Source organism: Salvelinus namaycush, chromosome 28, assembly GCF_016432855.1.
Source record: "Salvelinus namaycush isolate Seneca chromosome 28, SaNama_1.0, whole genome shotgun sequence".
Lineage (NCBI taxonomy): Eukaryota > Metazoa > Chordata > Actinopteri > Salmoniformes > Salmonidae > Salvelinus > Salvelinus namaycush.
Window position 1 is genome coordinate 27,247,007 of NC_052334.1, and position 65,591 is coordinate 27,312,597.

General features: G+C 42.4%; 2 protein-coding genes and 2 pseudogenes across 2 annotated transcripts; 2 read left to right on the plus strand and 2 right to left on the minus strand.

Moving 5' to 3' along the window:
• Positions 1–23,316: 23,316 nt before the first annotated feature.
• LOC120023307 lies at positions 23,317–28,133 on the minus strand (annotated as a pseudogene).
• Positions 28,134–28,538: 405 nt separating this feature from the next.
• On the plus strand, positions 28,539–32,475 carry LOC120023476 (KATNB1-like protein 1). The gene is made up of 10 exons (XM_038967503.1): positions 28,539–28,671; positions 29,324–29,450; positions 29,612–29,649; positions 30,142–30,409; positions 30,539–30,654; positions 30,745–30,795; positions 30,889–30,984; positions 31,065–31,163; positions 31,273–31,366; positions 31,465–32,475. Exons 2-10 carry the CDS (start codon positions 29,331–29,333, stop codon positions 31,495–31,497), a joined length of 915 nt encoding a protein of 304 aa, XP_038823431.1. The 5' UTR covers positions 28,539–28,671; positions 29,324–29,330; the 3' UTR covers positions 31,498–32,475.
• Positions 32,476–38,058: 5,583 nt separating this feature from the next.
• LOC120023308 lies at positions 38,059–45,584 on the plus strand (annotated as a pseudogene).
• Positions 45,585–47,702: 2,118 nt separating this feature from the next.
• On the minus strand, positions 47,703–49,283 carry LOC120023724 (muscarinic acetylcholine receptor M5-like). Its single transcript, XM_038967791.1, has one exon. It carries the CDS (start codon positions 49,281–49,283, stop codon positions 47,703–47,705), a length of 1,581 nt encoding a protein of 526 aa, XP_038823719.1.
• Between the last annotated feature and the right edge of the window lie 16,308 nt (positions 49,284–65,591).

A 65,591-nucleotide genomic window follows, 5' to 3' on the forward strand; every position in this document is an offset into this window, starting at 1 on the left:
GCAATTGAGCACAGCTGACACTACTAATGAGATATTCTCCTTCCCCTATAAGAGAGAGTATGGAACCAGCAGAAGGAGGGGGGAAGAACTAGCTCTGGAAGATGGCCACCGAGAGAGAGGAGCGATCTATGAAGACCCATTAAGACGGTGACAATCCGGTGACTTTTGTTGTAGTTTAAAGACAATCGTATTGTGTTCCTGTTTGATCTGGAGAAGAAGATTTTCATTGATTATGTTGGAGTGTTTGTGTTGACCAAATGCCCTCAATATAGAACTGTGTTCAATCAAGAAACCTACTCCTGACTCGTTTGTTCCACCTTCCCACTTTAGAGTGACGCCCAATTAGTTGGTCCGCTCACATTACATTTAACATGTATTGTTGTTGTTGTTTAAAAAACATTGTTTGTTTTTGGTTTCTTTTATTACAACCAAACTTATTAGAATGATTCAACTTTCTGGTATTATGATGATAACATCCGTGTCGCGCTTGCAATGCAACTTCTGGAGATGTGTAAAGGCGATCTGACCTGTAAAATGGTTCCGATTATGTTCATAGATCATAGGCCTATTTGGGAGCAGTATAAAGGTGACATTCTTTTTCTCTTCATATTGGATCTTTGTCCAGCTACTGTAAAAAGATTGGATGTGCCTAAAACCCTCCATAGTCTGCGTTGTTTTAATATTATATGTTCATGGGGAGCAATTATGGTGCCTGTAAGTGTATTTAGACATGGAGCCTATTTAAAACAAGTTGTTGTTTCATTTTGTTTAGAATTATTCACTCTTTTTAGTGAATTTGATCTTTCTTATTGACGACATTTGACATGTCCATGCTCAGCCATAATGCAATTACAGTGGGCCTAGCCCCTACATCAGTGTGAATTCTATGTATATATTTCCACATTGAAGCCATGTCATTATTTAGAACAATGTGGACTGCAAACAGGTTCAAGTTAACATATTTAGCAAAGCTGGGATTGATCTACATTTTGTTATTTTGTTTCTGTAAGCTGTTTAACAAACTATAACAGACTAACATTGGAATTGGAGTTGATTCCAAGGCAATACATAAAAGACTGTGAATACACAACTTGAATCAACCACATATTTAGCCAACACTTTTTGATTGGCCAGTGAGGGGCCAAGCCTCGACACACCCACTTGTTTTTATTCATCAAAATCCAGCCCTTTTGCACCAACGCTGATAATTGTGCTTGTGAAAATAGCAAAAATATTTCTGGAACACCCCCGAACCTATAGCACTACCGCCCAGCGCTTAGATTGTCATTTCGTTAGGTCTGTTAGAATATTTTTTATTGAACCTTTATTTATGTTAGCTTGAAGGTCCCAGGAAGGTCATGACCTGGAAGATACAATGGAGCTACTACACCCTGTGCTATATCATCATAACCCAAAGCAGGGCCAGTTACAGGAGTAGTTTACTACTTTACAACTTGATGTTGGATGGTTCCTCACCCTGAAAGTAGTCTATGGGTCAAGAGAAACTGTAATCCAGGTTTCAGTTTTTTTAAACACCTACTACAAACTTCAGCTAACCTTAGCCACCACAAGCTAACGATCAATGTAAGTGATTGGGGCATGTGAGCATGTTTAAAAAACATAATGTCCAATTCACCTGAAATCAATTCAAATCAACTCCATATTTGGTTTGATGTTACTAAAATGTGATTTGGACATTAAAAGAAACATGCTCACATACCCCCATCACTTCCATTGATTGTTAGCTTGTGGTGGCTTAAGTTAGCATGGATTAGTTTCTCTTGACCCATACTTTCAGGGTGAGGGACCATCTAACATAAAGTTGTAAAATAGTGAACTACTCCTTTAATAGTTTCCATAGCCATGCAATCTGATGAGGAATAACAAGTTGAATTCCACTGTGTTCATTTGAGAAAAGTGAAACAGTAGGGTGACCCTCTCTACTTCCTATAGGCCATGAGGAGCTGTCAGCCTATCACAGCAAACAGTAACTTTACTAACATGTACTGGGAGTGGCATTCAGGATTTCAAAAAGTGTCTGAAAGATCAAAGATTCCATTACACCCAAACTGCTTGCTTTTATCTTGCCAAGTGAAAGTTCCTCTCAGGGAGTTCACAAAATGAGCACAGAAATGAAACGTTCACCATCCATTGAACAAATGTATAGTGAAGAATAAAATCAATCGTACAAGGACATGCAATAAAACAAAAGTCCCTGTATTCAAGATAGAGCAAGAATAATTTCTGACCTTTAACCACAAACCTGCTGTGTCTCTGCCAAGATACAAATTCACAGCAATTCAACCAGTCCCCCTACATCCGATCCCAGTCTATTCTGTGGACAACTTTTTCCTGTGCACCTCAGCACACAACAGGGTCTCTGCAATATACTGGGTAGAGAGTCAAAGGACAGGAACACAGTGGCATAGGGGCCTTCTGAGTCAATATACCATTACATAATACTCTTACATAAGGGAGTCTGAGATGGCCCGCCAAGTGCCTGCTGCTTCTGGAGAAAAAGACTGACACAGAGTTACTTGGAAAAACAGGATTTATTGATGCTAGCTACAAAGTCTGACGCCTTGTTTTACACTAACATTCTTAACTAACAGTATGGTCAAATAAGATGATTCAATCAGTGCATTTTCCAACTGGTGTTTTAAACACCAGTTTGTTTGTTCCATTCTCACTAACATGACATTTTAACTGATGTTAGACATTTTCAACAGATATTGTACATAAACATCTAGGAAATATGAGTAGACAGTTATAAAATGTAGGCCCCTTTTCACAATTTGTCAGGGGAAACAAACCACATTGTTTTCTGATTGAATGAAGCTTTAAGTTGTACGGCGTTATTATTGTGATCTATCAAATACCTTTCACCACAGGTTTGTGCCTTTCCCACTGTGCTCAACTGATTCACTCATTCCATCAGGATTCTGGAATAACCAATTTACTAAAGAAGAGTAAACAGCATATATCTGAGCAGACAGAGTTTGAAATCTGAAGTTTCACCCTTCCTCCCAATGTGAAACGTGTGTCTAATCACTAACGGTCCTCCAAGGCTGGGCCTGTGTGTGAAGATTTCCATAGATTTCCATTATTTGGAGAATAGTATGTATTTGATTGATAGCAGCTAGATAGCAGCTAACAGTGCAGTTCACAATGATTAGGTTGTTCATTAATATCAGGAATCAAGGTAAGACCCAGATGCAGACACGTCGAATTGACAATGGTTTAATATTCCAACAGGGGCAGGCAATAGACAGGTCAAGGCAGGCAGGGGTCAGTAAACCAGAGGTGGAGCAACGGTACCAGACGGCAGGCAGGCTCAGGGTCAGGGTAGGCAGAGGTTAACAATCCAGAGGTGGGGCAAAGATACAGGTCGGCAGGCAGGGTCAGGGGCAGGCAGGCTGGCTCTGAGTCAGGACAGGCAAGGCTCAAAACCAGGAGGTCGAGAAAAAGAGAGACTGGGAAAAACAGGAGCTGAGACACAAAAACGCTGGTGAATTGACAAACAAGACAAACTGGCAACGGACAAACAAAGAACACAGGTATAAATACACAGGGGATAATGGGGAAGATGGGCGACACCTGGAGAGGGGTGGAGACAATCACAAGGACAGGTGAAACAGATCAGGGTGTGGCAGTTAAAGTGTGTTTCCTGAGAAGAGAAGAAAATAGTTGTTTTGGTTAGTTGGGGGTCCTGGGAAGAAAGTCCTGGGTAGGGGCTTCACAACCAGGCTGAGAAGGCGTGTTTTTCCTTCACCACCCAGATGCTGTCGATCACTTTACCATACTGAAAGACAAAGAGGCATTCTCCGTCATCACAGTCAACAAAACAGGATGAACAGGTGATAAGAGAATTTTGTTCTCAAGGTATATAACCCAATTTAATTATATTACTCAGTCTGCAAACCAGAATTTGTAAGATCCTGGTCGAATGAAACAGACGGAGGCCCAGCTAAAATAGTCAAAAAGGTTTATTCACGGGAACGTTCTAAAGTCAAGAATACAAAACAATTCATTTTATACTGACTTCTCACGCCCACACAACCATACGCACACACAATCATACACACACACATACGCACACACATGTCCTGCTACCCAGCCGATAGAGATTAGTGACCTTGTCCTTGAGACGTACTCCCCGTTCTCTCCCAAATCTCTAGTCAGGTCGGCACCAAGCTCAGACAGTCTGTGTTTAAAATACCATAAAGACATATTGTCTTTACCCTAATTCTGACTAGGACTACAAATTGATTGATTATGATTTTATACATTCTAATCAATTCCATACAATTATATGTTTCAGGGCGGAATATTCTAATCATTCAATTAACAGATAATTTTCACCTATCAACAGGCCAATGACTTCTGCCTTCCTGTATTACATAACATCAGTAAGATATTGCAGAAGGCCAACCACTTCACAGTTAGGTTTAGAATTTAGGTATTCTCTCTCTGCTCACCTGGTCATCGGACACCTGCTCCAGATACAGATGGGTGGTGTTGTGTACCTGCATGCAGGTGTATCCATAATCTGTACTGCAGAAGGCACTCTGGTCCCTTGGATTAGATATGGCAGCTCTGCTTCTAGCTCCTAAGTAACTTTGCAGTATTTAGTTTTTTTGTGTGTTATTTCTTACATTATTAGCCCAGATTTTTTTTGTATTATTACATACAGCCGGAAATAACTTTTCGATATCAGAGCGACAGTTACTCACCAGCATTACAACCAGGAATATAACTTTCCCGAATTGGATCCTTTGTTCGTACCCCCCAGGGCAATTTAACTTATTCCAGAGGATGCTCCAAAACACCACCGGCAGAGAAGAGGTATTCGGAGTGGACTCAGGAAGCGTGCACACCATCCACCGCTTCCGAGTATAGTACTCCCTAATGTTCAGTCTCTAGATAATAAAGTAAACGAGCTCAGGGCGAGGATCTCCATCCAGAGAGAAATCAGGAATTGTACATACTTTGTTTCACGGAAACATGGCTCTCTCGGGATATACTGTCCCTGTCCATACAGTCAGCTGGGTTCTAAGTACATCGCACAGACAGGAATAAAGAACTCTCCGGGAAGAAGAAAGGCGGAGGTATATGCGTCATGATTAACTATTCATGGTGTGATTGCGATAACATACAGAAACTCGATTCCGTTTGTTCACCCGACCTAGAATACCTCAATCAAATGCCGACCATATTACCTCCCAAGAGAATTATCTTTGGTTATAGTCACAGCCGTGTATATTCCCCATCAAGCCAATACCACGACAGCCCTCAAAGAACTACACTGGAATTTAAACCACGTATCCTGAGGCCGCATTTATTGTAGCTGGGGATTTTAACAAAGCAAATTTGAGGACAATGCTACCGAAGTTATACCAACACATTGACTGTAGTACTCACCCTGGAAAAAATTGGACCACTGCTACTGAACCTTTTCAAATGCCTACAAGGACCTTCCCCGCCCTCCCTTCGGCAAATCTGATAATTTTGCTTCTCTCTTCCTATAAGCAGAAACTCCTAAAGTAAGTACCCATGTTAAGGTCTATTCAACGCTGGTCTGACCAATTGAAATCCATGCATCAAGATTGTTTTGATCACATAGACGGGGATATGTTCCGGGTAGCCTCTGAGAATAAGTTCATCAGGAAGTGTATAGGAGATGTTGTACCCACTGTGACTATGTAAACCTACCCAAACCAGAAACCATGGATAGATCCCATCATTCGCACAAAACTGAAAGTGCAAACCACCATGCATTTAACCATGGCAAAGTGACTGGGAATATGGCCGAATACAAACAGTGTAGTTATTCCCTCCGTAAGGCAATCAAACAGGCAAAACATCAGGACAGAGACAAAGTGGAGTCGCAATTCAACGGCTCAGACACAAGACGTATGTGGCAGGGTCTACAGACAATCACGGACTACAAAGGGAAAACCAGCCACGTCGAGGACACCGACATCTAGCTTCCGGACAAGCTAAACACCTTCGCCCGCTTTGAGGATAACACAGTGCCACCGACGCGGCCCGCTACCAAGGACGGTGTGCTCTCCTTCTCTGTGACCGACGTGTGTAAGACATTTAAGCGCTTTAACCCTCGCAAGGCTGCCGTCCCAGATGGCATCCCTAGCCGCGTCCTCAGAGCATGTCCAAACCAGCTGACTGGAGTGTTAACGGACATATTCAATCTCTCCCTATCCCAGCTTGCGTCAAGATGTCCACCATTGTTCCTGTACCCAAGAAAGCAAAGGTAACTGAACTAAATTACTATTGCCCCGTATCACTCACTTGTGTCATGAGAGGCCTAGTTAAGGATCATATCAACTCTACCTTACCTGATACCCAGACCCACTTCAATTTGCTAACCACCCCAATAGATCCACAGACGATGCAATCGCTATCGCTCTGCACGCTGTCCTATCCCATCTGGACAAGAGGAATACCTATGTAAGAATGCTCTTCATTGACTATAGCTCAGCATTCAACACCATAGTACCCTACAAGCTCATCATTAAGCTCGAGACCCTGGGTCTGATACCCACCCTGAGCAACTGGGTCCTGGACTTCCTGATGGGCCGCCCCCCAGGTGGTGAAGGTAGGAAGCTGATCCTCAACACTGGGGCCTCACAAAGGTGTGTGGTCAGCCCCCTCTTGTTCTCCCTGCTCACCCATGACTGCGTGACCACGCACACCTCCAACTCAATCATCAAGTTTGCAGACAACACAACAGTAGTAGACCTGATTACCAACAATGACGGGAGGAGGTGAGGGCCCTGGGAGAGTGGTGCCAGGAAAATAACCCCTCACTCAACATCAACACAACAAAGGAGCTGATCGTGGACTTCAGAAAACAGCAAAGGGAGCACACCAGTATCCACATCGACGGGACTGCAGTGGAGAAGGTGGAAAGCTTCAAGTTCCTCAGCGTACACATCACTGACGATCTGAAATGGTCCACCCACACAGACATTGTGGCGAAGAAGGCGCAACAGCACCTCTTCAACCTCAGGAGGCTGAAAAAAATTTGGCTTGGCCCCTAAAACCCAAACAAACTTTTACAGATGCACAATTGAGAGCATCCTGTCGGGCTGTATTACCGCCTGGTACGACAACTGCACCACCCGCCACCTCAGGGCTCTCCAGAGGGTGGTGCAGTCTGCCCAACACATCACCGGGGGCAAACTACCTGCCTTCCAGGACATCTACAGCACCTGATGTCACAGGAAGGCCAAAAATATCATCAAGGACTTCAACCACCCGAGCCACGGCCTGCTCACCCCGCTATCATCCAGAAGGTGAGGTCAGTACAGATGCATCAAAGCTGGGACCGAGACACTGAAAAACAGCTTCTATCTTAAAACCTCTCTGGGATATGTGGAAGCATCCCACCTCGCCAACAGCCAGTGAAATTGCAGGGCGCCAAATTCAAATGACAGAAATCTCATAATTAAAATTCCTCAAACATACAAGTATTATACACCATTTTAAAGATAACCTTCTTGTTAATCCAGCCACAGTGTCTGATTTCAAAAAGGCTTTACGGCAAAAGCACACCATGCGATTATTTTAGGACAGCGCCTAGCCACAGAAAACCATACAGCCATTTTCCAAAGAAGGAGAGGTGTCACAAAAGACAGAAATAGCATTAAAATTAATCACTAACCTTTGATGATCTTCATCTGATGGCACTCCCAGGTCTCCATGTTAGACAATAAATGTGTGTTTTGTTCGATAAAGTTAATCTTTATGTCCAAAAACCTCATTTGAAATTGGCACGTTATGTTCAGAAATGCATTGTCTCAAACAAACATCCGATGAAAGTGCAGAGAGCCACATTCATTTACAGAAATACTCATCATAAACATTGATGAAAGATACAAGTGTTTAACATACGATTAAAGATAAACTTCTCCTTAATGCAACCGCTGTGTCAGATTTCAAAAAGGCTTTACGGCAAAAGCACACCATGCGATTATGTTAGATCAGCGCCTAGCCACAGAAAACCATACAGCCATTTTCCAACCAAGGACAGGTGTCACAAAAGACAGAAATAGCATTACAATTAATCACTTACCTTTGATGATCTTCATCTGATGGCACTCCCAGGTCTCCATGTTAGACAATAAATGTTTGTTTTGTTCGATAAAGTTAATCTTTATGTCCAAATACCTCCTTTTTTTTCACGCGTTTAGTCCAGTAATCCAATTGCACAAAGCGCGCTCACAAAGTCCAGACGAAAAGTCAAAAAAGTTCCATTATAGTTCGTAGAAGCATGTCAAACGATGTATATAATCAATCTTTAGGATGTTTTTATCATAAATCTTCAATAATATTCCAACCGGACAATTCCTTTGACATTAGAAAGGAAAGGGAAAAAAACTCAAAGCTTTCAACCTGACCACTGGTTGAAACAGCTCTTATTCACTCCCCTTTCACAGTAGAAGCCTGAAACAACTTTCTAAAGACTGTTGACATCTAGTGGAAGCCTTAGGAAATCTGACCCCATAGACACAGTATATTGGATAGGCAATCACTTAAAAAAAAATACAAACCTCAGATTCCCCACTTCCTGGTTGGATTTTTCTCAAGTTTTTGGAAGAGCAGGGCAATATGAGTTATGTTATACTCACAGACATTATTTTAACAGTTTTGAAACTTTTTTAAAGAGTGTTTTCTATCCAAATCTACTAATTATATGCATATTCTAGCTTCTGGGCCTGAGTAGCAGGCAGTTTACTCTGGGCACCTTATTCATCCAAGCTACTCAATACTGCCCCCCGTTCCCAAATAAGTTAAGGCCATCAGACTGTTAAATAGTCATCACTAGCCGGCTTCCACCCAGTTACGCAACACTGCACCTTAGAGGCTGCTGCCCTATATACACCGACTTGGAATCACTGGCCACTTTAATAATGGAACACTAGTCACTTTAATAATGTTTACATACTGCTTTACTCATCTCATACAGTATATAAACTAAGCAAAAAAGAAACATCCTTTTTCAGGACCCTGTCTTTCAAAGATAATTCGTAAAAATCCAAATAACTTCACAGATCTTCATTGTAAAGGGTTTAAACGCTGTTTCCCATGCTTGTTCAATGAACCATAAACAATTAATGAACATGCACCTGTGGAACGGTCGTTAAGACACTAACAGCTTACAGACGGTAGGCAATTAAGGTCACAGTTATGAAAACTTAGGACACTAAAGAGGCCTTTCTACTGACTCTGAAAAACACCAAAAGAAAGATGCCCAGGGTCCCTGCTCATCTGCGTGAATGTGCCTTAGGCATGCTGCAAGAAGGCATGAGGACTGCAGATGTGGCCAGGGCAATAAATTGCAATGTCTGTATTGTGAGACGCCTAAGACAGCGCTACAGGGAGACAGGACGGACAGCTGATCGTCCTCACAGTGGCAGACCACGTGTAATAACACCTGCACAGGATCGGTACATCCGAACATCACACCTGCGGGACAGGTACAGGAACAACTGCCCGAGTTACACCAGGAACGCACAATCCCTCCATCAGTGATCAGACTGTCCGCAATAGGCTGAGAGAGGCTGAACTGAGGGCTTGTAGCCCTATTGTAAGGCAGGTACTCACCAGACATCACTGGCAACAACGTCGCCTATGGGCACAAACCCACCGTTGCTGGACCAGACAGGACTGGCAAAAAGTGCTCTTCACTGACGAGTCGCGGTTTTGTCTCACCAGGGGTGATGATCGGATTTGCGTTTATCGTCGAAGGAATGAGCATTACATCGAGGCCTGTACTCTGGAGCGGGATCGATTTGGACATGGAGGGACCGTCATGGTCTGGGGCGGTGTGTGACAGTATCATCGGACTGAGCTTGTTGTCATTGCAGGCAATCTTAACGCTGTGCATTACAGGGAAGACATCCTCCTTCCTCATGTGGTACCCTTCCTGCAGGCTCATCCTGACATGACCCTCCAGCATGACAATGCCACCAGCCATACTGCCCGTTCTGTGCGTGATTTCCTGCATGACAGGAATGTCAGTGTTCTGCCATGGCCAGCGAAGAGTCTGGATCTCAATCCCATTGAGCATGTCTGGGACCTGTTGGATCGGAGGGTGAGGGCTAGGGCCATTCCCCCCAGAAATGCCTGGGAACTTGCATTGGTGGAAGAGCGGGGTAACATCTCACAGCAAGAACTGGCAAATCTGGTGCAGTCCATGAGGAGGAGATGCACTGCAGTACTTAATACAGCTGGTGGCCACACCAGATACTGACTGTTACTTTTGATTTTGACCCCCCCTCTTTGTTCAGGGACACATTATTTCATTTCTGTTAGTCACATGTCTCTGGAACTTGTTCAGTTTATGTCTCAGTTGTTGAAACTTGTTATGGTCATACAAATATTTACACATGTTAAGTTTCCTGAAAATAAACGCAGTTCACGGTGAGAGAACGTTTCTTTTTTTGCTGAGTTTATATACTGTATTCTATTCTACTGCATTTTAGTCAATGCGACATTGCTCAATCTAATATTTATATATTTCTTAATTCCATTCTTTTACTTTTAGATTTGTGTGTATTGCTAGATATTACTGCACTGTTGGAGCTAGGAACACAAGCATATTGCTACACCCGCAATAACATCTGCTAAATATGTGTATGTGACCAATTAAATTTTGATTTGATTAGGGGTGAACAGATTCTCCTGGCAGCGCTGAAAAGGCCATCCACAATCCATCATCTATGCTACTTCACAATCCTTCTTTGATCATGTATAGCGTACTATCTTCTGTTTTTAGTCAAAGGTTCATCTTCTGTTTGTGGGGAGCCACGTGCCTCCCTTAGGCTTATCCTCAGGATCCTGTGACGTTTGGAACACTGGACTGTGGCTCTGGTGCTGTCCTGACACCACTTTGATATGGCCATGACTAACTCATCTGTGGTTAGTCATCACATCAGACAGCATTTATACAGATGAAAATAATTGAATTGTGCACCAGCTAAATAGCTGTTTGAAAGACCACAGCTCACCACCTATTGAATGTGATAAAGATAAGTCAAAGCAGTAAGCTACTTACAGTAGAGCCTGTGATGACATGTACTGGGGCTTTGGCTGTTCCATGCGCTCATTGAAAACTTTGGGAGAGGACCATCAAGGGGCTCTTCAGTCTGTGACAAAACATTGATGGAGAGTGTATAATATACTGATTATTCACATGGGAACTGACCTTTTAGCCGTAGACAGGCCACCGTCTCTCATATGTGTGCTCCTGGGCCCATAGCTCCAGGTCCAGTCTTGGAAAAAGACATTTCAATAGTTGATATGAAACTAGATACAGTATTTATCTACAGACTATGGACACCAACACAAAGGACTAAGAGCAATTGCTGGATCATAAGGCCTTTTCATGCCAATATTGTATTATGAAAATATTAATTAGTTAACCCCCATAGAACATGCATCACATGTTTTGCCTATTTATTCACATTTGCTATCCATCAAAGGGCACTAAATATAATTCCCAATAGCTTAGACCACTCAAGAAACTCTTAAAGGCAACAAACAAGCTAGAGAAACGTATAGGGAAACATTTGGATAAGGGCTTTTTGGGTGGCGTCCAAACCAGCAGTCTGTCGTTGTAATAAAGGAAATGTGTTGATTGCTCTGCTCGCGCCAAGTTTTGGGACATTAGTCTGTCTGAGAGGACAGATTTGTGAGCGTAACACCTTTTTGAGCACAGTGCTATTGTGTGAGGTCATCAAACGGAGACCATACCGTGGAGGCATAATACATCCTCCAGACCCGGTTTGGTGTCGTTCCGTCCGAGTCGGACCTGAGACAGAGCAGAGAGACAGACAGACAGATAGCATGCTGGGATTAGGATCTGAAACCTGGTGTCGCTCTCTCATGCCAGGCTGTCAATCCATACCCATGCCAAGTACTAAATGAAACTATGTGGTTCAAATTGCTGTGATTACAACATCTAACACAGACAGACGTGCTTCAGGGCTAATGTGGACTAGCCAGTTGCCTAAGACGTTGCAGGTCGGAAATGAATGTGTCCAGCAACACAGCAGAAAACAAATCCTGTAGATGCTTTCACGTAACATAGAAGAGTGCGCTGGGACACAGTCTAGCTGTTCTTCACATATCTAACAATGCTATGTCAAGTAAATCATCAGGACCATGTGATTTAAAAAGTGTATTAACAGAATGATATAGAGCTCCCTTGGCCAGACAATAATAACAATTTCATGAGTAAAAAGTTGCATGAGGGGGAGCAGGGATTTATTCCTGGTTGTAAATCTTCTCTTATGATCAGTACAGGGGATGTTTGGCCGGTCGACCGGTTGTTGCTCAGATTTGGTCAGATTTACACCCCTCAGGACGAGGAGCGATCAGTGTTTCTGCATGGCGCCAACGGAGCTCGCTTCAGCAGCAAGCTCAGTCCCCCTCTGCCTCGCTCCCTGAGTATCATTCATCCATCTATCCATGTAAAAAAAAAAAACTCTCCCTAATCAGTGAGTGGTTTTATGCCGTACATACAGTACCAGTCAAAAGTTTGGACACCTACTCATTCAAGGGTTTTTCTTTACTTTTACAATTTTATACATTGTAGAATAATAGTGAAGACATAAAAACTATGAAATGACACATATGGAGTCATGTAGTAACCAAAAACAACCTTCTGGCCCATAGCCCTGCGTGTCATCGACTGTGCCACAAAAGCATACTGAAGTGGCAAAATTAGGGTTGCTACAGTTATTGTTATTTTTGGTCGTAAACATTCTTTTGAGTTATTTCTATGAGGTTATTCAATTCTATGAGGTTATTCAATGTATTTTACAGTACAAGGGGAGGGTCACGTGAAAACATATATAAAGTCTCCGTCAAAAGTTTGGACACACCTACTCATCCAAAAAAGTGTTAAACAAATCAAAATATATTTTATATTTGAGATTCTTCAAAGTAGCCACCCTTTGCCTTGATGACAGCAGTGTCTTGGCATTCTCTCAACCACCTTCATGAGGTAGTCACCTGGAATGCATTTCAATTAACAGGTGTGCCTTGTAAAAAGTTCATTTGTTGAATTTCTTTCCTTCGAGATGCGTTTATTTAATAGTTTTGATGTCTTCACTATTATTCTACAATGTAGAAAATAGTAAAAATAAACAAAACCCTGGAATGAGTAGGTGTGTCCAAACTTTTGGCTGGTACTGTACATGCAGTAGCTCTAAAAGTGGGTGCTGTCGGCCTTGTTGTTGTTAGAGCAGTACATGGATCTGTTTCCCATAGTGATGATCCAGGGACACTCCGCTCGGTTCACAAGCCTGTTGGCCTCCTGAGGGAGGATCAGACACCAGCGAATGAGTCACATCGCAGTGTGTGTGTGTGTGTGTGTGTGTGTGTGTGTGTGTGTGTGTGTGTGTGCGCACATGTACACGCGTGCGTGTGTCTGTGTGTGGGCTCACAAGCACGTGTGCATATGTGTGTGTTTGTACTGTTCAGAACACCATGGTCCAGTTCATGTTTTTCTTCATTATCATAACATAACTCCTCAAAACAAAAAGTGTGTTACTCAAGATATTACATAATCCTAAAAAGGGCATTACTGACACTACCAAGTTCACTAATACTGGGACTGTCAGTTAAAGGCTAAGTGCAGTCAAAAATGTGATTTTCCTGTGTTTTATATACAGTTGAAGTCGGAAGTTTACATACACTTAGGTTGGAGTCATTAAAAAGCATGACACAAGTCATTTTTCCAACAATTGTTTACAGACAGATTATTTCACTGTATCACAATTCCAGTGGGTCAGAAGTTTACATACACTAAGTTGACTGTGCCTTTAAACAGCTTGGAAAATTCCAGAAAATTATGTCATGGCTTTAGAAGCTTCTGATAGGCTAATTGACATCATTTGAGTCAATTGGAGGTGTACCTGTGGATGTATTTCAAGGCCTACCTTCAAACTCAGTGCCTCTTTGCTTGACATCATGGGGAAATCAAAAGAAATCAGCCAAGACCTCAGAAAAAAAAATTGTAGACCTCCACAATTCTGGTTCATACTTGGTAGCAATTTCCAAACGCCTGAAGATACCACGTTCATCTGTACAAACAATAGTACGCAAGTATAAACACCATGGGTGTCACGATCGTCTATGGGTGAGAGAGAGGACCAAGGCGCAGCATGTGCAAAATACATTCTCTTTATTTCGAGAAGGGAAAAACACGCAACGAACACTATAACAAAACGAAACAAAACAACAAACGATCGTGAAGCTATAAACGTAAGTGCACACACAAGCTACAAACGTACAACATAGACAATTACCCACAAAACCCAAATGCCTATGGCTGCCTTAAATATGGCTCTCAATCAGAGACAATAAACCACAGCTGCCTCTAATTGAGAACCAATCTAGGCAGCCATAGACATACAAACACCTAGACAAGACACTGACCCATTAAACGTACAAACCCCTAGACAAACCAAAACACATACATTCCCCATGTCACACCCTGACCTAACTAAAATAATAATGAAAACAAAGATAACTAAGGCCAGGGTGTGACAATGGGACTACGCAGCCGTCATACCGCTCAGGAAGGAGATACGTTCTGTCTCCTAGAGATGAACGTACTTTGGTGCGAAAAGTGCAAATCAATCCCAGAACAACAGCAAAGGACCTTGTGAAGATGCTGGGGGAAACAGGTACAAAAGTATCTATATCCAAAGTAAAATTAGTCCTATATCGACATATCCTGAAAGACCGCTCAGCAATGAAGAAGCCACTGCTCCAAAACCGCCCCAAAAAAGCCAGACTACGGTGTGCAACTGCACATGGAGACAAAGATCGTACTTTTTGGAAAAATGTCCTCTGGTATGATGAAACAAAAGTAGAACTGTTTGGCCATAATGACCATCGTTATGTTTGGAGGAAAAGGGGGAGGCTTGCAAGCCAAAGAACACCATCCCAACCGTGAAGCACGGGGGTGGCAGCATCATGTTGTGGGGGTGCTTTGCTGCAGGAGGGACTGGTGCACTTCACAAAATAGATGGCATTGTCACGCCCTGGCCATAGAGGGTTTTAGTCTCTATTTTGGTTAGGCCAGGGTGTGATTAGGGTGGGCATTCTATGTGTTATATTTCTTTTTTTTGCTTGCCGAGTGTGGTTCTCAGAGGCAGCTGTCTATCGTTGTCTCTGATTGGGAATCATACTTAGGCAGCCTTTTCCCCACCTGTGTTTTGTGGGTAGTTGTTTTCTGTTGTGTCTGTACCAGACAGAACTGTTTAGTTTTGTTATACTTTGTTATTTTGTTTCAGTGTTCAGTTTGAATAAATTATCATGAACACGTACCATGCTGCGCTTTGGTCCTCTTCTTCAGACGAGCGTTACAGGCATCATGAGGGAGGGAAATTATGTGGATATATTGAAGCAACATCTCAAGACATCAGTCAGGAAGTTAAAGCTAAGTCAAGGTATTGGTGTGGCCATCACAAAGCCCTGACATCAATCCTATAGAAAATCTGTGGGCAGAACTGAAAAAGCGTGTGCGAGCAAGGAGGCTTACAAACCTGACTCAGTTACACCAGCTCTGTCGGGAGGAATGGGCCAAAATTCACCCAACTTATTGTGGGAAGCTTGTGGATGTCACGTCTGCTCCCCATCGCCCCCCCCCTGGCGATTGAGGGTGCCAGGCTGCACTGCATCACACACTCCTGCCATCTATTACGCACACCTGCCTTCCCTCGTCACACGCATCAGCGATATTGGACTCACCTGGACTCAGTCATCACCTGTTTATTTCCACCCCTATATTTGTCAGTTCCCTTGCTCTGTTCCCTGCTGCTGCATTATTTGTTTTTTGTCTATATTACTTGTTTGCTGATGCTGGTCCTGTCTCGTTCCATGTTCGTTCTATATTAAATGTTTGACTCCCCGTACCTGCTTCGTCTCTCCAGCGTCATCCCATGTGACAGTGGAAGCCTACCCGAAACGTTTGACCCAAGTTAAACAATTTAAAGGCAATGCTACCAAACACTAATTGAGTGTATGTAAACTTCTGACCCACTGGGATTGTGATGAAAGAAATAAAAGCTGAAATAAATCATTCTCTCTACTATTATTCTGACATTTCACATTCTTAAAATAAAGTGGTGATCCTAACTGACCTAAGACAGGGAATTTTCACTAGAATTAAATGTCAGGAATTGTGAGCTTAATTGTATTTGGCTAAGGTGTATGTAAACTTCCGACTTCAACTGTATATCTCCACACTATGAGGTTGGAATAATACTGTGAAATTGTGAAAATTATGATAATGCCCTTTTAGAAATGTAAGCCTGTTTTGGTGGTGGGATGGAGTTTTGGCTTGCCTGGCGACATCACCAGGTGCTAAATTAGATAATAGAGCAATAATGAGAGTTCCAAACCTCCGAACCTGTAACGTTCGTCGTCTGAAGATGAGGAATCATCGGACCAAAGCGTAGCGTGGTAAGTGTTCATGTTAAATTATTAAAACAAAACACTAGACAAAATTACAAAGAGAATGAACGAAACGAAACAGTCCTGTCAGGTGCAGCAACACAAAACAGAAAACAACTACCCACAAAACACAGATGGGAAAAGGCTACCTAAGTATGGTTCTCAATCAGAGACAACGATAGACAAATGCCTCTGATTGAGAACCACACCCGGCCAAACACACAGAAAAGAAAACATAGAACACAAAACATAGAATGCCCACCCCAACTCACGCCCTGACCAAACCAAAATAGAGACATAAAAAGGATCTAAGGTCAGGGCGTGACAACCTCTCTGCCAATAACACCTAGTTTTGTAGTTTTCCCCTCCCTGCTCAGACCACTTGCAGACAGTCCGAGCAAAATTCTTGCTTGAGAAACTACTCTTTGATAAGAAGCTATTTTTGCATTTATTTATTTTTACCATTTTCATTTAAAACAATCCCCATAAGGTACTTAATTGTTACCCAGAAAATATTTGATATTGAGATAAAAATGGCTGCATTGGCATTTTAAGTACTTTACCTCAAGATCCTTTTTAAGCCACTCGTGTAACGCTCGTCTAATGCCTCCTCCTCGGACGAGGAGGAGGAGTAAGGGTCGGACCAAAATGCAGCGTAGGTTGAATCCATAATGATTTATTATAACAAGACGAAAACACGATGAACACTTGAATAAACTCAAAACAACAAAACGACGTAGACAGACCTGAACATGTGAACTTACATAAACACGACGAACGCACGAACAGGAACAGACTACCTACACGAACGAAAACGAAACAGTCCCGTGTGGTGCGACATACACAGACACGGAAGACAATCACCCACAAACAAACAGTGAGAACAGCCTACCTTAATATGGTTCTCAATCAGAGGAAACGTCAAACACCTGCCTCTAATTGAGAACCATATCAGGCAACACATTAAACCCAACATAGAAACACATAACATAGAATGCCCACCCCAACTCACGCCCTGACCAACTAAACACATCCAAAAACAACAGAAAACAGGTCAGGAACGTGACAACTCGTACTGCTTGAAGATGAGGTCTACGCCATAATCAAGAAAGAAGTAGATTTCATATGTATGTAGTGTGCAATCTAGGTGCCTTAAATATCTCAGTGAGATAATTAGCGTCAGAGACCTTCGTTTTCTCTTATAATTTTGTGGTCCTCTTGTCTGTACTCGTAAGCAAAGCTAATCTTAGACAGCTATTCAGAATACATTCTGCAAAAATATTCATTCTATAACACAATGAGACTGTTTTTCTAATTGCTAGAAAATTGTGGTCGTTACCTCTCCCTCCCTCCCACCAATCCCACACTCACATTCGTCATGGAGATAACTATCTCTCCTAATGACTACAGAAGTAAAACATCTGCTTTAAACCTGCATGGAATACAGCCATTTATCAGACAGATGTCCACATAAACACTACACCAGTCCCCTGCTACAGCAAAGGTCTGTCGGTGGTCACCTCTCCAGACAGGACAGGATGCGATCAACCGATATTTCCTGAAATTCCATCACCTCTACCGCTGGTAATTTATCAACACTATAGCACCAGAACCACCAGACCGGGACACACACAGATAGAACCGGTTCCCGTAATGAAAGAAGACCCAAACCTGTGCCTTGGAGAGCGTCAGTCCCAGGCGTGCTATCCACCCACCCAAACACGTGCCATTCCCTCAATATTTCAATTGGCCAAACCTGTGTTGACACGCAGCCTTTCTAGGAAGACAGTTACTAACAACGGCAGGCCAAGCCATGAGCTAGCCGTGTCTTTATGAGTTTAGAGATTTTAATTTCACCAATAAAACTGGGAGCCAATCTTCCTTCCAGTTAAAACAGTAAAGTACGTGGTGAGGTGATGGGGGAGTCTGATACCTCTCCTGGCTTATGTAAGAGGCAGACAGGGTCGAGCAGCCCACCAGGGGAGCCCTGAGTGAGTATGGGTGCTGGAGGTCAGCTGACAGGGTTATTTACCCTTTACCAATTAAGTTAACTGAGAACAAACACTGTATTTATTTTACAGCAACAACCTGTGGAAGAGTTACAGAGGGGATGAATGACATCGCATCTTTGCATCTGTCCCATTATGGTGTCTGTGATTGCACAGGCAGCGCCATTAAGACCATCTCCAGTTTGAAGTAGCCAATTGTCTTCGACTACTACGTCTATAAGTTGGCAAACAAACTGAAAGGGTGCATACTGCCACCTGGAGTGTGTTGTTTGAACAGGTATAAAGTCAAGGTTTGTGATTTACTGCCACCTGCAGTTATTGAATGTTCGCTCACAAGTATAATTAATTGGCTGATCCCTTCTGGTGACCTGGATGGAATTATGTGATCCTTCCTTAACCCATAGGAAGTCCCACCCAGTTGACTACTTCAAAATGGTTTAAGTTCTCAATGGTGCTGTCCAGTGTGCATGCTAAAACAGGCTTTTGGGAACTAGAGTCCACTATGGAACTTAGCTAGGACACCAGAGTTAACACCCCTACTCTTATGATAAGTGCCATGGATCTTTAGTGACCCCAGAGAGTCAGGACACCTGTTTCAACATCACATTCTAAAGACAGCACCCTATGCAGGGCAATGTCCCCTTCACTGTCACATTTGGGATCAGAGGGAAAAGTATCCCCTACTGGCCCTCCAACCCCACTTCCAGCAGCATCTGGTTTCCCATCCAAGGACTGACCAGGACCAACCCTGCTTAGCCTCAGAGGCAAGTCAGCAGTGGGATGCAGGGTGGTATGCAGAGTTGGGTAACCAGAGACAGTTCCGGACAGAGATTAAAAGGAAAGGTCAGGGTCAGGATAATAGAGGATCTCTAGTCAATGGGATAGTGCAACCTTGGGGTTAAGATTACATGGTCAAGGTAAAAGCTATGATAACTCAATAATTGGTGATTAAACCGTTTGTAACAAAAGACCGGTCTACCATTTGCAACAAAGATTCTGACATAATCCTCATTATGCTGTAAGATACTTGATAATCACAAACCATCCTGTGTGAGTTAGAATGGGAGCCACAGTATGTGCAGCAGTATGAAGGAGCCTGTGAACCCCTGTGAGCGGCACAGTCTGAGTCAAAGGTACTGTACTTAGTCTGGTTAATACCCCCATCTTGTGGTGGCTAGGCAGGGAAGCAGTTGACTGTCTGCTGGATGGACACGAGACCCAAGGTCTCCTTCTGGGACTCCACTTACCGCATACATCAAGCAATATACATTTTAGGAGACCCTGGACAATACAAATAAAAAAGCACTTCTGTTAGTTCAATAACATATGGACTTGTTTTGGACAAATACTGAATGATATACTGCATGTGCATGTCTAAAGAGAAATAACTAGAACTTCCTAGAACAATAGCTCAAAAGTGTTTCTTTTTTTCTCTCCTATTGACAGTGGAAAATCTGATTAGCATAATTTAATACGCTTATTTTTGTCATTAATGGACATTGTGTCCCCATGACAAACAGTGAGTCATCGGTTGTTAAAAAAAAGGAAGTATTTAACCTTTATTTAACTAGGCAAGTCAGTTAAGAACTAATTATTGCTTACAATGACGGCCTAGTTGTAACTAGACGGGCTGTTTTCCATGTGTTTTATTTTCCTAGAAAATAATATCAAGAAAAAGATCTGAAGGGAGATGTTCCAACTTTAACCTTGTCAAATGCAATGTGGATGGACTGATTCATAATCCTAATCAACTATCCCCCCAACGTTAACTGTTTAAAAACGACACATACTAACCAATCAGATCTGCCCTTTCATGTCACTAATGAGTCTGTGCTACAAGATGCCCACTTAATCCAGGCTCTTTGAAACGTTAAAGAAACAATTGCTGTCTGAATATCACCAGCTCACGCCATGGCTCATGGTTTCAAATGGCGAAAAAAAAAGCTGAAGTAAGCTGCCACGAGTTTAGGTTCTGACGAGCACCACAGAAAAAAACGCGGTGTTATCTGAGTGAGGGGGGAGGGTACTGATTTTTGATATCATGTTCTAATGTCTGGTGACAAGGCCAAGAAAAACAGGCTACAGTTAGCAGCTCCTTAATTGAGGCCAGACAGTAGGCAGACTAGGCACATTACACTGGGAAAGAGTAAACGAGGCCTGGGGATACACGGCGCACAAACATTATGGTGCACGATTAGATGTTTTACATTCAATCCCCCCTTATGCTAACACACTCACACCTGAAAGCACGTTCTCACATCTGCACACAGATGAACAAACACAGACACACACGGTATAAGCGTTTGAGATGTGTTAGCAGCTGATCCTCTGGATATGACACGTCTGAATGGCTGAGCCTGTAAATCTCTGCCCTTTTTATGCAGATCTCTCACTGAGCTGTTAGCCTAAACCCAGATTCCAAGGACTTAAGCTCTGGAACTCTTATATCTAAGGGGCATCAAGATTGTCCATCATGAACCCAGGGTTACACAGAGTATGATTAGGCATACCGTTGAGTAATCTGACAAACGTTTATCAATAGCTATTATTAACGATCAGGACACACGATCAGGACACACAGAAAGAAATATCAAAACAAACTATGAACCAACTATATTAATTTGGGGACAAGTCGAAAAGCATTAAACATTTATGGAAATGTAGCTAGCTAGCTAATTTGTCCTGGGATATAATCATTGGGTTGTTATTTGACCTGAAATGCACAAGGTCCTCTACTCCGACAATTAATCCTCAGATAAAAGGGTAAACCGAGTTAGTTTCTAGTAATCTCTCCTCCTTCAGTCTTCTTCTTCTACTTTGGACTTTATATGGCGGTTGGCAACCAACTTTAAGGAGCATTACCACAACCAACTGGACTGGAGTGTGGACCTCAGTTCATCTTTCAATGACCTACGTCGGTATATGCTCCTAAAAACCAATGAGGAGATGGGAGACGCAGGACTTGCAGTGCATCAAGCGTCACAAATAGAACCAAGTTCTATTTTAGCGCCTGGCTACGCAGACGCTCATTGACGCGCGTGAGAAGTGTGGGTGCAATGATTGAATAACATGTATATGTAAATGTATTTTGCAACGCTCGTGCACGAGATGCGGGCGGTGTGGTCATAATGTTAGTCCCCTCCTGAACTCCCTGTTCACCCATGACTGTGCGGCTGCGCACAACTCCAACACCATCATTAAGTTTGCTGATGACACGACGGTGGTAGGCCTGATCACTGATGGCAATGAGACCGCCTATAGAGAGGAGGTCAGTGACCTGGCAGTGTGGTGCCAGGACAACAACCTCTCCCTCAACATCAGCAAGACAAAGGAGCTGATCGTGGACTACAGGAGGCCCCCCTCCACATTGACAGGGCTGTAGTGAAGCGCGTCTAAAGCTTCAAGTTCCTCGGTGTCCACATCCCTAAGGAATTCACATTGTCCACACACACCAACACAGCCGTGAAGAAGGCACGACAATGCCTCTTCCCCCTTAGGAGGCTGAAAAGATTTGTCATGGGCCCTCAGATCCTCAAAAAGTTCTACAACTACACCATTGACAGCATCTTGACTGGCTGCATCACCGCTTGGTATGGCAACTGCTTGGCATCCGACCACAAGGCGCTACAGACGGTAGTGTGTACGGCCCAGTACATCACTGGGGCCGAGCTCCCTGTCATCCAGGACCTCTATATCAGGCAATGTGTCAAAGACTTCAGCCACCCACTGATGCAGCAAGTCTGGAACCAACAGGACCCTAAACAGCTTCTACACCGAAGCCAAATAGCTACCCAGACTATCTGCATTGACCTTCTTTGCACTAACTCTTTTGACTCATCACATACGCTACTGTTATTGTTTAGTATTTATCCGTTTGCCTAATCACTTTATCCCTACCTATATTAATATCTACCTCAATTACCTCCTACCCCTGCACATCGACTCAGTACTGGTACCCTGTGTATACAGCCAAGTTATCGTTACTCATTATGTATTTATTCCTTGTGTTATTATTTTTCTATATTTTTCTCTCTGTATTGTTGGGAAGGGCTGATAAGTAAGCATTTCACTGTTAGTCTATACCTGTTGTTTACGAAGCATGGGACAAATACAATTTTATTTTATTTGAGCCCAGTAGACTTTGTCTGAGAGTCATTGTGGGGTAAATAGAGTTTCTGTCAGTTGTTTCCATTGGCTTAAACGCAAGATAGGAAACTGATCTGTCTCAGCCAGTGTTTATTTTGGACAAGGATTACTTGTTTAGATGTAGGTGGTTCTTGAACCAGCTCCAGACTTAGAAGCTGAAATAGCTCCCATATGTTCCAATGGCACAGTGGAGTTGACGAAAGTGTTTTCAACAGTGGAAAAGCTGTGGTTGCTCCACTCTGACCAAAAAGTTGTTTTTCTGAGATTCTACCCCTGCCTCACAGTACATTACAGTAGCACATTATGGATACCAAGTCTGGGGAGGTCTGGCAGTCTGTCTTACCAATATGAAATGCAGAATGTACTGAGTTTTTACCCAAACCATGTAATAATAGCATTGATTAGATGTGACCTGTACAGAATGCACCAAAACATGTACCAGGAGCGGAAAGAATTGGCTAATGGGGAGCAGAAAGTAAGCAGACTTCAACCATGTTGACTCACTGTTTATGAAGATTTCATAACACTGTCAGTTTTTATCATCAGTTTAACACTGAATGACTGGTGAGTGTGGGTGTGAGTGTGAGAGTGAGAGTAAGAGAGAGAGAGAGAGAGAGAGAGAGAGAGGAGTAAATAAGTAGAGAGGGTCAAGTTAAGGTCCTACTCACTATGCAGCCTCGTGGTTCCCAGAACAGGTCATATAGGGCACGTAGACAGCTATGGACTGGATCTGACGCATGAACTCATCTCCAATCCTACCGTTGTCCTGAAAAAGTTTGATTTAGTAATTTACCACAGCATAATACACAGTATTAGTGCTAATGAAGTCTGAAATAATAACGCTGACAGAATAAATGTAAAACGCACATTCAATTATCTAAAGCTAAAGTACTGTAAATCTTTCCAGACAACTTTAGGAATGTTCCATTTGCATACCAAACAAAACCCCAATGAAACCAGAACTGTTAATTTCACAAATATTCTAATGGTGGCAATTGAGCTTATGTACACACTGCGGTGGATGGCATGGCCGTCTTCTGGTTTTCAGTTGCCATTGCCCTTAATGAGCTTTCAGACAGAATTTCTATTTCTGTTTTTCTATTTATAATATCAAGGAAGCCGCGGAACAGAGTTAGACATTCCAGTTCAAACTCAGCATGAATTGCAGTTATTAATTTTTGTGGTTGTCTGCTCAGAATGTCCAGCATTTTTCTCCATGTTTGAGAAAAGTATGAAATGAGCCAACTTTGCTTTTTAATTTCAGGGAAACAGCAGCCACTGACGTATACCATTGGGGATTAATACCTGTATATGTCATAGTAATTATGAAGAGCGCTGGCCAGTTAGGTTTAGGGAAACATGGCCTCTGTCTCGGCTGAATAGAGCCCTGGTGCTGTACTTCCTAGGTGTTATGTCCCTAATTCCAGAGTTCAGCACAGGATTAAGGCATTTCACAGCTATGCAGTTCATTACAGCAGTGTGTCTTAACCATGGCCCAGGCTCTTAAGATCTGCTGATGAAAAGGCGAACACTAGAGATAAGACTGAGCAGGGGCAGAGTGGCTCTATCTCATATATCATCATGGATCTAAACAGATACCCAGATGGCCTTTAGTGGTCTAGGCTCATGACGACAGAGCCCACTTTTACATCTTACCCTGAGGATACCATAAGCTTTGAGTGTGCCCCTGTATGCCATAGTTTAACGTCATGAAAATCCCATGAGAACGTGCTTAGCATAAATGGTATGTGTATCATTCTACCAATTGACCAGTGATGGACAAGCGTGTACAGAAAACAAAAATATTTTGATATTTTACCTCATGCATGTCATATGCAAAGTCCCCTAGAAAACAAAAAAGCACATGTTCGTCATGCTTTGCATAATTTTTCCAAAGTGTGCTCCATATGTCACCTAAAGTATCAGGTTTCAGGTAAGACCCAAGTGCAGACTGTGTTGAAGTAACAATGGTTATTGCAACAACAGGGGCAGGCAAACGATAGTTCAAGGCAGGCAGGGGCCGATAATCCAGAGTAGTGTGGCCAAGGTACAGGACGGCAGGCAGGCGCAGGGTCAGGTCAAGCAGAGGTCGGTAATCCAGAGTAGGGGCAAAGGCACAGGAAAGCAGGCAGGCCCAAAGTCAGGACAGGCAAGGGTCAAAACCAGGATGACGAGAAAAAGAGAGACTGGGGAAAAGCAGGAGCTGAGACAAAACGCTGGTTGACTTGAACAAACAGGAGACAAAGGGCTGTGAGACATGGGTTTAGATCTAGACAGATGAAAAGTAGGAAGTATATGGAGGGTACGGGGCAACAGAGGACGAACAGCAGAGGGGTTATTGATTTCAGGCAATGGGCATGAAACGGGCTCCAGCCCACGATGGCACCAGTAGACCAGTCAGTCGAGGGATTGTGTCGCTGGATCCAAGAGAATCCCAATACCACAGGAATCTGCGGAGGCTCAATTAGCAGGAATTGGATCGTCTCGCTGTGATTCCCTGACACTCGTAGGTTGATGGGGGTGGTATGGTGGGTGACCCGGCCTATAGAGCGCCCGTCCAGCGCTCTAACATCCATGGGAATGGAGAGGGGTTGAGTGGGGATGCCCAGCTCGGACGCCAGGGTAACATCCATAAGACTCATATCAGCCCCTGAGTCGATGAGTATCTGGAGAGACTTGGACTGGTCGCCCCACCACAGGGTGGCATAGAGAGGGGGGTGAGTAGGGGAAGAAGCAACATTATCCCTAAGACCCACCAGAGTACTCATTCCTACCAATGAGCTAGGTCTCTTGAAGGGACAGGTAGACACATAATGACCGACAGTACCGCAATACAGACAACTCTGGGTGTTAAGTCTGCGTACTCCTTCGGCTGCATCGGCTTGGGACAAATCGTCAGTCTTCGGAGGCTCTTGGAGGAACTCGGGTAAGCTTGGATCCTCTTGGGGGCGAAGACCCCGGGGACTTCCGGAGTTCATCAGATGCAAGGTGGGATCCTTGAGTGAGCGATTGGGACCGCAATCAGACCTCTTCTCCCTCCTACGTTCCCGTAGCCGACCATCGATCCGGATGGTTAAAGCGATGAATGAGTCGAGATCCGTCGGTAGTTCCTGGGCTGCAAGCTCGTCCTTTACTTCCTCTGAAAATCCGTGCAGGAACGTGTCGAACAGCTCTTCCGGGTTCCAGACACCCTCCTGGATGCCTGGAACAAGCACAAGGACAGGTGACACAAAGTTAACCACAATTGTATACCACTATGATTGAAGTTATTATGCAACGGCAACATTGATATGCTATTCACTTATGACAATCAGTCGGGAATTAGCCGCACAACCACTTAGGATGAGATCATAAATGCTGCCGACCTGGGTCTACTACTGCAGTCTGGCCAGAGACTGAGGGTTCTCATTGCCCATGTCCCCATAGATGGAAAACCTGGGACTCCAGCTAGCACTCTCATTCAGAGCAGTAAAGGAGAACACATCACTCTAGCCAGCCTCACTGCCACAGTGGTACACTGCAGTGAACACAGGAAAGAAAACACTGTTCTATCAATACTATGATGATGACCGAATGTGACAGGCCATAAACATCCATCATGCTAGTTCGGTGAACATGGAAACCTAACATAAGCAGATGCAGGTCTCAGGACAGTGAGTGTGACCCTGTGTATGTGGATCTCCCTCCCTTCTGATCCCGTCCATAAAAAAACTGTCGTTCTGCCCCTGAACAAGGCAGTTAATCCACTGTTCCTAGAGCGTCATTGAAAATGAGAATTTGTTCTTAACTGACTTGCCTAGTTAAATAAAGGTAAAATCAATTATCAAAAAGAGGTGCGTTGCTCTCGGCGGTCAGCTCAAACAGTCCCCCTCCACAGGCCGTACTCCATGGTGCTCTCCTCTGTCTCATTGATGGTGGTCCAGGTGATCTCCATAGAGGCAGGGAGTCCTGGGGAGAAAAGCTCCAAAGTTATCCAGTGAGGGGGCCTGCTGATCAGACTGCTCACCCTGCCAACCTGGATAGAGTTACCTCCCTGGATACTTACTGATCCACTTACATAAACTGGGAGAAACTCGCTTAAAAGGCTTGTATTGTTCAATAACTCAGAAGTATGTTCTTTTGATCTCCCTGTTGACAGGATTTGTGAATTAAACATTTGGTTAAACTCACTGGATATGACTTGTTAGTACAGTAGTGCTCGTGTACTATACAGTAGTGCTAGTGTATTATACAGTAGTGCTAATGGACAATATAGTAGTGCTAGTGTACTATATAGTAGTGTTAGTGTATTATATAGTAGTGTTAGTGTATTATACAGTAGTGCTAGGGTATTATACAGTAGTGCTAGTGTATTATACAGTAGTGCTAGTGCACTATATAGTATTGCTAGTGCACTATATAGTAGTGCTAGTGTACTATATAGTATTGCTAGTGTACTATATAGTAGTGCTAGTGTATTATACAGTGGTGCTAGTGTACTATATAGTGGTGCTAGTGTATTATACAGTAGTGCTCGTGTTTTATACAGTAGTGCCAGTGCACTATACAGTGGTGCTAGTGTGCTATACAGTAGTGCTAGTGTATTATACAGTAGTACTAGTGTACTATATAGTAGTGCTAGTGTACTATATAGTAATGCTACTGTACAATACAGTAGTGCTAGTGTATTATACAGTAGTGCTAGTGTATTATACAGTAGTGCTAGTGTTTTATACAGTAGTGCCAGTGCACTATAGAGTGGTGCTAGTGTACTATATAGTATTGCTAGTGTTTTATACAGTAGTGCTAGTGCACTATATAGTAGTGCTAGTGTTTCATACAGTAGTGCTAGTGTTTTATACAGTAGTGCTAGTGTTTTATACAGTAGTGCTGGTGCACTATATAGTAGTGCTAGTGTATTATACAGTAGTGCTAGTGTTTTATACAGTAGTGCCAGTGCACTATACAGTGGTGCTAGTGTACTATATAGTAGTGCTAGTGTATTATACAGTAGTGCTAGTGTTTTATACAGTAGTGTTAGTGTTTTATACAGTAGTGCTAGTGTTTTATACAGTAGTGCTAGTGTTTTATACAGTAGTGCTAGTGCACTATATAGTAGTGCTAGTGCACTATATAGTAGTGCTAGTGTTTTATACAGTAGTGCTAGTGTTTTATACAGTAGTGCTAGTGTTTTATACAGTAGTGCTAGTGTTTTATACAGTAGTGCTAGTGTTTTATACAGTAGTGCTAGTGTATTATACAGTAGTGCTAGTGTTTTACATTTACATTTACATTTAAGTCATTTAGCAGACGCTCTTATCCAGAGCGACTTACAAATTTTATACAGTAGTGCTAGTGTTTTATACAGTAGTGCTAGAGCACTGCACAGTCAGTCAATCAGTCAGTGTGTCTCTGATAAGGAAATCAGAATCAGTCTACCAAACTGATGAAACAGCAGCCTGTGGAGTTGACTGTGGAGTCAGCAAATGCAGTGTGGCAAGGCATGATGAGTCAATAAAAGCATATGATGTTGGTTGTGATTGTTGATGTGTGCTTGTGATTGTTGATGTGTTCTCATTTAAAGGACAATTCATTCACTTTGAGTTAATATGTTCTTGCATTGGCTTTCTAACTGATGAGAACTGTATCACTTTGTGATTGCCTCCATACAATTATACAAGCAGCCTTAACGTTCTATTAAAATAGTATTTTAGAGTGAAGCAGTGAAAGATCCAATTCACTACGAGAATAGGATGAACCTAAAAGTTCCCAAAAATAGATAACTCATTCATTCTGTATTTAAAGCAGTTAATATTTACATTTTGAATTGGAACGCACTAAGCATGTTGAACACTAGGGGGTGCACAACAATAGTCCAGTATTCCTATTGTACATTGAGTGCATTTATGAATCCCCAACCGTGTCTGGTCATAGTTGAGAAAAGTAACAGGGGCTCCGGTTGGGTTAAGAAACCAAGGCGAACGGATAGCAAAACCAGCCTTGTGAAATCAGAAAATCTTAGAAGGTCTATCAACACTGACAGGTAGGTGATTGCAGCTACAGCAAGCTAGCTATTACAATAGGTTAGTTCGAGGACGTTTTAGTTATCTAACAAGCAACGTTAATTGAGTTCATCTGTAGCTATCTTTCCACATTACTGCTGTCTCGAGCTCTCTTGCTGCAAATGTTAAAACTACAATGCCGGTTTTACTGGCTGATAACTTTAAGAGAGATATGTATCGTGACAATGGTAAACTGACATTAGCTTCCTATAAATTGAAATGTGCAACATAACCAAAAGTGGCACTAAACATAGCTAGCCAAACTTGCTCTCCTTTTCTGGCTACATCATTATTAAAAAATAATAAACAACGTGCCCGCGAGGAATTGTGGGTATAACACGTTTACCCAGCTGCATGGTGTAGCTAGTATACATTCTTTCCCTATGCAAACATAGGCCCAAAGAAAGACCTGGGAATAATTTTGCCTCTTAATGTATCTCTGACTTTTTTAAGTGTATGTTCAATGTGATGTAATTCAGGTTCTCGCTAGGCTGTCAACCCTTCAAACAGTTGTTCTTATACAGACAGCTGTACATTCTCTCTCTCTGGATATTCCCATACCATCTACAGAGCTTTGTGTTTGTGTGAGAAGTTTTGATGTATATTGATTGCAATGTGTACTTTACCCCCCAGGATATTGATGATGGACTCAGGGGAGCCAGAGGAGCATGATAGTGACGAGGGAGAATATCAAAGCCTTGAAGAGCAGGACATGATCCAGTACAGAGTATGCTACTCTCATCCAAAGTACACCAAGGAGGTAAGTCTCGGCAAGGAGGGGTTATGATTCTTCTTAATTGCAGTCTATTATATTACTGTAACAATACATTATAGACATTATAGAGCTGTATCAACAATGTTTTGGTAACACCTCCATACAATTCATTGAAATTGATTTTGTAATATGTCTTTACCTTTTAGTTGGATTTCTGTAAAAAGGAAGACGTTAAGAAGAAGAGGTAGGTTTTTTGCCATTTCAAAAGTACAGGTTTAAAGGGACAATCTGCCATTGCTACGTTCGTCTTTGTATGTATAAATTAATGATACCTATGGACTCTTGAAGAATACAACTTTTTTTTGCCTCATGAGCTTAGTTCAACTATTTTACCCTATCAGAACCAAATATAAGCTTGTCTTACTCCAATGTTTGTAAACAAAGAAAATGTAACAAACACTATATAGCCTCAAAACATGGTTATAACTATAATTTTGATATCATGAAAGGTCAGTCATTGTATCCGTAGCTCTATGAATTTGAGAGTGGTTACATTTCTCCAGCCCCATCCTGCTTTTTACTAAAACAGGGGCGGGGGGTATTGTTCAACTGCTGATTGCCACTAATGAAATCTTCAACTGGAACAACGTACACACCTTTTTTCATTGTTTCATATAATTTATGATTGAGTGTAGTATTTCTGAGTATTCAGCCATATTTCTGTTTCATACTGTAGATGTCCAGCAGGTCGTTCAGGGAACAACCCTGGGAGACAGAAGCGGGTTGTGTCGTGTAAGAGGAAGACCCACCATCTCAATATCTGTCGAAGGAAGCAGCCAGCCACATGGAAAACTTATGATGTGGCCAACAAGGAGAACGAAATGGCCTGTGTGCAGGACATGGAAGAGATATTCTATATGGACCCATGGGAGTTTCCACTCACTGCCCCCCATCCTAACAAGACTGATGAGGCTGGTTCAAAAAACAGTGACTACTTCACAGAGGTGTGAAATATCAGTAGTGTATTATATTTGTCTAATGTCTTTGGGGTGGGTTGTCTGTTTATCTTATCGTGATATGCTTGTTGTCACAAATATTTGAATGTATTCCACCACCGCTCTGCTGTTTTTCAGTTGTCAAAAGACCATAACACAATGACAGAGGTGCTCTTTGGAAGAAATCTGAGACTTAGTGTAGCTTTGACCCTGTGGCAAAGAAATGTTGGAGAACTGCTTACGTATTTTTTAAGGTACAGTAGAACTTGTCAAGATTGAAATATCTGAGGCTTTATTGACACAAAGTTGTGATTCTATAATAGCAAAGCTCTTTTCTCCTTCAGGATCCAAGACACTGGTGTGTTTGTTGATTTTCTTCCAGTGATAACAAAAAGGTACATTTCTCAGTTGATTTTTAGGGGTAAAAAGCAATGATTACAATTCAAGTTTCATGACATTTATTATCTTTATATATCTTTCACCGATAGCCTTGATGGTGAGTCAGAGTCACCCAGCGTTTCCATTGGCTGTTGTGTTGACCTTTTCCCCCTAGTGAAAAAGGTCCTCACTACTCCATATGAAGAGTGAGTACCACTGTTAATGACACACTTTTCATTACAAATTCTTGAAAATCCAACTAAACTAATCCCATGTTGTCTTGCAGGCACCTGGTAGCTGGTTTACGATTGGTACAATCAGTATTAAGACATTGGTGGCCAGAGCTCTCAGCAAGTGGAGGAACTGACACGCAATCTATGGATGGGTATGTTTACTTAACATGCTGACTGGAAGCTATGGAGATGTGTATTCTTTGTGGAGCAGGCACGCCCCATGTGTAACTAAAACTTCTCTGTTTTTAATGATCATTGCAGAAATATCGAAGTGTTCAAACAGCAGCTAAAGGAGTTTTGGAACCAGGAGCCTCATTTGAGTTCAGTTCCAGGAAGTGCAGGTGAAATAGCAAAGGTGGGTTCTAATTTACGGTACATGGTCATTTGAATATATCTAAGACAAGTGCAAATAGTGTTAGTGAAATTTCTGTCATCTTCGTTCTTGTTTTCTAGGTTATAGACTATTACCTGTTACAATTGCCCTGATCGCAATGGTGGCCCATGCCAAGCTCCAGTCCAGTCCTCATGACATGTTGTTGTAAAGTTGGAAACCACATAAGAACACAATAGACTTGTGACACAATGATCTGCACTACTTGACTTTTGATGTGGGGAAAAGCATTACCAAATTAATTTGATGGCTCCTAAACAGTGCCCAAAGAGTGCCTGCTGTAGAGTGCCAGAGAGCCACTCCAGACAATGATTGTGCCTTGTTATTTTTTAAGAATTTTAATTACAATTTGAGATGACCAACCCTTGTCCACAATTGCTAACATGACTTAACCTCACTAAATTTCATAGGTATGAAATTAATTCAAAGAATAAAAGTGAGTGCAATTGATTGGTTACAGTAGAGAACCAATTTAAGTTGTGTTGGATGAATTAAAATGGTACTTGAAATTGTTTTATTGTAAATTAATAAATTATTTTTAAATGAAAATGCCAGTAATGTTATGTGAAACCTTTGTGTTCAGCCAGGCAGTGGTGTTTCAGAGTGGAATGGTTGGCTGTTGGTTGATGGAGTTGGAGAGAAAGGGTAGAGAGAGGGGGTACACTGAGTGGTGAGAGAGAAGAGGTGAGTCTCAGTGGGAGCATGTGTTGGCCAGTGCCGACAGCTCCAGAGCGACTGCCAGCCGGGCAGCAGTACAGCACAATTAGTTATTAGTTATTAGCACCCGCCACTGCCCCGAAAGCAAAGCTGAAGTTCTCATGTATTTTTAGTCAGGCTATACTGAAATACTCCAAGCCCTAGTTAGAGCCGATAACTAGGGCTGAGAGTATAACTACGTTTTTATTTGTCAGGTCACATGGTTAGGAAATATTACTTCCCCTATTCATAAGGTACTTGTATGTGTTGTCTTAGTGCAGAGGTTCTCCAAAATAATGAAGAAATGTGTTTCAATTGTGAGAGCAAAATTGCAAGATTACGTTATAATACTTTTATTGCATCAAATGGTTGTTTTATTCAACAGAATAGAGTATTCTTAACTATTGTATGTGTGTTCTACTGAGGATGGGCCTCTGGGAGATAACACTGACAGGAGATCTACGATGTCTTTTGGGTGATAAAACCTAAAGAGCATTCCAGAGCATGAGTTAATGTTTCTGTTCTATAACGTACCAGGGAGAGATGGTTCCAGTTTGGAGTCGGAGGGCCAGACACTGGTCTATAAATGAAAACTGTTGGAAAGCCATTTGGATAATGTATTTACGGTCATTTGTAATACTGATTTCATGGTCATTTGTAATATTGATAATTATGATATTTGTGATTTTGGAAGAAGGAGAGGGCGTTGCCTTTGACTAAGGGTAGGCTGCCTTAAGTCTATTTTCCTATGACCATATGGGTACAATAATTTTTCTTTATGGAGTTCTTAAGAGTAGTGATTTTAATTTGATTTTGTTATTTTAAATGTTGTGTTATTTTTTTGACCAGTAGTAGTGTTTTTGTTTTTACACATTACTCTCATGGAGAGTAATGTGTTAAAAATGGGGAGGGTACAGTCCTCTGAAGTTTTGGATTGAAGTTTACACACCTTGAGTGATATGTGAAGGAGTGTATTGTTGTGTTGTTTGTTTTGTTCCCGATGGGTTATAGGTCTAACTTCCTGATCCTGTGGCTCTGTGATGAAGTTGACAGTGTGATGGGGAGTATAAGGCAATTTGAAATAATAGTTTCAATAGAATGTGTTGTTATTAGCTTTGACATATGTTTAGACATTTGTATTAAGAATAATTGGTAAAAGTAATAATTTATCATATAGTTAATGAACGGAACTAAACTGTTGTTCTGATCTGTCCTCTCGAGGTTATCATGAAAAGTGACATCAGACTGTATCTTAATGCATGGAAGAGATAATTGGACCGAACAGTGTGTGTACCTCAAACAACCCTCTAACTGGCTGAAGAAGAGTGACAAAGGCGTTCAATACGGCCCTGTCTGCACCACTTCTACCGAGAGAAATGAGTCCGAGCCAGCAACCGGTGTACAGCATCCAATCTAAGCTATCAACTGCTTTTCTCTCATGTCTTATCTCAGGAGTGAGAGGAGTCCACGTGGAGTGAGCATGGGGAGAGATATGTTCTAAACTTCTCTTATGTTGCTGGTATACTGGTTGACGAATGGACGAGACATAATGGGTGGTAAAGGTGATGGCGGCTCAGGTGAGACATTGAAATTGGGACATTATCATGGCCATCCACTTTGAACTGTAAAGCTATCTGAAGAAGACGAAAAGGACGCCAGAAGAATCGGTGCCTGAAGGAGGGGGTTTGTCAACTGTGCCCAAAATAGTTTTAGACTTTTGGGGTATCAGGTTGATTGTAGAGGTCTACGCTACATAAAATTATAGTCATTTAGATTAAGAATGCATTGAGATACTGATCTGTATTATAATCGTGATACAAAAAGTTAATAGTAGAATTATGGGATAATTATACTGGATGTTAATATCAATGTACATTCTGCCAATGTTGATGTGTGTTAAATTGATTTTTTTTACTTTGAGTGATAGGACCAATTTGAATCACTGAGCAATGTCATTCAACATTTTGGTTGGATAATTAATTGGGTTTTTAATTATGATTTGGAAACTGAATGATTTTTAAAACTGAAGGATTGATTTGAGTTTAGTATGTTAATATCTATATGAGTGAAGCCATGAATGTATTAGGGACTGATTGTTTTGATTGTTGTTATGAACTAAAGATGTTGACACTTCTCAGCATGCCATGGTGAATGGAGAGGGTGAACTCTGATCTGGAGAGTGAAACTGATCTAATCTATTTGATCTATAGGCATTGCCTTATAAATAGTGGTATCATGATGCGTGTCTTGGGTCATGTTCATTAGGCACCAATGGAATACATTTTACTTTAACTAGAAGTCACTACCTGTCACGATCGTCTTGATATGAGAGATTGGACCAAGGCGCAGCATGATATGAATACATCTTCTTTTTTATTATACGAAGACGTAACACGAAACACTTATACAAACTAACAAAAACAACAAACGACCGTGAAGCTACAAACGCAAGTGCACACACAAACTACTTACGTTCAACATAGACTAGACATAGAAAATGACCCACAAACAGCTAAAGCCTATGGCTGCCTTAAATATGGCTCCCAATCAGAGACAACAATAACCAGCTGTCTCTAATTGAGACCCAATTCAGGCAACCATAGACTTTCCTAGACACCTACACTGAACATTAAACCATCTATTCTACTAAACCCCCTAAACCAAACAACACCCTAGACAATACAAAAAACACATACTTCACCATGTCACACCCTCACCTAACTAAAATAATAATGAAAACAAAGATCACTAAGGCCAGGGTGTGACACTACCTGGATTTGTCCAACAAGATATGCTAATTTTAGTTTCTGGGTCCAACAAGATATGCTAATTTTAGTTTCTGGGATGGAAATAATCATTTCCACCATACCATGCTGATCCATTGGAGTGTGATAGATAACTAAAGCTTATTTTATTAAACTCCATTGTTGCATGCACTGCATTATGCATTAAATATGTGCTTTTCACTGTCTATGAAGATATAGCTTTGAATCTCATAAACTGTATGCATTTTTTGTTTTTCTTCATGGGTTCGTGGAGGTGACTGTATCATAACCTTCCCAGACAAATTGCTAGAATGCTTAGAAAATGTGTTGGTGGTTGAAATAGGAGACAGTGCTGAGTTTCTTGGAAGGAGGCTGAGCCAGTGCTATAGCAGCCGGTCACGTGCAGGAACCCATGCAATGAGTTATTGCTTTTATGCTTCTTGGTTTATGTAGAATATATGCATTTTTGACATGTGAATGAATGTTCTTAAATCTTGTAATTTTCTTTTAAGTTGAGAGGACTCTCGAAATGGGGGAATGTGAGAGCAAAATTGCAAGATTATGTTACAATACTTTTATTGCATCAAATGGTTGTTTCATTCAACAGAATAGAGTATTCTTAACTATTGTATGTGTGTTCTACTGAGGATGGGCCTCTGGGAGATAACACTGAGAGGAGATTTACGATGTCTTTTGGGTGATAAAACCTAAAGAGCATTCCAGAGCATGGATTAATGTTTCTGTTCTATACTGTACCAGGGAGAGATGGTTCCAGTTTGGAGTCGGAGGGCGAGACACTGGTCTGTACAATGAAAACTGTTGACACAGCAGATACTGTCTGCTATGTATTATAGGTATCTTTCATACAAATCTTAACCTTGTGACCCAAGGTTGAAAGGGGTGTATCTTGGCTATAAAAGACCTTTGTACTTTTGTCTCGGGGCTCTCAAGGAATCATCAGAGATGGTGATTCGTCGACCAGCCATCGCTATTTCAAAGCTCTCACTAATAAAGATTCCGTTTAAGTATAACTCTGACTTGTGTGATACGTTTGTCTCTCCTCATTTGATAATACAAAAATGAACCACCACACAATTCACTGTATATTTAATCATCATGAAGATAAGTTGTTTAGGCCTTATCATTATGGTGCTTTGTTCAGGCCTTATCATTATGGTGCTTTGTTCAGGCCTTATCATTATGGTGCTTTGTTCATGCCTTATCATTATGGTGCTTTGCTCAGGCCTTATCATTATGGTGCTTTGTTCAGGCCTTATCATTATGGTGCTTTGTTCATGCCTTATCATTATGGTGCTTTGCTCAGGCCTTATCATTATGGTGCTTTGTTCAAGCCTTATCATTATGGTGCTTTGTTCAGGCCTTATCATTATGGTGCTTTGTTTAGGCCTTATCATTATGGTGCTTTGTTTAGGCCTTATCATTATGGTGCTTTGTTCAGGCCTTATCATTATGGTGCTTTGTTTAGGACGTATCATTATGGTGCTTTGTTCAGGCCTTATCATTATGGTGCTTTGTTTAGGACTTATCATTATGGTGCTTTGTTTAGGCCTTATCATTATGGTGCTTTGTTCAGGCCTTATCATTATGGTGCTTTGTTTAGGACGTATCATTATGGTGCTTTGTTCAGGCCTTATCATTATGGTGCTTTGTTTAGGACGTATCATTATGGTGCTTTGTTCAGGCCTTATCATTATGGTGCTTTGTTTAGGCCTTATCATTATGGTGCTTTGTTTAGGCCTTATCATTATGGTGCTTTGTTCAGGCCTTATCATTATGGTGCTTTGTTTAGGACTTATCATTATGGTGCTTTGTTTAGGCCTTATCATTATGTGCTTTGTTTAGGCCTTATCATTATGGTGCTTTGTTTAGGCCTTATCATTATGGTGCTTTGTTTAGGACGTATCATTATGGTGCTTTATTCAGGCCTTATCATTATGGTGCTTTGTTCAGGCCTTATCATTATGGTGCTTTGTTTAGGCCTTATCATTATGGTGCTTTGTTTAGGCCTTATCATTATGGTGCTTTGTTCAGGCCTTATCATTATGGTGCTTTGTTTAGGACGTATCATTATGGTGCTTTGTTCAGGCCTTATCATTATGGTGCTTTGTTCAGGCCTTATCATTATGGTGCTTTGTTCAGGCCTTATCATTATGGTGCTTTGTTTAGGCCTTATCATTATGGTGCTTTGTTTAGGCCTTATCATTATGGTGCTTTGTTTAGGCCTTATCATTATGGTGCTTTGTTTAGGACTTATCATTATGGTGCTTTGTTTAGGACTTATCATTATGGTGCTTTGTTTAGGACTTTATAGTTGAAGATCATCTATCTTTGTAATTCTTTAAAAAAAATCACAAATAGCTCTAAAATACCTCTTTGCATAACAAGTGGAAACAGGAGGTGTGGGGATGGGGAAACAAATTTACGGTATGCGTGTGATTAATAGTCAATTTTAAAAGATGTTTTGTTTGTTGTTCCACTTGATCAACTAAAACAAACTGACGTTGCAACACCAAGACAAAGGTTGCAATCTCTACTTCCCAAGAGTGGAGGAAGTGTTTGGAAGGTGAGATATGAGGTAACCATCCCACTTGACACAGATAAGTGAAGGCTGGCTTTAACCCTTGGTGTTTCCTATTGTGACATGAAGGAAGCTTAGGCTGAAGTCCAGTCGTGACTGGCCTGTAGAGGCTGTGTGGAAAGGACTCCATCTCCGTGGACTCTGGGTCTATGGTTGGCAGCCTGATTAGCCTTATTTGCTCTCTCTCTCTACTTTTCTCTCTCTGTTTAGTGCTATCAAAGTACAGTGTACTGTATGTTTGACAGCTGATAGTCTCAGAGCTCAGCACACACAGGCAGTGGTGCAGTAACAGTGAAGATAAGGGTGTTCATCCGTTACAGTTCAGTACGTTTCATTGTTACTAAAGTAGGATTTCTAGTAATTGTATGCAGTGGACTGTTGTGCTATGAACTGTGACAGGAGTAGAATTACATATTTTTGTCCATGTATGAAAATTGATAATTATCTCTTGAATGAGTGTAGTAAAATTGTTTGAGAAATTATGCATTGCCACTCGGTGAATCCACATGTCTGTGCACCATGAAGGAACATCCAGTTAGAAGAGTTTTGGGACATGGATAGTGGCATTAGCAGCAGCAGCACTGGTGATCAGTCTGATGGGAGTACACACTGAATCCCTGGTAGCTGAAAGCACACGTCTCCTGACCTCTGAAGAGCACAAGGTGGTCCTCAACCAGGGAATTAATGGTATGGACATTCATGTAATGTCATTACTAACAAAATGTAGAGATGGATTCTACAGTGAAACGTGTGGCTGTATCTGTAGCAGACTTGGGTTCAAATATGTGTATTTGATGTTTAAATACATCTGTGTATTTGAATATTTTCAAATAATGTGGCCTAAATCAACTACAGCTATTGGAAGTATTTGAATGTACTTGTAATGCGTCTGTGTGTAGCTGGTGTAGATGAGTCAGGCGCAGGACAGCAGATATGAGTAATGTACGCAATTTTACTCAACAATAATCACAATACACGTCAAATAAATCCAAGGCCACAATAACGGACCGGAATACAATAAACAATCACTCACAAACAAACATGGGGGAACAGAGGGTTAAATAATGAACAAGTAATTGGGGGATTGAAACCAGGTGTGTAAGACAAGGACAAAACAAATGGAAAATGAAAAGTGGATCGGCGATGGCTAGAAGGCCGGTGACGTCGACCGATGAACGCCGCACGAACAAGGAGAGGGACCGACTTCGGCGGAAGTCGTGACAGTACTTTAAAAAATATTCTATAAAAAGCCTAATATTTGAAAATATTTTCAAATACTTACTTCCAAGTACATTATTTTAAATACCGAACAGACCTGGGTTGAAATGCATGGGAGTATTTATGTGTAAAATGTGTAGAATGTTATTTAAATTATTCACAGCTGTAATGGCTGCCAAAGGTACTTCCACCAAGTATTAACTCTGGGGTGTGAAGACTTACGCAATCAAGACATCTTTGTTATTTTATTGTAAATTCATTTAGAACATTTTCTCTAACTTTCTTTCACTTTGAATATGTGGAGTAGGTTTTGTAGATCTATAGGGGAAAAAATTCCATCCTTTAATCCTTTTATTTAGATATATCTTTAAGGCAGGAAAATGTGAAGACTGTGCAAGGGGTGAATAGACTTTCACTAAGCACTGTACAGCATTTTGCAACAAAAAAAAAACTTTTTAATACACATCTTAAATCTATGAATAAGGCATCTGAACAGTACTATTTTACACTCACACAAGAAGGCAATCATAAGCAATCATTTCTGATGAAAAAACACCAACATGAAAAATTTGTGTATATAGCGTTTTGGAACTGTGTTTTTCCAAATACATTCCTACACTACTTGTGTTTAAAAAATAATAATAATAAAATACTTACTTCCAAATACCTTAAATAGTCTGATCTGTAGTTGTCATGTAGCATTTCAGGGGGATTTAATTTGGGCTTCAAATTGTATTGATTGAGAAGGGCTTTACTTCTCTGATGATGTAGAATGAGAAGCCCTACTGTATGTGTGGGCTATGTGGGGTCATTTTAAGTCTCATATCTTTGCTGATAGACAAACAAGTTTGTTTTGAGTCTCCATTATTCTGGAGGTAGTTCAAATGCCAAAGTCTAGACCGAATTACTTATTGACCCTTCTGCATCATCGTTTCTATACACGTTTCACATTTGTTATCTGCTAATAAGAGCATTAGTGTATCGTTGTGACACACTTTTGTCATACTAAACAGCTGAGAAATTATGTTAGGGCATCAATGTTTGATGAACACGTTGAAATCCCATGGATTAGTCCATCGCTGAAAAGACAGGGAGTGGCAGGTTAAATGGATACTTCGGGATTTTGTCAATGAAGCCCCTTATCTACTTCCTCAGAATCAGATGAACTGGTGGATACAATTTTTATGTTTCTGAGTCTGCATCCTGTATGAAGAAAGTTAGAGGTAGTTTCGCGTGCCAATGCTAATTAGGATTCGCACAATGTCTGGAAGTCTATGGTATCTACTAGCATGCTAGCAGTTGCCATAGACTTCCAGTCATTGCGCAAACACTAGTTAGCAACTTCCTTCAAACTGCATGCAGAGACATACAAATCCACCAGTTCATCTGAGTCTGGGGAAGTAGATAAAGGGCTTAATTTCCAAAATCCTGAAGTATCCCTTTAATCATCATCATAGTACCTTGAATAGGTGTAAGTAATGCTTAGAAAAAGCAATCCAGATTATCTGCTTTGATTTACTCAGCTTGACCTCATGTTACCCATCAACTCTTTGTGTGATCTAAGTACTGTGGGTGTTAATTCAGTTAGTTGCTTTTTCACCCTGCAGAGTACCCCAGATACTGTTATGAGATGTTGATGGGTTCAGGGGTTCAGGCCAGAGATGGAATGTACCTGATTCAGCCTGGTGACTACCCCATCCTGGCCTACTGCGCCATTCAAGAGGGTAGTTGGACCGTAGTACAGCACATCACGGTTAACAGCAGCGTGGACTTCAATCGCACCTGTGTCGAATACAAGCAGGGTTCCTGACTGGTGACCACTGGCTGGGGAACGAACGCCTCCACCACCTCCCCCAAGGGCCTGGACGCTACAAGCTATGCGTCAAGCTAGTGAACAAAGATTGCCATCACCAAGATTTTTTTTTATTTATTTCACCTTTATTTAACCAGGTAGGCTAGTTGAGAACAAGTTCTCATTTGCAACTGCGACCTGGCCAAGATAAAGCATAGCAGTGTGAACAGACAACAACACAGAGTTACACATGGAGTAAACAATAAACAAGTCAATAACATGGTAGAAAAAAAGAGAATCTATATACAATGTGTGCAAAAGGCATGAGGAGGTAGGCAATAAATCGAATAATTACAATTTAGCAGATTAACACTGGAGTGATAAATCATCAGATGATCATGTGCAAGTAGAGATACTGGTGTGCAAAAGAGCAGAAAAGTAAATAAATAAAAGCAGTATGGGGGGTGAGGTAGGTAAATTGGGTGGGCTATATACCGATGGACTATGTACAGCTGCAGCGATCGGTTAGCTGCTCGGATAGCAGATGTTTAAAGTTGTTGAGGGAGATAAAAGTCTCCAACTTCAGAGATTTTTGCAATTCGTTCCAGTCGCAGGCAGCAGAGAACTGGAAGGAAAGGCGTCCAAATGAGGTTTTGGCTTTAGGGATGATCAGTGAGATACACCTGCTGGAGCGCGTGCTACGGGTGGGTGTAGCCGTCATGACCAGTGAACTGAGATAAGGCGGCACTTTACCTAGCATAGCCTTGTAGATGACCTGGAGCCAGTGGGTCTGACGACGAACATGTAGCGAGGGCCAGCCGACTAGGGCATACAGGTCGCAGTGGTGGGTCGTATAAGGTGCTTTAGTAACAAAACGGATGGCACTGTGATAAACTGCATCCAGTTTGCTGAGTAGAGTATTGGAAGCTATTTTGTAGATGACATCGCCGAAGTCGAGGATCGGTAGGATAGTCAGTTTTACTAGGGTAAGTTTGGCGGCGTGAGTGAAGGAGGCTTTGTTGCGAAATAGAAAGCCGACTCTAGATTTGATTTTGGATTGGAGATGTTTGATATGAGTCTGGAAGGAGAGTTTGCAGTCTAGCCAGACACCTAGGTACTTATAGATGTCCACATATTCTAGGTCGGAACCGTCCAGGGTGGTGATGCTAGTCAGGCGTGCGGGTGCAGGCAGTGAACGGTTGAAAAGCATGCATTTGGTTTTACTAGCGTTTAAGAGCAGTTGGAGGCCACAGAAGGAGTGTTGTATGGCATTGAAGCTCGTTTGGAGGTTAGATAGCACAATGTCCAAGGAAGGGCCAGAAGTATACAGAATGGTGTCGTCTGCGTAGAGGTGGATCAGGGAATCGCCCGCAGCAAGAGCAACATCATTGATATATACAGAGAAAAGAGTCGGCCCGAGAATTGAACCCTGAGGTACCCCCATAGAGACTGCCAGAGGACCGGACAGCATGCCCTCCGATTTGACACACTGAGCTCTGTCTGCAAAGTAGTTGGTGAACCAGGCAAGGCAGTCATTAGAAAAACCGAGGCTACTGAGTCTGCCGATAAGAATATGGTGATTGACACAGTCGAAAGCCTTGGCCAGGTCGATGAAGACAGCTGCACAGTACTGTCTTTTATCGATGGCGGTTATGATATCGTTTAGTACCTTGAGCGTGGCTGAGGTGCACCCGTGACCGGCTTGGAAACCGGATTGCACAGCGGAGAAGGTACGGTGGGATTCGAGATGGTCAGTGATCTGTTTGTTGACTTGGCTTTCGAAGACCTTAGATAGGCAGGGCAGGATGGATATAGGTCTGTAACAGTTTGGGTCCAGGGTGTCTCCCCCTTTGAAGAGGGGGATGACCGCGGCAGCTTTCCAATTCTTGGGGATCTCAGATGATACGAAGGAGAGGTTGAACAGGCTGGTAATAGGGGGTGCGACAATGGCGGCGGACAGTTTCAGAAATAGGGGGTCCAGATTGTCAAGCCCAGCTGATTTGTATGGGTCCAGGTTTTGCAGCTCTTTCAGAACATCTGCTATCTGGATTTGGGTAAAGGAGAAGCTGGGGAGGCTTGGGCGAGTAGCAGCGGGGGGGGCGGGGCTGTTGGCCAAGGTTGGAGTCGCCAGGAGGAAGGCATGGCCAGCCGTTGAGAAATGCTTGTTGAAGTTTTCGATTATCACGGATTTATCGGTGGTGACCGTGTTACCTAGCCTCAGTGCAGTGGGCAGCTGGGAGGAGGTGCTCTTGTTCTCCATGGACTTTACAGTATCCCAGAACTTTTTGGAGTTAGAGCTACAGGATGCAAATTTCTGCTTGAAAAAGCTGGCCTTTGCTTTCCTGACTGACTGCGTGTATTGGTTCCTGACTTCCCTGAACAGTTGCATATCGCGGGGGCTCTTCGATGCTATTGCAGTTCGCCACAGGATGTTTTTGTGCTGGTCGAGGGCAGTCAGGTCTGGAGTGAACCAAGGGCTATATCTGTTCTTAGTTCTGCATTTTTTGAACGGAGCATGCTTGTCTAATATGGTGAGGAAGTAACTTTTAAAGAATGACCAGGCATCCTCAACTGACGGGATGAGGTCAATATCCTTCCAGGGTACCCGGGCCAGGTCGATTAGAAAGGCCTGCTCGCAGAAGTGTTTTAGGGAGCGTTTGACAGTGATGAGGGGTGGTCGTTTGACCGCGGACCCGTAGCGGATACACGCAATGAGGCAGTGATCGCTGAGATCTTGATTGAAGACAGCAGAGGTGTATTTGGAGGGCAAGTTGGTCAGGATAATGTCTATTAGGGTGCCCATGTTTACGGATTTAGGGTTGTACCTGGTGGGTTCCTTGATGATTTGTGTGAGATTGAGGGCATCTAGCTTTGATTGTAGGACTGCCGGGGTGTTAAGCATATCCCAGTTTAGGTCACCTAACAGAACAAACTCTGAAGCTAGATGGGGAGCGATCAATTCACAGATGGTGTCCAGGGCACAGCTGGGAGCTGAGGGGGGTCGGTAGCAGGCGGCAACAGTGAGAGACTTATTTCTGGAGAGATAAATTTTTAAAATTAGAAGTTCGAACTGTTTGGGCATAGACCTGGAAAGTATGACAGAACTTTGCAGGCTATCTCTGCAGTAGATTGCAACTCCTCCCCCTTTGGCAGTTCTATCTTGACGGAAAGTGTTATAGTTGGGTATGGAAATCTCAGAATTTTTGGTGGCCTTCCTAAGCCAGGATTCAGACACGGCAAGGACATCAGGGTTGGCAGAGTGTGCTAAAGCGGTGAGTAAGACAAACTTAGGGAGGAGGCTTCTGATGTTGACATGCATGAGGCCAAGGCTTTTTCGATCACAGAAGTCAACAAATGAGGGTGCCTGGGGACATGCAGGGCCTGGGTTTACCTCCACATCACCCGAGGAACAGAGGAGTAGTAGGATGAGGGTGCGGCTAAAGGCTATCAAAACTGGTCGCCTAGAGCGTTGGGGACAAGGAATAAAAGGAGCAGATTTATGGGCGTGGTAGAATAGATTCTGGGCATAATGTGCAGACAGGGGTATGGTGGGGCACGGGTACAGCGGAGGCAAGCCCAGGCACTGGGTGATGATAAGAGAGGTTGTATCTCTGGACATGCTGGTCTCAATGGGTGAGGTCACCGCATGTGTGGGAGGTGGGACAAAGGAGGTATCAGAGGTACGGAGAGTGGAACTACGGGGTCCATTGCAAACCAAAACAATGATAACTAGCCTGAACAACAGTATACAAGGCATATTGATATTTGAGAGAGACATACAGTAACGCATAAAGTGATTGCAGGTCTTGATTGGGAGAGCTAGCTAAAACAACAGGTGAGATAACAGCAGCTAGTCAGCTAACACAGCAACAGCAGGTAAAAATGGCGACGACTAGGCAGAGAGGGTCGGATTAACTACACACAGAGCCTGAGTTAAAACACAGAGCCGACAAATAAAACACAAATAAACAGAATGGAGTACCGTGAATTAATGGACAGTCCGGCAGGCATCAGCTATGTAGCCAAGTGATCATAGTGTCCAGGGGGCAGCCGTAGATGGAGCAGGGAAGCCGCCACTACGCTAGCACGCGGCGTTTAAAGTTAGTAGCCCGGGGGGTGGTCTGCTCAGACGGAGGGGTCTGCTCAGACGGAGGCCGGTTGAGGGCACAGCGGATGGGGTATTCGTCTGCAGACCAGACGTGGTCGTGTCGACAGAGAGTCCAAGCCGGATGGCGATGGCGAAAGAGGTATTGTAGAATTGTGTTTGCTAACTGGTGCTAGCTTCGTGGCAGTGGTGCTAGCTGCAAGCTAGCTGTGAGGATCAGAAGTAGTGGCTCAGGGATTACGGCAGGAATCCGGCGTTGTTGTGGAGAGACAGTCCGATGCTGGTAAATTGGAGAGTAATATCCAGGCTAATAACAGGGCTGGTGTCTGTGCAGAAGGTAAAAGCTGCTAGCAGCGGCTAAAAATGACTAAATAGCTTGTAGCTGATTAGCTGGTTAGCTACTGGGGGTTCTTGAATGTGTTCCAAAGTTAAAAAAATAATAGCGATTCCGTATCACATTGGGTGAGGTAGGTTACCGGAAGGTATAATCGAAATAAAAATCGAAAAGAGATAGAATTTAAAAAAATATATATATACAAGAAATACAAAAAATACAAACGTACACAAGAGGATGAAACAAAACACGTCTACACTGCTACGCCATCTTGGATTCAGGACCGAGACGATGGGCGAGTATGTCCTTTTTATGGTGGAGGAAGAGCGGTCTGGGTTCAGGCTGCATCTTGGTCTGTTCCAGGGCTCTGCCTTAGACGCTCTCACCCAAGACACAGAGAACTACCTGCATGACAACCGATAGGTTTACCACCATGGACCGAGACAACGGCAACTATTTCCAGAACTGTGCCGAACTGAAGTTTTGGGGTGTGACGGGAAGGTGCTGGAGGTACGACGCCTGTGCTGGAGCCAACCTAAACCGCAGGAACGTCATCTACTGGCAGAAGGACTGCAACAAGGAGCACCTGTGTAAGTACGCCTGGATGATGGTAAAACCCTCGGACACAGTGATGGTGGTCCGCACTGGGGACTGTACGAAGGATGAACTGTGAGTGTTGTCTGGAGATTAGGTTGATCAATATCATAGGTGTCACACCCTGATCTGTTTCACCTGTCCTTGTGCTTGTCTCCACCCCCCTCCAGGTGTCGCCCGTCTTCCCCATTATCCCCTGTGTATTTATACCTGTGTTTTCTGTCTGTCTGTTGCCAGTTCGTCTTGTTTGTTCAAGCCAACCAGAGGTTTGTCTCAGCTCCTGTTTTTCCCTAGTCTCTCTTTTTCTCGTCCTACTGGTTTTTGACCTTTGCCTGTCCTGACCCTGTACCTGACCACTGCCTGTCTCTGACCCTGAGCCTGCCTGCCTTCCTGTACCTTGGCCTCTGCTCTGGATTATCGACCGCTGCCTGCCTTGACCTGTCGTTTGCCTGCCCCTGTGGTTACAATAAACATTGTTACTTCACACAGTCTGCACTTGGGTCTTACCTTGATTCCTGATAATATGTGGTTGTACTTATGCAGTGGTTCTCAAAACATTGTTTACGTAATAGAGACAATAGTTCAACACCTTTAATTCAGAAATACACAGAGACAAAAATACTGTAAAATACTTGTCAGACATTCTTTTAAGTAATAAAAAAATCAATCGTTATTTTGGGGATTTCATACATGTAAGTCTCCTCCTCGACCTTCCCCCCCAAAATTGCAAGTGCAGTTTTTTTGTAGTCTAAAGGATCACCGATACAAAACATTTTGTGGTCATGATATCATAGCTTATTACACGTGTAATACAACATTTGCAGTATTTTTATTCACTCACCCAATATCACTGATCGAATAACCTATGTATGTGTTGGTTGTTGGTAGAAAAACCAATATGTACTGAATCAAATAAGATTATATACAGTAAGTTTACAGTAGATTTTCTTATGATCAATTGCAAGTAGTACTCAGCGATGTCATTACAATTTTTTTTAAATTTTATTTCTATCAATGGGTAGATGAGAATGATAAAGTCCAATACGGAATGACCAAAACAAAGGCCTGTATCCTGAGGACAAATGGACGTTAAACAGATTGTTATGAATACATGACACAGAACAGTGCATGAATCAAACCCTGCTCTCCCCCTGAATGTAAATGTGTAGAGAGCTGTCACTGTGCTAAGTGACTTATAGTGACCCTGGGCAGATGAAATCACTCCCTGATAAGATTTCATCCTTGGGTCTTAACCGCCAAACAAAGAGGTACCCACTATAATTGATTAAAGGCTAATTCTTATCTGAACTTGATGACCTCACAATGACTTGGGTGCAGTGAGATCAGGAAAAAAAAGAAAGAAAAAAAAACCTGTACACCAAAAAAAGTATATATACCACCATCCAAAAGGGCACTTGGCGAGTGGGAGGGCAAAGGGACAGGTGGGATGGCACAGGTAGACCTATCTGTGCGCTTGCCTGGTCAGGTGTATATTTAATGCAGAAGTGTCCAATGAACTATAGCATAAAATCACGTTTTATGAAATTTATGTGCACTTTAAAGCTGCTGAGTCGATAATAAAAGTAATAGTTATTTAGAAGAATTTGATACTGAAACCTCAGCATTTACTTTAATCAAATCTCTTCCCCTGTGTTTCTGTGCTGTCTGGCTTCATTTGGACTGTATGTGTTTGTGCTTGTGGAAAGATTGGCTGTTGAAGGTTTTATTGTTTGTATCTGACTAAAGTCAATGCCACACGTGAACAAGGCTTTGATGAGTGTACAATCGTTTGTTATCCAGCTCGCTTTTAAACCAAGACAAAAACTGCGATAGCCCTTAAAGCAAACACAATGTAGTCTAACATAATACCTATAAAATAATCAGAACATGTTTTTTTAATAAAATATCTCTCACTTTTCTGTGCACGTCGGGCTATTTTTTTAATATTTTCATATTCAATGATGTATTGGTGTAGTGTCAACATTTTCAGCAAAGCACTTTTGTATTTCTTGTGAGCAGTAAGCAAAGTACTGATTAAAGAACAATACCACGAACAAACTAGTCTTGTCTCTAACCTTAATACATTTGACACACCCTACCTGTAGGCATAATTCAAGTACCAAACAGAAATATATCCATGTGCATCTGAGTCATATAGTCTTCATACTTGCTCCTCTGGAAGGACAGAATGAATGGCTCAAGTTAGTTTGCTGCTCACTACAGTGTTTTGCCCGTACCAGTAGAGTTTCTCTTCCACTCTCTTCTTCTTCCACTGACAAAGCAGCAGCATGCGGAAGGTCTTCTGAAAGGTCTTGTTGCAGAGCGCGTAGCACATGGGGTTGACTGTGCTGTTGACATAGCATAGCCAGTAGCCCAGGTGCCAGAGAGACACAGGGATACAATCAGAGCAGAAGGTGGAGATGAGCACCATGATGTTGTATGGTGTCCACGTCAGGATAAAGGCCAGCAAGATGGCACTGAGAGTCTGAGCAGCCTTCCTCTCCTTGATCAGCACCATCCTCTTCCTCTTGGTCAGCTGGATCTTCGTTGCATCTATTGGCTTGCAGGAAGTGGTGGAGGGTGGGGCACTCATTGAGTCTGCTGAGGAGAAAGATGATGGGACCATGTTGGTGTCCCCATTCTTGCTCTGCTGGGCACCGCTGGTAGTGTCTTTGGGAACTGGTTTAAACTTGTAGGACACACACTTCTTGCTCTTACGGGAGTTGGTCATGGGAGGCGTGTGGAAGAAGATGTCCTCGTAACTGCTGAGCTGCTCATTCTCACAGCCATCTGCACCCGTGCTCGGCCCACATGACTGGTTCCGGTAGGTGGGCTGGAAGACCCCCGGGGACACGGGCTGCTCCTCTTCCTCCGAGGAGGCATAGCTGTTGAAGGTGGTCAGCTGGTCGCTCTTGGACCACTCGTCGTTGGTGGCAGCGGCTGATTTGGCTGCGTGGCTCCTGTTGGAGGAGGACCAGGAGGCCTGGGTTCTGTCCCGGGAGGCAGAGCTGAGCTGGTTGCAGTTGAAGCAGGATCTGATTATGGTTTTCTGGGGCTTGGTGGTACCAGCGTCTGTGGAACTGTTGATGCCCTGGAGCTCAGCAAGGTCCTTTGTGCGACGCTCCGTCTCCTTGTAGATCCGACAGTAAAGGATGGTCATGATCGACACAGGGATGTAAAACGCAGCAATGGCTGTCCCAAATGTTATCACTGGCTCAGAGAAGAACTGGATCTGACACTGCCTCTCAGGGACTGTCCTTTTCCCCACAAAATACTGCCAACACAGTATGGGAGGGGCCCACAGGATGAGTGACACCAGCCAGGCCATGCCTATCATGACCCCAGCCCGTTTGGGGGTGCGCTTGGCTCTATAGGTCAGAGGTCGGGTGATAGAGAAGTACCGGTCAAAACTGATGACCAGCAGGTTCATCACTGACGCATTACTGGCCACGTAGTCCAAAGCCAACCAGAGGTCACAAGCCACACTCCCCAGTGCCCAGTATCCCATCAGTATGTAGGAGGTGTAGAGGTTCATAGAGAACACACCTATAATGAGGTCAGCTACAGCCAAACTCAGCAGGTAGTAGTTGTTGACTGTCTTCAGCTGGCTGTTTACCTTAAATGACAGCATCACTAGGATGTTGCCCACTATCGTAATCAGGCTCACGATGGCCGACACAGTTGCTATGGTTATGACCTCCCATAGACTGTGTGTGGCAAGGTGGATGTCGGTCGCATTGCCAATTATAGATGAGTTCTGTATTCCTTCACCTTCCATGTTGTTTCTCTCAAGTTGTCCTTATTGTGGTATCAGTGGTATGACTATGAGAGAGTAGTCTGTCGGGTGCGCCATCTTGAGTAGGGTATCCTGAAAAGAAGAAATAATAAAGTGAGTTAATAAAATAACAAATGCAGTTTATAGGTGATCTCCTGATGCAATCTCAAAACTCCATGTAAATGTACAACGAGTAGTGCCATAAGAGCCACTAGCCACTAGATGGCAGTAATAATCAACAATCATCAGCATGTGAGTTAGTGTGTAGGGCACCAATGTTTACACTGGCCAAAGATGGGGACCATGCACCTTGAAAAACCACTCAGTAAGACTGTTTAGGACCTCAATATAATTAACATGTGATAATAGCACCTACATGTAGTATGCATGTTCGTGCTGTGTCATATAAAAGTGTATGATTACTGCCAAAAAAAAGCTCATGTCGAACAATGTCATATATAAATGCATGTCTGAACATGTTAGGGCCATTAGGTCATATAAGCACTCACGTATCCTTTGCTCTAGTTCTTGGTAATTCATCTTGTATATATGCATAGGTGGCTGTATTGAGGTCTATTACAGACAGTTTGTTACAGTACAGAGGTACATCAGCAGACAACAAGGCTTCACAGATGAGCACATTGTTCATTTTAAGCAGTCTAGCCAAACAGCTGTGACACTTGAGATCCAGGTCATTCAAAAATGAGTCCTTTGCTCATTAATATCAGCAAGCATGTTTATTGGCTGTATTAAATGGATTTAGATGTCACAGTATTGTCTCGGTGGCTCTCTGTAACCAGGGAGATGAAGGGATCGCTTCTGGATGACAAAGACTGATATCAGTGGAGCTAGAGGAAATATGCTTGAGGTTTGAGGGATCAATCAACTAACAGACAAAAGGAGCTGTCATTTCTGTCCCTAGAGCTTGTTTAAATTGTCTAGTGAGATGTAGGTTGTAGCAGGTGTTTGCTCTACCTCCTGGCTGAGTTCACCCAGCTGAAAGAAGAGCAGCATCCCAGTTCTTAGGTCACTTAGCTTAGAACTCCTTGTGTACCGACGGGGATTGATAAAGCACAAATTAACCTGGACCTTTGCAGTTTCTCCACACACCTTTATGTGAGATTAATCCACCTCAGATCACTATGGGGATGCTGGGGGTGCTAAATCCCAAAACGTTGGCATATGTCTTTGTTTCAATGTTTCCGTACTGTTATCCTGGCTTCAGTCTCTTCACTATGCTTCTGACTGGGTTGACAGGGTTTTTAAAAGTCATCGATGTCATGGCTTGTGATTAAGTAGATTGAAACTGTGCAACAAACAGACAGGCTACCTGACTTGTCCATTAGTTATTTAGCACTTCTTCTTAGGGATAGCTCCCTTTTTATCCATTTTCACCTAAAATGACATACCCAAATCTAACTGCCTGTAGCTCAGGCCCTGAAGCAAGGATATGCATATTCCTGGCACCATTTGAAAGGAAACACTTTGAAGTTTGTGGAAATGTGAATTGAATGTAGGAGAATATAACACAATAGATCTGGTAGAAGAAAACACAAAGAAAAAAACTACCCTTTTTTCTACCACCATCTTTGAAATGCAACAGAAAGGTCCCACATCTAGCCATCACTTTGGTTGTTCCGATTGTGTCCACAAGATGGCAGCAGTGTATGTGCAAAGTTTCAGACGGATAACTTGAAGTATGAGCAAACTACATGACATTTAGTGTGAAGTCACCCAGGTACATTTGGGCAAATCATGAAGGAGACATTTACATTCACATTACATTTTTTCTGCAAGAATATCGTCAAATCTGTATACTTGGACTTTGATTGAGCTTTTCCAGTATTAGTAGCCATATTAAAAGTTCAACATTTGCAAACCACCCAGTTTTCATAACTTCATAACTCTCCATATTCGTATTATTTTTGTCCAAAACGAAAAGGCTTGCTGTCGCACAAGGTTAGCAGCTACATTTTGCGACAGATACAGGGTTTCCCGATACTCCCGTAAAGCCCAGCTCATTGGCTATCTAGCTAGCTTTGTTTGACCCCGATTGGTGCTTCTTTGACAAAGTTACAGTCGATCAAGTGAAGACCGCCCGCGTCATCGGCGTGCCATGAAGGCGTTGCTCTCTGACCAAATTTGGTGTCTTATAGGATATACTACACCCCTAATGATATAGTGAAGTCTGGTTATGTTCTAGGATCTCTGAGGAATAAATACGAATGTGATTTGACTGGTTGAAACTATGTTTAGGGTTAGATTTTCACAGATTCCTTTCTTTGCAAATTGAACAAGTGGAAATACAAAATCGATCGTGCATGCTATATGGACCTTTTTAGCATATGAAAAAGGATTTTATCTAACAAAATGACACTTCATGTTATCTCTGGGACCCTTTGGACGATAAATCAGAGCAAGATTTCAGAATGTAAGTACACATTTCACCTTCAGAGGTGAATTTATCAAACCTATTGCAGTGAAAAAAGTTTGTTGTCAGCAGCTCTCCTCAAACAATAGCAGTAATATAGCAAACAATCGCAGTAATAGTTACTGTAAATTGGACAGTGCAGATATATTGGCTGAAGCTTAAATTCTTGTTAATATAAGACACATATGTACCGACATTTGTTGTTTCTCTAAAATCTGTGATGGTGACACAAGGCGCTGCATGATTTACAACTGTTGACGGGACGCCTATCCCTACGAATAACACTTTTTCTCCAAAGTCACCTACATTTTCTGACGTGTATGTTATAATGCCGCGATGGGAATTGAACATGCAACCTTGGGACCGGTTCCAACCAATTGGGTTATAACAGTGTCCTAAATCTAGCCCTGGAGACAGGCACTTCAAGAACTCGTTTCAACATTCTGCCTATTTCTTCCTGCCAGGTTATTCAGTTTAATGATGAACTCAGGCATATGTCAATGTAATAGCACCCTTAGAGTCTGTGGGAATGAAATAGTGATTGGAGTGATTGCTATCATTTATTCTGCCCTGTGTTTCTCTGTCACATGAAAGCAATGTTTTTTTTCCTATCATTAATATTTTGTTCTGGACAACACTGCCAGTAGGGAAAGAAAACCACAGCTCTAATGATGGTGAGATGAAGGAATGGTATGGTTAAAAGAAATGTGAGCAACATGTAGTGTGTCATATTTGATGTATAGGTTTGACTGTGTCTACTACCATGAACATACATCTAATGTGTGATACTGTACATGAAAGTTGGTTGAAGCTTGAAGGTATCTGGATGGTAGCATTTGTAGCATTTGCCATTGCCAACCTGTGCTTATGTTTGAAACCATGCTCCCACTAGCTAGCCTCGCAAGCTGCCTGATCTTGCCGAGCTGACATGGATGCTCGCTACATGGATATCACAGCGGTAATTAGTCGAAGCCCACTAGCACCTCTGTACAGTATTTCCGTGCTGCCATGAGTCTAAAGTACCCAATGTCCCACGTCATCTGTGCTGCTGGAGAATATCCAACAGGGGTAATGTTTTTCTAGGGCTGGGACAATAATCATATATTCGACAATTATGGACCATAACCGTGAATTAAAAATAATAATCATCAATATTGTCTTATTATATACATTTTAGGAAGGGGGGTATTACACTTTATCTTCAAGTAGATATCGTTTACTCAACAGTAGTTTGTCATTTTTACATGAAGATGGTAAAGTTGGCAGTGCTGGGGAGTAGTTGAACTCAGGGGCGCAACCTTCACTGGGGACGGGGGACGGGGGGACATATCCCCCACACACATTCTGAAATTGCATTTTTGTCCCAGCCCAGTTTTATCATTGGAATGTGATACAAAAAAAGGCACCGGTGTTCTTTAGGAATATGCGGACACTTCCGAGCGGTTGGGTAGGTTGTTTGGAGTGTTTATCCGACAGGATTAAAAAATATATATGTCTCCCCCACTTCTAAAACCGAAGTTGCACCCCTGTTTGAACTACTACATGTAGTTCAACTAACTTAACTACATTTTGTAGTAGCTTGGTGGTAGTTGAACTAAATTCAAATCTTGGTGGCTAATTTTCAGTAGTTAATTACTTTATTGCCATGTAGTGGTGTAGCTAACTACAGGAACTACACACAAAAGATATGGCAAGAAGTAGGCAATCATTTCCTTAATTGTTTTCGGCATGGGACCTTCCTAATCCTCACTAGACACATTGTTTTAGTGTTTAATAGGCTAAATTAAACCTTCTGTTAACATCTGATTCCAGTGTGATCTGTTCTTGCAATTTTTCAAAGTCTCTTTAGTTAAGTCAACTATATTTTTCTTAAGGGTTTCTTTAGTGTAGCATAACTTCTTCCAGTATGAAGTAATTGGTAGCTTGGTAAACTATATTTTCAGAGTAGCTTCCCCAACGCAGAAAGTTGGTAATCATTTTACGAGCAGAACGGCATGGTAGGGAGGAGAAGCTTTTTAGCAAAAGTTCCAAACGGTCAAAATCATACGGTTTTGGGACAGGGGTGTCACCAAAGCTGTGTCGTAAATGCTGTAGCTAATTTTCAAAGATACATTACAAGCTCAAAAAAAATCTACAAAAATCGACATAACCGTCAAAGTCCTATTATTTTCCAATGTCCATTTTATTGAGAGGGGGTGACAGATGCTCAGTTTAGGGCATCCACCGTACAGTGCCTCGTCCATGATACTTAGGATCAATGGGATCACTCAGTAATAGACACCTGCTTGGTCGATCCCCTTCTCAAAACATCTGCATTATGAGATCTTTGTCCCAAAATGAATGAAACACAGTATTCATATGGTCTTCAAATACATTTTGAGTCCTGCTGTAAGTTGTAACAATGGAAACATTTACAGTACATGTGTGCAATATCTTGCTGAACTTGCTGTCCCAGTTTTAGATTGGCTGTCTCAGGATTTCTATTATGATAGACTACCACCTCCTCCTTTTCTGATCCTGGATATCAGAAGACCTCATCTGTTATCATCTCAGCATTGGTAGATTAATCTATAGTCTCTGTCAGTTCACCTTCCAGTAGTATTTTGACCCTATCGTGACCGATAATAATAATATATGCCATTTAGCAGACACTTTTACCAAAAGTCATGCATGCATATATTTTACGTGCAGGTGGTCCTGGGAATTGAACCGATTATCCTGGCGTTGCAAGCACCATGCTCTACCAACTAAATTACAGTGACCTATCCTTCTAAGTAACTTCTCCACTCATTGGTATTCTGTTGGCACACTGTGGTAGCCTGAGGCCCACACAAATAACATTCCACTCACCACAGGGAGGCTCAGCGAACCCTTGGATCGCCCTTCAGCTTGTTACTGTGACATTTTATCACTCACATAATCGACATCACAGCACTGGAGAGCCCAGGTAGCACTTGGCAGCTGTTTTTTTCTCTGCACTGTCCTTTTAGATTCTGAACTAATCTCTCTTCTTCTCTCTCCCTTTCTGTATTTTTTCTTCAATCTATCGGTCTCTCACGCCGACGCTCTCATTCGCCATGAACTGCTTGCCCCGAAGAAATCCATTTTTTATTTGATCATGAGGCAAAATGGCAGACGTAATCAAGTTCAAAGTAACCTTACTGGCCTCCCTCGACAATGGTACTCTAGGTTGGCACCTCTGTCCATTTTTTACGCCTAACGAATGGGAATATGTGTGCTTGAGGAGTAAGCCCTTGTGTAGTAGACTGAGGGTCTCCAGCAAGAGCTTGTTCTCCTCTTGCAGTAAAAAGGTCTGGAGAGGTAGGCCAGGCCACTCTCTCACACTCTCTCAGTCAGCTAGTTCCATGCCAGGAAGTGGATTAATTAATTATGACTAGTATGCCCGGACACTTGAGTGACGAGGCGTTCTCGAGATCAGTCTCTGACTCAAAAATGACTCTCATGCTTAAATATACACACACACACACACACACACTCAGGCAAAAATGCATGCATGTATACAGGTACACACAAACACATAGCACGAGACACTAAATAGTAGGGCCAAAGAAAACCATTGTTCCATTCCACAAATATTTTGTAAGCAATTGAGGAGGAAATGTATGTAGCATGAGAGAGGCTTGAACAAAGCAAGAACTCACGACTTCCATTTCTCCCCAAAAATGGTGCAAAACATAAGTCATAATGGTCAGACTAACACCAGCAATGATTTCAAAGCTTGGGGACTTCAGCAGCTTGCCAGCTCAATGGACCTACACTAAATCCGGAATTGTAGGGGAAACATCTTCACGCTACTGTATGCGCAGTAAGGCAAGCCCAAACATAGCTCCAGTTTTACTATAAATAATTTATAAATAGTCTGTTTAAGCAATTTTTTGGGGATGTTTGCAGAACAGCAACAAGAGTGATGCACATGGGGGAATCGTCTGTTATCGTTGTCTTGTTCTGAGGTAAAAGCTTTTTAAATGGGGAAAGATGGGGTGGGAAGTAGTCTAGTCTACTCTCTGACATTATGTCAGAGGCAGAAGTGAGATTTGATCTATTTCTATTTCGATCGGACTATCTACAGTATATTTGTACTGTATATTTCTATCCTTTTTAATAATTTGGCTGCCTTCCCTATCTTTGCGTTTTGAGTGTTAGCTCAACTACAATCACAATATAATCTGTAAATTACTGGATTCTAAGGGCTGCATTCAATCCATAGAGCGAAAGATCGGCCTTATAGTGCAATCATAATTTAAAGGTTATTTTAGATTGAACTGACATATGCAGCGTCTTTGCCAATGCGGAACATTGCCATTAAATCACGCTAGCTATAGTGCGGATCTTTGGCGCTACAGATTGAATGCACGCCTAAGGGCTCTATTCAAACAGATCCGCTTTAGCCGACATCTGCATAGTGGTTGTTTTGAAGGTGTCTGAGGTGGAACTGTGTTAGAGCTGTCAAGTCCACAAGTGGCTCCTGGCATTATATCTAAAGTGAACATTGCAATTGGCTGCAAGAAGTCACATTACGAGAACTCCCATGCAGCATTGGTTACAAGTCCAAACACTGGAAGGGGACATGTAATGTACATGTCGATAAGGCTGATAGAAATCCTCATTATTTTGTTTAATGATTTTTAATATGAGCCTAATTAGTTCAATATAGCCTACACTTTCTCCTTCTGAACTTCTAACGTGAGTGGGATGGGTGTGCCTTAATGACAGTGATCAAGAGCAGCTGCTCATTGATTTGACAGTTCCAACGCAATTACACCTCCGACACCGCCAAAACATCAGCTATGCGGGTTTTGGCTATCGCCGGTTAACGCTTGATCTGATTCAATCTTGGCCTTCACCTCATTACATTGGTCAGGTGTGCGGTCAGGTGTGTATGAATGAACCGAATCTATGGCACATCTCAGAGGTCCATTCTAAAGGATGACAGGCTCATTACCTCTAGGTCCATTGGCAGTCAGCTACCAGCCCTCTACTGCCATGGTTTCTCTGTCCACTAGTCTCCACATGCGCTGGCACTGACCACTCCTCAGAGTCACGCTGAACCTTTCCCTGCACCCTACTGTGGCTGCATGACTCCAGCCCCGCACTGCAGCACTACTCATGTGTGTGTGCTTGGGTAAAGCTAATAGTGAATGAAGATGAGGATGTGTATGTGTGTGTATGTGTGTGTGTGTGTGTGTGTGTGTGTGTGTGTGTGTGTGTGTGTGTAAGAGAGAGAGAGAGAAAAAGACAGAGTGTGTGCGTGCTCTGGAGAGCGGCCGAAGGCTTTTTGGCACAGTGTATCCCGCATGCCTCTAGTCATTCCTGTGACCCATGCTTAAGATCCCAGCATATCTGGCATTCTAGAGGAGGACCTATGACAGGATTCCCCTGAGGCAGGTTGCAGTGTAGTAGGTAGAGAGGGGGATTATATGAGCAAAGAGACAAATTTCAGGTGGGATGTTGCGACAGTCTTCTTGATTATTGACATTTACTTTGCTCAAGTAAAACCAGTCCTCTAAAGCTTTCCACATACACTCTTATACACATACACTCTTAGAAAAAAGAGTTCCTAAAGGGTTCTTCGGCTGTCCCCATAGGATAACCCTTTTTTCGTTTCAGGTCGAATGCTTTTTGGTTCAAGGTAGAACTCTTTTGGGAACCCTCTGTGGAAAGGGTTTTACGTGGAACCCAAAAGGGTTCTACCTTGACCCAAAAAGGATTCTTCAAAGGGTTCTCCTATGAGGACAGCCGTATAACCGTTTTAGGTTCTAGATAGCACCTTTTTTTCTAAGAATGTAGCTACTGTTGACATGTTTTTGTCATTAATCTTTTTCACATGTTTCAAATCATTCATTTATAGCTATTACTGTATACCCATTATCTATCTCCTAATGTTCAATTGAATTAATTTCAGTGTGTACTATTTTTCCCCTTCAGCACTCCAAGTGTCTCTTTTTCAACTGTGAGGACAAACTTTGTAATTGCATTTCTATTTAGACGAGAGACGCTAAGTCTGATCATTACATTAGTTGTATGATCAGTTTGATGGAGATGACAATAGCGGTCTGTTGATGAGAATACTGACTTTCCCCTGGGGATTTGTTTTTCTATCACCACTGGAACATTGCGTTTCTGCTGCATCTCTACTTATGGTTATTATTGTTTGACTTGAGTCATTTGTGTTATTAACAGCTCTAACAAGGTTCTAAAACGGCAAAACGTGTGTCTGTGCCCTTAGAGGCTTTTCTGTTGTTTTTATCCCAAGTCCAAAACACGCCAAGTCATTCCAGTTCGAGAATCATGTCTCTACTGTATGTGAGTGCCTGTTTGTGTGTGTGCCAAAGTCCTTGGTTTGATTAGGATTTGGGCACACTGATGGGATTATTTGAATGAACCATGCTATTATAAATATCCTCTATGTGTCCTGACTCTCTCGCTCTCTCACACACACACAGCACGACCTCTGCCAAGGCATGCGTGGAAAGGGCTTATGGACATTGTCAACAAATTCAGGTCAATAACTCAATTTCTCAATATGCTCGCAATTTTGCCTGTATGAAAATGGGTGAAATGTGCTCAGGTGTCGTGGCTGCCAAAAAGTCAGTAGAACTGAAAGGAAAAATACATATGTAAATACTATGAAATACAATATGAAATACAGTAATACAGGAACCCTATACACTCTCAGAAATAAAGGTTTAGATGTGTTCTTAAACGGGTACAAACGTCACTGTAGTGGTACCCTGTAAGGTACGTCCTTTTAGTTATAGGTACATAATTGTACCCTTGCAGTTCATACCTTAAAAGAGCCATTAGTGCAGCTAAGGGGATAAGATAGTACAGGTACAAAAATGTACCTTAAGTTCCCATATGTGATGCTCCACTGGACACAAGGGAAACAACAGCTACCACTAAACCAAGCTTGGCAGATGCTTCCTGTTTTGTGGCAACCTATCCCCGAATATTTGATAGCCTTGTGCTTCCCCACATTTCTTTAACGCTCTACCAAGTTAGAGGGCTCTGCAAGGACTCGTTAAAATCACACTCCACTGCTTAATCCTTTTTTCTTTTTTTTTTCAGTCAAAGAGCAGGCCAGGGGATCGAGGAATGGGAGGGTCACATAGGCCCTTTCAATGTACTTTTTTTTTTTTTTTTTTGTATTGGGAGGTGGAGGAGTGGAACCTTAGGATAAGAGACAGCCTACTGTGGGTTTTACAGTAACTAGTTCCTCGGGACCATTTGGAGAATTCCACCGTGTACAAAATCCAAATTGAATCTAATAATTTTTCTGTTGACTTGACAAGGTAGCAAGTTCTAGGACTTTAGTGTTGTTCTCCTCATATGCCACAGTTTTTTTTCTACATATGCTCATTCTTAGTCCCGTGCCTCCAGGGAGAAATGAAAGGTATATGAAGAGGAGACACAGGGTAAAAGGAGAAATTGATGGAGGAGAGAAGGCTAATGAGAGGAGAATAAGAAAGCTCAAAAGAGCCAGAGTGATGGGATGGGAAACAGAAGGAGTTAAGGAGGAAGATGAAGAAAACCTAATAATATGGAAAGGGAGGATGAGAAAAAGAAACAGAAGGATACAGAGTGTGAGATAGGTCAGGGATATAGAAAAGGGGATGTATGGGTGGGGGTGCACAGTGGGCTGCCAGTGGATAATAGAGTGATGGATGAAGGGGAAGATTAAAAGTGATGAATGGGGAGGAAAATGTAGTAAATGTATAGAAATGTGACGTGAGAGTGAGGTACAGAGACAGACATTTCTAGAAAGGTGACATGAGAGAGAGGTTTGAAGTTTCCATGAGCTGTCTGTTTATGTCATCCATCAGTGATTTACTGCAGAAACCTAAATGTGCTGCTATTTGATACAGTAACCCTATGTGGCTGTACACTGTAATTCTTTCCCTGTAGCCCCGTTTATACATGGTGCTAACATGCATCCTTTGACCTGATCTTGTCCACATTCTGATCGTGCCCACATTTTTGGACAGGTGTATTGGTATTTGGTATTTTATTAGGATCCCCATTAGCTGTTGCGAAAATAGCAGCTACTCTTCCTGTAGACGATTAAAATACGCATTGTGATCTGATTGTCATGTGGTCATCCTGACCACCTCTGGAGGTAGTCAGGGACCCATTGTGTCTGGATATCTTTAGTGTAAACAGATCTGGAAAGTGAAACCATTTAAATCCTCATTATCCTGTCCTGTAAAATCATTGACAGGTGGCAACTTATGGCATCAATATGTGTCTTAAAATAAATAAATAAATATTATTTTGAAAGAATATCTGCCAAAAAATGTGCATACAGGGAATGATCATTAAATCTGGTCACAATGTGAACATAGTGGACGGATAAAAGACACATTTTAAAACCAGGTGTAAACACAAGGCTGAAAATATGGGCACAATCAGAATGTGCACAAGAGAAGGACAGGATAAGGCAACATTAAATATACATGCTAAGACCTCTCAGACATGCTTGTAGCAGTTTGCGCTCGCCTTTATTGAGGTCACACGTCTGTGAATATAAAACTTCCAGAAGAATCACTTGTTTTTCTCTAGAGACAACCGAGCAAGCCAGAGAACAGACACATACTCACAGTTGACTTTTACCATCCAAGCCCCGTTGCCTTCAGAGTGACAGCAGCTTCGCCTTGATGTGTAAAGATTCTCCCAGTTCATATTGAATCCCTTTGTTTTGCTATGAACTCTCCAGGTAATTTTCAGGGCTGAAAAGTGTTTTCACAACCCTGGGAAAGAGGATGAGGAAGAGGACACAGCTGATAAGAAAGCCCTCTGAATGTATCCCAACATGCTACAGAAGTCCAGATAGATAGATCCCAGAGTGTAGAGTAATAGTAAGACGAGGAACAGAAGGCTTTAGTCATCACCGCTCAAACACTGACAATAGAAGAGAGGACATCTCTTCGGAGAGCAAAAATGGACAGGAATCAGTCAACGTAGCAGTTCAATTCAGAAAAGTATCCACAAATCGCATGATATCCTTACTTTGTTATTTGTGAATGAATGAGAGAGAGAAAGGAGAGAACTTTCCCCCTGAATTGCTGTGGGCTGTCTGGTGACGCTCCCTCCCTCTCAGTAAAGTGTGAGCTCAGTCAGTGTCTGTGGCAGAGAGGACAGGAGAGGATGCTGCTGCTGCTGCTGCTGCTGCTGCTGCTGCTGCTGTCATCCCTGACAGACAGATGTAGCTGACGCCAGCTGGGAGGAGAAATTCCCATAGGGCTGAATGGGTCATCATGTTTCGGGACAGTAAGCGTGCAGCCCAGCTGTGGAGCTGAAAAGAGAGGGGGAGAGAGGGAGGAGGAGGATATCTTAAGGGAGGTGTGGAAGGTTAGCGTATAAGCAAGAGAAGGATTGTGACTGGGAGGAAGGGTGGTGTTGCTGGTTTATCTGCATTTCTGTGAATACGCAGCACTAACGAGCAGAGCAGAGCTGTCTCATACAGAGTGAGCCCTTTAATTACCCTTAGGGCACAACTATTGTTGCTCCTCAAAGAGCAACAGGGAGACAAAGCCCAGGTTATCAGCCGTGATTGGTGTCTGTGCATTTGAACAGCTTTGGGTGAGTAGCGCCTATCACAGACTCCATCTGTAGCTTTCTGTGCCTCTGCACAAATCACGCTGCTTTTCCCCTTTTCACAGGCAGCGTTGACCTGGCCTGGCCAGATAAGGATGCTGCTGAGGCTACAACGTTTCTCCATAGGATCTTTGTGTCTGTGTGCTCCTGCCTGGCTGCCGTGCGGAGAATAATTTGTTTGGCATTATTAGGAGGGAACGACTAGGGCTGTGGCTGTGACCAGGGTTTTATTAGACTAAACCCCTTGTGTCTTTCTAATCCTGGTGAAGGGTGCTGATCTGTCCCATGCGGCTCCACTAAATCACCAGGGGAATTTCACTGAGATATGACAAGTACATTCAAGAAGGACACAGAGATATCAGTACAGCGTAGAATATACTGTACATTTTCCTATGTGAACTGAATTAGGTCCTAGTGCTATCCATGAACAATAACCTCCAAAACCACAAAATGAACATGCTAAATGATTGCACAGTAACCTTGATTTCTAATTTGCAGATAAATAGCCGTAATATTATGCACTGCAACGGGGTTTACTCAGAAGGTCAGTGCCGTTTAAAAGCTTTTAAATAGAGTAGTCTATGTCTTGGCATGTCAATATGTACTACTTGTTCCAACTGGAATAATACTGTATAGTCCCCCTGGTCAGAAGATTATTATTCTGGGATAGTACCTATTATAGACGTATTAGTGTTGGTCACCCGAGACGACTGTCATTACACACAATTCAGTGGATCGAGATGTGCTCCAACTGGCTTTTATCTCCCTGGGGGCAGAGTGAGCTTACCACTGGCCCATGGAGACACATGACAGTCCCTGAACCCCCCCACATCACTCTTACCACATCAGGAATTATGGGATGCTCTGTCTGAGATGATAATGAGGCCATGCCACAGCTATATGCGAATGTCATGCTGTGTGCTTTTGCATTAAATCCTATCACCGCTTCTGCCCCCAAAATCCCCCTCAATAATGACTCTGTCAGGCACCAGGCCACGGGAGAGTTGACTGGGCTAAACATCTGAGATGTACCGCTGACCTGCTCTTGGTTTATGGCTTGATCTTCATGAGATTACCATCACCCTACACACACATATTTTCAGCATTTTCCAACCATTAATGCTGAATGGTTTGTATATTCCACAAAACATCCAGTCAAAACGTACATGATCTGCATTATTAACTTTGCCACTAATGCATTGGAAAACAACAATAAATCAATTATTCCAATGTCCAAAACGTACTTGGAGGAAGTAAAATAGAACATCTGATCTTTGTACTGTGAATAGAGCAGTAAAACAGCTTTTTCATGGCTCCAGCTAAATTATGCCTTTCCAATACACCAAAACCCTGGGGCTTTTCCTCAGACCCAGTGGGGATGAGTTGTAGTGTGATCATGGCTGGCCTATGTTCTCTGTACCTCTGTGCTTTCTCCCATCGCCTCTGATAATGTACTTATGTTCTCTGTTAGCTGTGCTCTCTCACATCGCTACTGATTATGTACCTATGTTCTCTGTACCTCTGTGCTTTCTCCCATCACCTCTGTTAAAATACCGATGTTCTCTGTACCTCTGTGCTTTCTCCCATCACCTCTGATAATGTATCTATGTTCTCTGTTAGCTGTGCTCTCTCACATCGCTTATGATAATTTGCCCATGTTCTCTATAGCGTGGGGCTTTCTCCTATGGCCTGTGATGATGACGGCTGATGTGTCAGATGCTCCTGTTGCCTGTTAGACCCTCTTCAGAACAATTAGCCCTTATCTGACTGTCTCTATCTGGAGGGATTAGATGCAGATACTGTACCTGTTTAGGAAAAATATGGTCTATAAAATGTATGAAAATGGGACTTTCCATGACCATATCATCGATGATAGGTAATCAAAAAGAGTATCCCCTCACATCCAATGAAAAAGGTAGGGATCCTTGTCCATTGAGCCAATTAGTAAATGTTGAAAATCAAAGATGCACTCTAGATTAATGATTATATTGGCTTCTGTAATGAAGTCAAATATTCGTAGCAGCCTGCCCCCCCCCCCCCCCCACTTTGATATTAGAGACGAACATCTCTCTGTTGTCTTTTTCTTCCTCTCTCTGTGTCTCTCTGTGCCACTAAGCAACAGGTCCTTTTTGACATACTGTATTGACTCATCAATTACTCACTTTGTTTATGTGAATTTACAAATCCCCTCTGAGCGACTAGCTTTCATCTATTAACTTTCTGAGACTTAGTTGTAAACAGCCTCACAAACCTTTTTATTTGTTATTCCTAAATTCAAAACGTATTTCTTGTAGTGATGTAATCATTTTATAGCATTTCTATCTCATCTTTGACCATTTGAAGAAGGCTGATTAACAAAGCAATCTATGGTTTCATTCATATTGAATTACTAATCTAAATAAGAATTGAAAACCAAAACAACAGAAAATTAGTCATTGGACTAGCGGAATTGTTCATGGATGACGACTGGCTGCACTCACCGTGCCACATGAGTCCTCCCCTTTCCAATGAAACTTTGATGATTTCTTGACAGAAGAGATTAGCTCAGTGGTGGCTCTGATTGAGCTGTTATTGTGAGGTTGTGGTTTGCACTTCTGTAAGGGCCACTTATATCATTCTTCCCCACTAGGCCCTGCGTCAGCGCCAATGACCTTGTCTGGTCCAGACTCTGGTTGACGTGTGTGTGGAGGCAGAGATAACTACTACCTGCCTGGGAGAGCCACTAACTGGGCCTCGGCCTCAACCAGCCAATCAGAGACAGATTCTAAGAGGATATATCTGGTTCTTACAGTTCCTGGCTGATACCTTCTATCTAGCAGCAGATGCAGTGGTACAACGGTAATTGTAAAAATATTTTTTACATGTTTGATAGGTTTTTAATAAGGAACACAAAGCCAAAGGTAGTTGTCCTTAAATGGCCCTTCAGGAATAAGTCCAGGACATCAAATATGTTTGGTTTGGTCATAACTGAGAGATTGGGAAACTGTGTAGCCAGCACGACAAGCACAGCTGATAATAACTTGTAATTATCATTATAAATGGTACCAATTCAGTCTATTTTCAGACACCGGGATTGTGAGTGCTGACAGTGAGTGCTGGTCAGGGAGTGCAAACATTACCCTTACAGATGCAGACATGGTAAAACGTATTTATCAGTCTATCTGTGTCCTTGTACATGCAGGTGTGTTGGGGTGAGTGTTCTGACTGTAGCAGACAGTGGGTGGTTGGACTGGACAGACAATATGTACAAACGCTATCTATCTGGCCACCCAGTGTCTGTGTGATTTATTGCCCCCTGCCACGGTGTCAAGGTTCTGGGAGTGCCAGGCCAGTGCCATGGAGAGAGCCTTAAAGAGACGGGGTGGGGAGAGAGAGGGGTGGAGAGAGAGGGGTTGGAGAGTGAGGAGACCTCAAATAATTGGTCTGGTGCTATCCTGCCAACATGTAATGCTGGTATGCCAAGACTGTCTGTGTCTGGGTAATTGGTCTTATTCAGGGACCGCCCGCTTCACGCCTCCATCTGCTTCTCAAAGGTGGAATAGATATATAGGTCCTAAGGAGACAGCCAAGCCACGCCCCTACTGAGAGGTAAAACGAAAACACAACAAAACCAGCTCCGAACACAAGCAGCCTATCTATTGCTGAGGTGAGATGTTTACTATTTTTGTATTTTCCCTGGAAACGATTACATCTGTTCGGCCACACATTCTGATTGGCTAAAAGGTGGATTCCAGACATGCATTACCCAGATTCCACTAGTCTTATTATAATGAGCTGTATCAGCTGTGCTGCCTATTAGTCTAATATCAGCCTGTTGCCATGTAGGGAGAAGAGGTCTTGTCAGAGTCCTGAGAACATCATCATAATCTGCTGTATCTGCGTGATATGTTTGACCACATCAGAACCTTGTCTCACATGCAAGGTCCTGAAGTAACTTTCACTGAATCACGGTAATGGTAATGGGAATGGTTCTTTAACTCAAACTCAGGGTATGAGCCACTAGCTGCTGTCTTTACTGAAGCCACTTATCTGAGCTGATGTTTTTCTCCAGTAGAGGCATAGTAATCCGGGGGAAATATAATACTATTTTGGAATACTGTTGATTAGAATAGATATCACTACGATAAATTCCCCATTAAGGGTCTAATATCCCCGTACTAATAGCCTGAAAATATAAACTCCTCCAAAGATGCAAACGTGCTCTTTGGTAACACTTACTCCCTTATTGGTCATCCTTTATCAACATTCTGTTTTTGTATTTCATG

What these genes read in the sequence shown, in the direction of transcription:
- LOC120023476 (XM_038967503.1), top strand. Translation starts at nt 29,331, where the DNA reads ATGATGGACTCAGGGGAGCCAGAGGAGCATGATAGTGACGAGGGAGAA. An exon ending in ACAGTGACTACTTCACAGAG is followed by an intron (nt 30,410 to 30,538) that starts GTGTGAAATATC and finishes GCTGTTTTTCAG; the next exon opens with TTGTCAAAAGACCATAACAC. An exon ending in CTCACTACTCCATATGAAGA is followed by an intron (nt 30,985 to 31,064) that starts GTGAGTACCACT and finishes GTTGTCTTGCAG; the next exon opens with GCACCTGGTAGCTGGTTTAC.
- LOC120023724 (XM_038967791.1), bottom strand. Translation starts at nt 49,283, where the DNA reads ATGGAAGGTGAAGGAATACAGAACTCATCTATAATTGGCAATGCGACC.